Source organism: Nicotiana tabacum, chromosome 11 (genome assembly GCF_000715075.1).
Source record: "Nicotiana tabacum cultivar K326 chromosome 11, ASM71507v2, whole genome shotgun sequence".
Classification (NCBI taxonomy): Eukaryota; Viridiplantae; Streptophyta; class Magnoliopsida; order Solanales; family Solanaceae; genus Nicotiana; species Nicotiana tabacum.
In genome coordinates this window covers 1,383,106-1,455,194 of record NC_134090.1, presented here as the reverse complement: position 1 = coordinate 1,455,194, position 72,089 = coordinate 1,383,106, and the positions used below count along the sequence as shown (strand labels likewise).

Below are 72,089 nucleotides of genomic sequence, written 5' to 3'. Positions count from 1 at the left end.
AATATTCCAACATACACAATAACAGTAAAATGCCATACTTATACCCACATAATATCAACGGTGAAATGCCACCCTTATCTACCCCAAAATAATAAATCATACAACACAACAATTTACACGAAAAATTAACATGACAATATAATAAAATCAATTCATATCACAATTTGCCCAATAGCCGCAACCAAATTCCAAAGATATAACAAAATCAATTAATTTCACAATAAATAGCCCAAGGCTCCACACAATGTATATAACACCCAAAAACAATCAATAGAGATAGAAAAATAATCAACATAGGGCACACCTTCATTAATCCAAATTTAGACAATTATATTAACACCTCTTCTTAAGTTTATTTAATTAATTATTTGCAGAGGAAAAATCCATAATGAAATTAAATCCCACGAATATCAAAATCACGGAATTCACATAAATATACAGGTAACATGCACATCAAATTGTCATATAAAAATAAATTCAATAAATGCGAATTGAAGCATGGAAAACAGATGACTAAATAGATGCCAACAATTATCCAATTTACTACACAATATGCCCAAGACTCTAACTCAATAAAATTTGCACATATAAGCCCGAGTACGTACTCGTCACCTCGCGTACACGGCTTTTCACATTTCACGAATGGCACATAAGACTCGATGCCTAAGGGGTAATTCCCCCACTCGAGGTTAAGCAAGACACTTACCTTTTTGAAGTTAGGCCGATATTCCAAAATAGCTTTCTTGCTTGAGTTGACCTCCGGACAGCTCAAATCTATCCAAATTAATTGTATAACTTCATTAAAATTCATCGAAAGCAATTCTAGATAATAATACGTCGACTTAAAATTTTATTCTAAAAATTCAATAAAAGTTAACGCGGGACCCGCCTCTCGGAACCCGACATAATTTTCATGAAATCCGAACACCTATTCCGATACGAGTTCAACCATACCAATTTTATAGAATTTCAATAACAAATCGACCTCCAAATCTTAAATTTAAACCAAGAGGGTTTTCTAAATTTTTCAACCCAATTCACTAATTTAGTGATAAAAACAATAATAGATTCATGTAATTTAACCAAAATCAAGTTAGGAATTCTTACCCCCAATGTTTTCCTTGAAAAACTCTTGAAATATCGCATCACCCAAGCTTCCTTGGTCCAAAAATGAAAGAATGACACGAATTTGAACTTTATTCTGCTGCCCAGGGGTTTGTTCTTCACGTTCGCGAGACTCCTCTCGCGTTCACGAAGAACAAATTCTTCAAAAGTCATTTTCAAACTCTTCTCAGATAGCCTTTAGTATAACGGTCATAACCTTTTTACAAAACTCCAAATGATGAACGGTTTAACTTTCTGAAAGCTAGACTCCTTAACTTTCATTTGTTCCTCATCTCCTAATTCCTTATAGATTACGAGATATAAGCTTCCAAAGTCAGCCTTGTGCAACAGAGATTTCCAAACTCTTCCCGGACAGCCTATAGTATATCTACCATAACTTTCTATACATAATTCCAAATGACAAATGGTTTACCTTTATAAAAATTAGACAAAAAGGGCTACAACTTTCATTTTTAGATCATCTCAAAATTCCTTATAGATTGCGAGATATGAACCTCTAAAGTCAGACGACGAACAGTAAAATGTCCTTCTTTGCGAAGGCGAGAACCTCTTCGCGAACGCAAAGAACAAAGTCCTAACAACAAAATCCTTCTTCGCGAACGCGAGAGGCTCCTCGCGAACGCGAAGAACAACACCAGAACCAGCAACCAGCAGCATCAAAACACCCAAACTTGATCCGAAACCACCCCGAATCAAACCCGAGGCCCCCAGCACCCCGTCCAATCGTACCAACCACTCCCAATACATAACACGAACCTGCTCGAGGCCTCGAATCATATCAAACAACATCAAAGCCACGAATCATACCCCAATTCAAGCCTAATGAACTTTGAAATTTTAAATTCTATATCTTGTGCCGAAACACATCAAATCAATCTGGAATGACTTCAAATTTTGCACACAAGTCATAATTGAGATAACGAAGCTATTCCAATTTTCAGAATCGGATTTCGGCCCTGATATCAAAAAGTCAACCCCCGGTCAAACTTTCCAAAAATTTATCTTTTACCATTTCAAGCCAAATTCCTCTACAGACCTCCAAATAATTTTCCGGACACGTTCCTAAGTCCATAATCACCATACGGAGCTATTGACATCATCAAAATTCCATTCCGGAGTTGTCTTCACACAGTTCCGACTACGGTAAACATTCTAAAACTTAAGCTTCCGTTTTGAGGACCAAGTGTCCCAAATTACTCCAAATCATCCGGTAACTGAATTCAACCACGCACGCAAGTCAATACACATAATAAGAAGCTGCTCATGGCCTTATGCCGCCAGACGAGGCTTAAATTCTTAAAACGATAAGTCGGGTCGTTACAAAAATAAGAAACTTGACAATAAATATATATGGTAGAAGGCCATTTGGTATTAAAGTATTTAAGTATTCTTCTTGGTACTAATTATTAGTATTATTTTCTGCTGAGTCAAAAACTGAAAAATATTTTATTTTTACTATAAAAATGTACAATCAACCTTTTATTTAGTTTATCAACATATTCATTTTTGTTAGCTAAGATATCTTTTTAATTCTATCATACGATTTGCACAAATTGCGTTTTAATCTAATGATAGAAATATTTCTCTTATTAAATGCACTACTATTACCATTGGAATTGATAATCAAGTGTTCAGGGGAAACTAAATCATCTTTTATTGGATGCTCTTCTTCATTTCCGACACGAAGCAAGAAGACACTGAATATTGGATCTGTTCTTACTTTATATTTCTTGTCAGTTGAATCTTTTTCGTTGAGGCTAGAAGTATAACTTTGGTAAGCTAGCTTTTACAGTCTCTGTTTTTGTCGATTTTGGAACTACTGATAGTACTTGACAAAATCACCTCCCAAACCATTAAATTTTCACCAAACGGTTCATTAATATCCAAAATATCTCTAGAACTCCAGCCAATTACTTCGATCGTTTGACACTTAACTATAAGTGCTTCATTCCATATTATCAATTTTGCTTTCCTTATAAATTTAGCACAATTGCGCTGCTTTGATATATTTGTGATAGTTATTTAAGTTGTTTGAAGAGGTATATCAAATCTAAAGTGGGTGGTCTCACAATAAAATCGTTGTTTGTACACCATTTATTATTATTGCTAACAATTTTATGCATGTTGATATGACATTTGCAAGTAATGCATGACATAGAAATATTATTTCGATTCCGCCGGAGGCATCTACAAAGAATAATCCCGTTATACCAGAGTTGACTCTTTATAAAATAGTCTTAAAAACTTGTTCTTGTTTAGGATTTAGCTTTGATTGTGCTTCCTCAGACACTCGTATAATATTTTGATTCTTAATAAAATATTAACTTTTTTACTTTGTGTTCTAACGCTCTTTTTATGGAATAGATTTATGTACCCGGAGATTTTTTTTAACTTGAATAAGAATTTTACTCATATGATGAATTCAAAATAATTGAATTGGATTCTCTTGCTAAATAATTAATTCAACGATTTAATTATTTGAGTTTAACATAAAAAATAATTTATTATATGTTGATTCAGATCTTAATATTAGTTTCATCTCTTATTTTGAATATTTAATCTTAATTATAATATTATCCACCATAAATTTTATTTTCCAGGAGTAAAAGATTGATATGACATTTCACTTTTAGATCTTTATGTTTGTAGAATCATTAGTGGTATTGACTCTTACCAACTATTTTTTTCTTTTTCTCACAAATTTATATTCTTAAATATTTTCTTAATTGTTGTTTAATAATTGGATATTTTTTAATATTACACAATAAATTGATAAAAAAAATATTATGTGAGTAGGAAAATAGTTCAAATATAATATAAAAATATATTATCGTGGGGGTATTGTTTCTCTCAATTTTAACTCTTTATGTATTCTATTTAATATTACTTTTATTTTTTCTTCGTATTGGACATTATGTAGTGGTAATATATTGCCAATACGGAGGATTCTTATGAAATTAATTTTATTAAACCTTCCTACATATTTTTAATAAGAATTTAATAGACAAAATTTTATTAATTTTAAAATTTTAAATATTAAAAATTAGCATAGAAGATATTATAGTCCAAAAAATAGGTTATTGCAGTTATGTCCTTTCCCTATGAGTTCTTCCGTTTAATATTTTAGGGCAATTTGATATATTAATATTATATTTATGCTTTTATAATAATATATGCTCTCATTTTTCTTAATGGATTTGGACAATATAATACATTCTCAAATTAAATTAGTAATAGGACATTATAATATATTTTTAAATTAAATTGGTAATAGGAATTTTATATGGATTAGACAACCCGAAAATAATTATACTAATAGGATTTTTAAAGCTAGTCATGCAGGATTTCTAACATGTAGTATTATGTCCTAAAACTAATATGATTATAAGGCTAATATCTAGAATTTCGGTTATTTTCTTTTATTATGAGTTATTATGCTTAAAATTATAAGGTTATTTTTATAAACCGACATTGTATTCATACTTTTATAATAATATAGATAGATAAATAAATATAAATATAAATATGAGAAGAAAACAAAGGGAAAAAGATAAGTTACAAAGTTAATAATTGTTCACAACACAAAAGCCAAAACTAAAAAACTACTTATGAGATAAGGATTGAGAACAAATTTAATGCATTTGGTAGTAGGAAACTGTTTGCATTGGTGGTGATGCCAAAAAAAGACTTTATAGTGTTAATTAATATTGTAAATAACAAAGGATGACCAAAGTAAAATGCAATTGCAACTATCACAATTTGTTCATCACTTATGTAAAAACTTTGAATTGGTACCATAGAATAAGGCATTCTTTTTCTATAATATTTTTGTTGGTTTAGTTTTGATTTAGTCTTTTTATTAGATTGCACAATATATGTAAATGATGTGAACTAGTGACATAGGAGAGCAAAATGCCATGGGGTGCCACGTCAGCACTCAATGATACAATGGTTAAAGACGCTGATAACGCAGATTCATGATTTTAGTTGATTGGTTTGACTTTGAATGGAGAAATTCTTGCAGAGAATGTCCTCTTAATTGGGTTTTAGGTGGCCGAATTTGAAATTCAAAAATAGTAAGTTTTACTAGCGGTAATTGAAAAATAGCCACAATTTCAAAAGCAATTAAAATTTAGCCACTTTTCATGTAAAGATAAATTTGAACAAAAACACTATTCAAAATCCGAAAAATATTCCAGCATAATATACTGGAGTTCCAGCATAATACACTGGAAGTTCATACATAGGTGCTCCAATATCTAGTATATTATACTGGAACTTTCCGTGTATTGGAGTTCCAGCATAATATGCTAGAAGTTCATATACGGGTGCACCAATCTCCAATATATTATGCTGCAACTTTTCGTGTTGCAACAAAATAGTGGCTATGAAACTTGCAAAGGCTGACTATTTTTTAATTACCAGTTCAAAAACTAGCTAGCCCGTTTTATTTTCACTCGAATTTGAATTAGTCGAATCAGTAGAATTCAAATACTGAATGGTTTTTTAAAAAAATACATGCAATGAAAATTTCAGACATTCATTTAAGAAAGAAGGATTCATCCTACGCACAAAAGGAAAAGTAAAGAGAGAATTTTCTCTTTATGGACTTGCCAAAATAGTCACCTCTTTCCATTTACTAGAAATACCATTTCAAGAATGGCCTTCTGTTTAAATACATATTTGCATATAAGGAAGGGGGGAAACTAATACTCTAAATTTTATCATGGAACAAAATATCTCGAAAAAGAATATGAATTTTTTTTTGTGTGGAAGGGAAGGAAGAAAGAAGACGAACATGAATACTAAAAAAATTCCAATTATTTAAATTTTTTAAGAAATGTTTTTTAATAGGTGGGTGATTGTTACCGTCAAAAAGATCCTTTTATTTCTGAAAGACAACATGAAGAATATGACAAAAGGCAATGTCCCAACTCCCATATTTATTGAATTGGCAATCACGCTGTTCTTTTCTTTTTTATGGTTTTCGGGGCCTTTAATGTTGACATGTTACATGTTAAAAGCTAAAACTAGTCCAAGAAAATGACATTTCTTTAATTATGGTGTGTTTTGTATATGTTGACCTTGATGCTCATTATTGATACTTTGTTTATAAATTGAGTTTATATATATATATATATATATATATATATATATATATATATATATATATATATATATATATATATATATATATATATATATATACACACACACATAAAATGCCAGTTTTCAATGAGAAAATGACACTGTATAGCCGCTATAAAAATAATAGCCGAAAAAATATATAAAATTTATATATTTTTTGTATATATATATATATATATACTTCCTGTATGTTATATACAAAATTATATAAGTTTTATACACTTTTCGGCTATCAGGTGTAAATAGTTTTTGTCGTAGTTGGCTAAATGTGATAATACCCCAGTTATACATATATACATCGTTAAAATTATTGTTACAATATAAATGTACCTTAATCTATGATGACATGTTAATTATTACTTTGTCAAATTAATAATTTAAAAAATTAGATGAAAATAAGCCGCTAACCACATGTATTAGATAATCAAAGGTAATCAGTAAAAGTTTATTTGTGCCTGTATATTTACAAAATCAATATATAAATGATATGTATTTGTACATATAAACTTCTCTCGTTCAATTATATATAGTAAATTAGTATATTCTTACTTTATTAAATCGCTTAATTAATGGTAAGTCGATATGATCTTATGTAAATACTAAATACCACGTGTGATTAAATTTTACCTATGAATAATAACCTCAATATATCCATATTAGTCAAAAAGTTCATATCAAAACAATCTATCACTATAAAAATAATGTCTTTGATTGGAAGAGTATAAATTCTTGTAATCAATATAATTTTATTTTAGATAAACTAACCATTAATTAAAATAATAGCACAACTGGACTAAGTGTGGAAAGAATATATCTTACCAAAATGGCACTTCCTTTGGCTTTGGCTTCTCTTCCTCGTATATTTGATTAAATTATTAGATTTGTATCGAAGATTGAATAATTTTAGCTTTATATAAAGGTATAAATGCAATCTTTTTTAGGAAAATAATATTATTATAGGCAACTTACATAATTGAATATTGTCCAAACAAGGTTGAAGATTCATCTATATCTAAATGATATTAAATTGTGATTATTTGATTTGGAGAGATTTTAGTGATGCAAATCGTAAAACCAGTAGTAATTTCTGAAGTTAAAAAAGTAAACTTTGGCTGTGCAGACAATATTAACTACTATAGTAATTAAGTAAGATATTAATAGAAAAATATCCAAAATAGTTTGTTTCACAATGATACTACGAAAAGAATATGACCTACTCCCTTACGCTACAAGATAAGTGTATTTCATATGAATTTATTACATATTTTGAATTTCGGGGTAAGTTAAATGATTCTCTACGTGCAATTAATGTGTTCTTATCTTTAACTGAATAATTTTGTAAACGTATAAATGTTCATTTGTCTCTTATCCCTATTTGTAATGTAATTAATTTATGCGTTTGAGTTCTAAAGTTTACTACAACCCATTTGATTTATTCGATTCGAAATTAATTACTGTATTGGTACTTATAAATAAGGGTATTATCACTTTTAGCCCGCATTAAAAACTATTTATATTTGGTAGGCGAAAAAGTATATAAAATTATATAATTTTTATATATAACATACAAAATATATATATGCTGGTTTATACAAAAAAATATATAATTTTTTGACTATTATTTTGAGAGTAGCTATATAGTTTATTTTCCCTATAAATAAACCAGCATATTTGCTGATGTGCCTTTAGAAATCTTTCCTCTTCTCTTCTTTTGTCCGATTCCTTTTTTGTTTCCCTCTTTTATCCAACATTTTTGATAAGTAGGAATTGGACCAAAAAACGTTACAAAAGATGTGATCATTTGCACAAGAGGCTTTTTTTAGAACACTATTTAAATTCTGTTCCTATTGTGAAAGAAAGTCATTCCACTACAGAAGAGGGGCTACTTAATTGGTTGTTCCGAATAACATTTAAACCATTTTACACTAATTATAAAAATTTACAGATTATCAGAAAACAAGAAAAATGAAGTTGATCAAAGATGAGCAAAAAGAAAGAAATCGTGATCCTTAGTGTAGAAGAGTAGAAGAGCGAGCTCATTATTCACCAATTTTCGAACTATGTGTCACTAGAGGCGAATTCAGGATTTAAGCTACATAGGTTCAATTTTTAAAGTTCTTGTATTGAATTTATTATATTTTTGAAACTTATGGGTTTATATCTACTATTTATTTCTATTTTAATGATCTTTCACACAAATTTATACTTCACGTTGAAACTACTAGATTCAGATGAACCTCGATATCCCAAAACAATATCTATCCTTGTGCGCCACTAACCCTCGAAGATTTACTTGTTATAAGAAAAAGTTGATCAATGGCCGTTCATTGATTTTTATGGCAGCAACAAAGACAATGGCCAATTTTGAAGATACATTAATTTGCTATTCCTAATTTCTGTAATATGAATGGACCATGATCAATGGCAACATGCATGTGACTTGAGTACCGTCCCCGTGAGATATATACAAAATCGCATCCAAGATTAAAATTTGAGTTCGAAATTTAAAAATTTTACAATTGATCCGATTGAACTTTTGAAATTATAAGTTCGAAGTTTAACATTTGTTGAAAATTTTAATAACTTTTATATAGAATTATATACGCTATATGAAAATGCTGGATTTAATTGAACCCATAACAAATATGATATATCCGCGTCTGGTTATATGCAAAGTTACTGGATAAGAGTTGAGAGAAAGATAGAGGTTACAAAGAAACTTAAATGGGGAAGTGTGTTTTCCTGCTTCTTCTGTCGTTTTATTCAAACTTTAAAGCAATGGCACCAGATCTAGTTGCAGTACTGTCATTTAGAAAAAAGATTTTTACCTTCCTATATATTATTTATAACTTTATTACTAAAAATATTTATGTTTAGTTAATTACCCGATCTAAACAAGTTTTATTTATAAAATATATATATTCCACCTTAAAAGACTCTCAATTCATTATTAGTGCCTTCAATCAAGGGTACTTACACCCTTCTTTTTTTTCTCCTCTTCTCTTTCTTCTCTCCAGAATATTGGTATGGGATCCCTCTAGTACCAAATCTCCTTTTAGCTCCCCTCATCAAAAACAATCCGAACAAACTGAAATTATAAAGCAAACTTAAACTACAAATCACAGACACATATTTCTTCTTGCAAATCTATCAGATGCGCTACCAAGTTGATTCTCTAATCTTCCGCTCAATTTAAAGATTCTGAATCTCTCTAACAACCATATAAGTGGAAGAGTTTCTGATACCTCATCAAATATTTTCAACACAAATAACTCATCAAATATTTTCTGTGTAAGGTATAATTTAGATATTGGAAATCCTTACCAACAGTAAGGCAAAATGGAAAAAGTCATCTTCTTTATACTTAAATTTTAAAACGAGTAAAGTGAAAATAACAGTAGTTATAATAGACTTAAAAGTATTTTCATCAAACTTTACTAGTGTATATTTTTTACACAGTTAAATACAACTACAATATCATACAACTTAAATACAAATTTTATACAAAATTTTATATAATATGTCTTTTGTATATTTTGTAACTGATTTATACATAGTAAAAATAAATTTCATACAACTAATTATACATTATACAACTTATCTACAACTTTCACACATTATTTTTATCCAGTTATATATAACTACAATATCATACCACTTAAATACAAATTTTATACAATATGTCTTTTGTATATTTTGTATCTGATTTATACATAGTAAAAATAAATTTCATACAATTAATTATATATTATACAACTTATCTACAACTTTCACACATTATTTTTATCCAGTTATATATAACTACAATATCATACCACTTAAATACAAATTTTATACAATATGTCTTTTGTATATTTTGTATCTGATTTATACATGGTAAAAATAAATTTCATACAACTAATTATATATTATACAACTTATCTACAACTTTCATACATTATTTCTACCCAGTTATATATAACTACAATATCATACAATTTAAATACAAGTTTTATACAATATTGTTCAACTTTCATACAATATTTAAATAAAAAAAATATAAACAACAGAATATAATTTTTTTACAATTTTACTACAATTTTACTACAATTTCGTAAGTATAATGTATGTTGTGTCTTCTTCTTCTTCTTCGAGTTTCAATATGAAATTCAGCCAAAATCAAGTCTAATCTTCACCAAAACACCCTCAAAATTGAGATATAAACTCCAAACAATATTCTCAATTGTTTGCAACAATACCTAATCCAAATAAATAATAATTTTTGAAAATCCAAATTCGAATTCAAAGCTTCAAAGCTTTTTAATGGCTGTCAAAGGTGGAATTGGTGCTCTCTTTTCCTTTGCTTTACATTACTGGAATTAGGAATGGAGAGATTGAGAGAGACGTAGAAAGAAGTCTCAATTGTTTGTAACAACACCCAATTCAAACAAATAATATTTTTTGAAAATCCAAATTCAAATTCAAAGCTTCAAATCTTTTTAATGGTTGTCAATGGTGGAATTGCCGCTCTCTTTTTCTTTGTTCTACATTACTGAAATTAGGGATTGAGAGATAGAGAGAGACGTAGAGAGAGAGAGAGAGAGAGAGAGAGAGAGAGAGAGAGAGAGAGAGAGACGGAGAGAGAGCGCGCAAGAGGGAGAGAGAATAAGGATGTGAAATAATTGATTCCTAATATAAAGGGATACTAATTTAATTCCTAAAGTGTATACAATTGGTAAATTTGTATATAGGATGTAATTAAATTAAAACTTGAGTGGGGAGGGTAATAAAATTTCAAATAGTGTATAGGAATGTAAAAATTTCTTTACAAAACTAACTGCCACAAAAATAGTTTTATATAGTAAAGTAAGTAATCTTTTTGAGCATATGTGGACACAAAATGCGGGAAGCTAAAGTTAGATAGTTCTGACATGTGAATAGGAGAGATTCCGAAGCATCAGTGAGCATGTGTGAGAGGTTGTTGGCATGATGGAGTATTTAGCCTCTAGCCCCAAACATAAAAAGTAGTAACATTAGTGGTTAGTTGTGTAATAGTTGTATTTATTTTTCTATGGCTATTTTTGTAATACTGCTTAGCCTTCTTAGTTAGTATGTTAGTTGGTCTCTTGGGTATTGGGCACCCGGATAGATGTGGCCTATTGTATAAATATGTAGTAATGGATCTAGAAAGATCCATCAGATATTTTTGCCCTCATTTCCGTTACATACAGAGAAGGAAAATGTTGTCTTCACATGGCTTGAAACCCTAATGTGAATTTACCTAAATTCCTTCACTCAACATGTTTTCATGGTATCAGAGCGGGTGTTTCTGACTTCTCTAATCGATCCTCAATGTCCGATCTTACCTCGCATTCATGTAATCAACGTATGAAGGTTTTCTGGTCATCGCGTTTTTTTAAGATTCGAGTTTTCCTTCGAATTTTGGTTTGATTCTTCATTTCTAGCCAATTTTCACCGGTGTATAGACTTTCTTCTTAACATTTGGGTTAATTTTCCGACGTGTGTTCTTTAATTGGTTTCAATCTGGGTGGTGAAGAAATTAGGTTTTTTTTTTTTTGCTCAAGTTTGTGGGTGACAAGTTCCGATTTTGAAGGTCGTTCTTCTCCGGTAGCGAAGAAGGCTGGTAATCTCATTCCTTTTTTCTTAAAAGTTTTTGATTACAACATTGTATAATTTCACTAGTTAGGTATTAGACGAACAGTGTAATGGAAACTCCTAAGACTGAGAACTTTTCTCCTGATCCCTCTAGTCCTTTGTTTGTTCACTCCTCTGATATTCCCGAAATTTCTTTAGTTCCTACTCCTTTTTGGGAAGTGGATTTGTGGGTTGGAAGATGAAGATGATTATTGCCTTCGTAGATGATACATGCACCAGACCAACTATTAGTGGACCTCAACAGAAAATATGGGACAGATGCAATAATATGGTGATTTCCTAGTTAACCAGTTCCCTTTCTCCTGAAATAGCAGAGAGTGTGCAATATTATGACACTGCTCAAAGTATTTAGACTCAGCTCCAAACTAGGTATGGGACTGCAAATAGGGAAAAGATTTTTGAACTCAAGCGTGAACTAGCCTATGCATCTCAAGGTGCTTTAGACATAGCTTCATATTTTAATAAACTAAAGAAACTATGGGATGAACTAGGGGTAATCTGCACCAATCATGCACAAAGGTGTGTTTGTGCTGCTAAACCTGGTATTCAACAGGGGGGTGAGGAGAACAAGCTTTTTCAATTCCTAATGGGTTTAAATGAGGTGTATGTGGGTGTTAGGAGCAATTTGCTTATGATGCAGCCCTCTCCAACTCTTGATAGTGCTTATAACATCTTACTTAATGATAAAAAATAAAGACAAGTCCCATCTAATTCCCAGTTCAACCCTGACTCAATGTCCTTTAATGTGAACACTAATGCAAAAATGGTTTCTTATCCTGGTGTTGGTCCTGTCCCAGCCTTCAATCATAGTACTCATCTTCCCAGGCAGTATCCTCAAAGGATAAATTTTGAACAGAAGTCTGGACATTTAATTGATAAATGCTTCAAACTTCATGGGTTTCCTCAAAATTCTAAGGTGTTCAAGGGTAAAAGAGGTATTGCACATAGTGCTCCTGGTTCTGAGCATGGTAACCCTGAGTTCAACAATTCTGATTCTGCTCATAACTTTAATGAGGGTCCAACTTCTATTACCCCAGCTATTGAAACTCAAAATTCAGCCATTCCAGGTTGACCAAGCAACAGTATGCATAATTAATCAGTCTACTGCAACATTCCAACATAGGAGAATCCACCAGCTCTTCATCCAACCTTATGTGCTTTGCAAATTTTGCTGGTACTATGTTGACTGAGAGTCCTGTTTCTAATTCTAAACTTTACATGCTCACCTATATTAATTCTATCTCCTTATAATGACCCGACTTATCATTTTAAGAATTAAAGCCCCGTTCAATGACTTAAGGTCCTGGTCAACTTCATAATATGTATTATGACCCGCGGGTGTGGTCGAGTTTAATTTTCGGAAGATTTAGGATTTAATTGAAAGAGAAATTCTCATTTTGAAGCTTAAATAGAAAGAGTTGACCAAAGAGTTGACTTTTGAGCAAACGACCTCGAAATAGAATTTTGATGATGTCAATAGCTTTGTATGGTGATTTTAGACTTAGGCTCATGTTCGGATTTGGATTTGGAAGTCCGTAGGACAATTCGACGCATTTTGGCGAAAGTTGGAAAATAGACGATTTTCAAAAAGTTTGATCGAAGGTTGAATTTTTGATAATGGGGTCGGAATCCAATTTTGGAAATTGGAATAGGTCCATTATGTCACTTATGACTTGTTTGCAAAATTTGAGGTCAATCGGACTTGATTCGGTAGGTTTCGGCATCGAATGTTGAAGTTGGAAATTTCATAATAGACTAAGTTTCAAGTGAGTTCGCACAAGATCTAACTTCAAACGAGCATACCTTTCTTTCTATGAAGGGTTATATAGTGTATTACCTATCAAACGAAAGGTCTATGTGTCTAGTTTCCAACGCTTCAAACTATTTGTCATTCGAACATTTCTATAAGAAGTTATGACCAAATTACCAAAGGCTGGAAAAATGCAATTCTGCGACCAATTATGCGATCGCAAAATAGTTATGTGATCGCAAAACTGCTTCTGCGACCGCAAACTGGTCGCAGAATGGACCAGAAGAGCCCAGTTCTGGGCACCGATTTTGCGATCAGTTTTTCGGCCCGCATACCCATTCTGCGGTCTATTATGCGGCCGCAGACCTGCTTTCGGAGGGTTAATTTTTCTATTTTCATAACCCGACCCTATTTTGATAAATAGGCTTTGGGGCTTATTTGGGGGTGTTTTTCTGAGGGTTTTAGAGAGAGGTAAGAGCATTTTAGAGAGAGAAAGAGGGAACCTAACATTCTAATCATCCAATCTTCAAGAATCAAGGAAGCTAATCACAAGATCTTCATCAAAGAGGTAAGATTCAACCCCTAGTCTTCAATTTCGAGTTTGGGATAAAAGATTGGTGATTGGGAGTATGATTCTTGGGTGTAAGAGTATTATGTATATATGATTGTACCATTAAGATTTGTAGAAAGATTGTTGAGATCAAATAAGTAAAGATTGGGTTGTGGAATGAAAGAAATCTTGTAGAAGAACCTTGTAACCAAATTTGCACATCTAGTGTTTGATAAAATGCTCAAATGAGCTAAAACCATGAAAATCTTCCTAATTATGGTTCACTTTTGTTATGCTTCTAAATAGATTGAAGTTGCTAGAATTTTCGGAACCCCGTAGTAATGTAAGGAAGGCTCAAGAAAGATTGGAGCCGTCTGGAGGTCAATTCAAGCAAGAAGGCGATTTTGGAATATCGGTCTAACTTCAAAAAGGTAAGTGTCTTGCTTAACCTCGAGTGGGGAAATTTTCCCTTAGGAATTGAGTCTCATGTGCAAATTGTGTAATTGAAAACCATGTACGCGAGGTGACGAGTACGTACTTGGTTTATATGTGCGAATTTCATTGATTAAAAATCCTTAGATGCCCTTATGTATTAAATTGAAAATTATTGGCACTTATTAAATCCTCTATTTGTCATGTCTAGATCCTTGTTTGTTGAAATTGTTTCTATATGATGATTTGGTGTGATTTTCACCTTGAATTTATGTGAAATATATTTTTGTTAAGATTTTGTACACATTATGGTCGAGCCATGGGCTCCTTATTGTGGAAAATGATGTATTATTTTTTTTTTGTGGCAAGTTGTGATATGTGAGCACTTGATGTGCAGTTGTTGAAATCATATTTACTTTGGAACTACGGAATGGTATTTCGGGAGATTCCCCAGCACATTTACTTTGGGACTACGAAACGGTATTCCGGGAGATTCCCCTGCACATTTACTTTGGGACTACGAAACGGTATTCCGGGAGATTCCCCTGCACATTTACTTTGGGACTACGGATTGGTATTCCGGGAGATTACCTTGGGAGATTCCCCTGTCTTCATATTTCATATTTACTTTTGGGACTACGAGGCGGTACTTCGGGAGTGCCCTTTTATTGATATTTTCTATGGATGCACTTGCCTTTGGTTATTTTATTTTTTTCCCGTAATTTGTAAATTTTTGTATTTTTCGTGATGTATTATTTGACTTAATATTAAGTGTTTTGTATTTCTTGATGTATTGTGTTGACCTTGACTTTTTCGTACAATACTTTGAGGATTTATATTTTTCGGTTGTACTTGTTTTTGATGATTGAGTTGTTTTAAATAAAAGAAACTTTTCTAGTATATTTAATTTAATAAATTCTATATCCAAATCACTAGTTTAGCTGATGCTTTATTTTAATGAAAATGTCATTTTTCCTCACTCAAACGATTTCTAAAATAAACTTATCTTTTTGTTGATTTCTTACTTGATTTAAAGATTTTTAACCTTACTTTATTAAAAATAAATTGATCATGCGGATCTTATATACATTGATATTTTGGTACGTGAGTTGTCCGTGCAGTTATGAAAATAATATGGGCATGAGGTGCCGGAGAAAAATATGATGATTTTATTATTGACACGTGAGTTGTCAGTGTGATGTTGATAGAAATATGGGCAGAAGGTGCCGTGGAAAATATGAAAGTGGGCTGAGACCCGTAATTTTTATGATTGTGAAATGAGGTGACACATGGTGACTTTTACTGAAAAATATATTTATTGAAAAGAATTATATTTGAAAGATAATTATTCAAAAGAAGTATATTCAAAAGATATTTAGCTTAAAGAATAATATGTGAAGGATTTATATTTGAAGGACTTGACTTGTTGATTGTACTTGTGTTCCTTATTCGCCTGAGTAATAATTATGATGTTCTTATTGCCTTGTTGTTATATCACTGGTTGAGTTTGTTGTTATCATTGCTAGTTATTTTCCAGTACTATTGTATATTGCTATATTGTACAGGTTATTTGACTAGTGAGTGTCTTGACTGTACCTCGTCTCTACTCCACTGAGGTTAGTCTTGATACTTACTGGGTACCGACCGTGGTGTACTCATACTACACTTCTGCATATTTTTGTGCAGAGCCAGGTATTGGAGGTATCGGACCTGGACAGAGTTATGCAAAGATTCAAGGTAGAGCTGCTTGGTCGTCGCAGTCCCTTGGAGTCTGTTCATTTTATTGTACTGTTAATTTTTAATCAAACACTATTGAGTATTCGATCATTGAGATCATTTCATGTATTATATTAGAGTTCGTGACTCAGTACTACCAGTCTTGGTAGGTTGTTATAATTATTTTCGTTGTTGGTTTCGTTTATAATAAAAAAAATGACTTCGAAATGTAATGAAAATCGGCTTACCTAGTCTTAGAGACTAGGTGCCATCACGACGCTTGTGGTGGGATTTTGGGTCATGACACTCCTGGATAATAGATTCATGGGCAACTGATCATATGACCTCTAACAAAGATTTACTTACTAATATTGCCCCCTTGACAGTACCCTATCTTGTCACACTTCCTAATGGATACAAAGTAAAAGTAACTTCAACAAGATCCTTTACTTTGACTACTTCTATCACACTACACAATGTTTTATTCATCCCTTCCATTCAACACAACTTAATTTCTGTTCATAAATTGATCTTACAGCTGCACTGTATAGTTCTGTTCACTTTTACTTCTTGTCTGTTGCATATGCTATATGCCCCTTCTCTGAAGATGCCTCTGGAACTTGGTAAGGAGGAAGCTGGCCTATACAAGCTTACTTGGAAAAGACCAGCATGCTTAGTTCTATTTTCTTCTAATTCTGTTTCTATTTCATACAATAATATCTCTTCCTGTAATTCTAGCATTGATTCTAGTAATGTTTCTCCATATAATTCTGGCAGTACTGTTGCTACTAATAAAACATTGCCATGTGATGATGTTGCTATGAATGGTTTGGATTACATTTGGCATCAAAGATTAGCACATATTCCTTTTACTGCTATGAAAACTATAAATGTCTTATCAACTTCTTTGCCACCTAGGCAATCCTTTCCTTGTTTTATTTGTCCTATGGCTAGACAAACTAGACTTCCTTTTCCTGACAGTACTATTAGTACCACTAGACCATTTCAATTGATACATGGGGGCCTTATCATACACCCACATCTTCTGTATCTAAGTATTTTCTTACAATTGTTGATGACTTTTCTAGAGCTACTTGGACTCACTTATTGGGATCCAAGAGTAATGCTTTCTCCTTAATCAAAGCCTTCTTAGCCATGGTTCACACCCAATTTAAGGTGTCAGTACAAACCATTAGAAGTGATAATACTTTGGAATTGGGGTATAGTCAAGCTAATTTTTCCTTCTTTGATAAACTTGGGATAATTCACCAAACAACTTGTCCTCACACACCTCAACAAAATGGCGTGGTTAAAAGAAAATATAGAACTCTCCTAGAAACATGTAGGGCTCTATTGTTTCAGTCCAAACTTCCTGTCAATTTTTGTGGGGATTGCTTGCTAACTGCTACTTATTTGATCAACAGAATTCCATCTAGAGTTCTTCAGAATAGGTCTCCATATGAAGTTCTATATGGGAAGTCACCTAACTATTCCCATTTGAGGGTCCTTGGTTGTTTAGCTTATTCAACTGTGCCAATTCCTCACAGGGACAAGCTACATCCCAGGGCTATTCCTTGTGTTTTCTTAGGCTATCCTTTTGCCAATAAGGGTTACAAACTTTATAATCTACATACCAAGAAATATACATACCAAGAAATGCTTTGTATCTAGGGATGTCATTTTCCATGAACATTGTTTTCCTTTTGCTACTTCTCCTCCCTCTTTTGAACCTCCACCTTTTACTGTCACACTTCCTCCTCTCAATGATGTTACTTTCACTTCTTCTCCTCCTCACACTTCTATTGTTTATCCTACTTCTCCTGCTCCTCCATCTCTTTCCAATCATTCTCCTTCTTCTTCTAGTTTTTCTTCTACTATTCATCTTATTTCTCATGTACCTAGTCTTTCTCCTCCGGCTCATAATACTTCTCATGTACCTTTTAATCCTGATATCCCTTCTCCTCCCATTTCTTACTTTTCTCCTCCTATTAGAAAATCTTCCATACAACATAATGCTCCATCTTACCTCCAAGATTATGTATGTAAATTGCCTTCTTTCTCTGCAGCCCATTCCTCTTCCCAACCTTTAGAGTCTGAACCTACTAGTTACTCACATGTTGCCTTAGTCCCAGCTTGGCAGGATGCCATGAGGAAGGAGTTTGAAGGCTTGGATTCCAATCAGACTTGGGATATTGTCCCTCTTCCTGCTGGCAAAAAGCTTATAGGTTACAAATGGGTGTACAAAATCAAGTATAGGGTTGATGGTAGTGTTGAGAGATACAAAGCTAGACTTGTCATAAGGGGTGACACTCAAGTTGAAGGGGTTGACTTTACAGAAACCTTTTCCCCTGTAGTTAAAATGTCTACTGTCAAATGTTTAATAGTTATAGCTGTTAAGAAACATTGGCCTCTTTTTGAACTTAATGTTAACAATGCTTTTCTTCATGGGGATCTTGATGAGGAGGTTTATATGAAATTACCCAGGGGTTGTCCATCTCTTCTCCTTCTACTTCTGTTCCTCTTGTTTGTAAGCTGAAGAAATCCCTTTATGGTCTTAGACAGGCTTCTAGGCAATGGTATGCCAAGCTTTCCCATGCTTTATATTCTAGGGGTTACTCTCATTCCCTTAATGACTACTCTTTGTTTGTCAAAGGCAGTCTTGGACATATGGTTCTTCTGGTAGTGTATGTTGATGACATCATTCTAACTGGGGATGACAGTGTTAAAGTCACTTCTTTGAAGCAGTTCTTGGACTCTCAGTTCAAAATCAAAGATCTGGGGTCTTTACATTACTTCCTAGGTATTGAAGTGTGTTCTGTTTCTGGTGGGGTTATTCTCAATCAAAATAAATTTACTTCAGATCTTCTTCAGCAGTTTGCCTGCACTGCAGTCACTCATGTGGTTTGTCCCTTGGATTTGAACACCAAATTATATGTTGATTCTAGTGATTTACTGCCTGCTCCTGAGTCTTATAGAAGTCTAGTAAGCAAATTGCTATTCCTTACTCACACCAGACCTGATATTTGTTTTGTTGTTCAGCATTTAAGTCAGTTTCTGAAGTTTTCAAGGGTCCCTCACATAACTGCTGCTTTACATGTATTGATATATCTCAAAGGTACTATGGATCTGGGTTTGTTTTATTCAGATTCCAATGATTTCTCTATTACTGCTTTCTCAGATAGTGACTAGGCAGCTTGCCCTAACACCAGGAGGTCTGTCACTGGTTTTTGCATTTTTTGGGGGGGCAGTTTAGTTAGTTGGAAGTCCAAGAAACAACCCATTATTTCTCTTTCTTCAGCTGTAGCTGAGTACAGGGCTTTGAGCAAAGTGGTTGCTGAGTTAACTTGGTTTTCTAGATTGTTGAATGATTTTGTTGTGCATGTTATGCTTTCCTTTTCTATTTTTTGTGACAATCAAACAACCCTCCATATAGCTAAGAATCTAGTCTTCCATGAATGGATGAAGCACATTGAAGTTGACTGTTACTTCATACGGACAAAGCCGAGTGATGGTTTGATACACTTGTCTCATGTCACTACCTCCAACCAGCTGGCTGATCTGCTCACTAAGCCTCTGCCAGGCACTCTTCCTCATCATTTGCTCTCCAAGTTACAGGTGGTATCCCCCTCCAACTTGGGGGGGGGGGGATGTTGGCATGATGGAGTATTTAGCCTCTAGCCCCAAACATAAAAAGTAGTAACATTAGTGGTTAGCTGTGTAATAGTTTTATTTATTTTTCTTTGGCTATTTTTGTAATACTTAGTATGTTAGTTGGTCTCTTGGATATTGGGCACCCGGATAGATGTGGCACATTGTATAAATATGTAGTAATGGATCTAGAAATATCCATCAGATATTTTTGCCCTCATTTTCGTTACATATAGAGAAGGAAAATGTTGTCTTCACATGGCTTGAAACCCTAACGTGAATTTACCTAAATTCCTCCACTCAACATGTTTTCAGAGGTTGGCCGTGGAGGGCCTAAGGAGAGGTAAAGGTAGGCCGAAGAAGTATTGAAGTGAGGTGATTAGGCAAGATATGGCGATGCTCCAACTTACCGAGGACATGACCATTGATAGGAAAGCGTGGAGGTTGACAATTAGGGTAGAAGTTTAGGTGGCCAAGTGGTTTCTTGTTCTTACGAGTAGCATTAGTACATACTCTTATATCTCTTTTTAGTCTTAGGTTTCTATTATTGCCTATTGTTGCTTTCATTTTGGTAATCTTACTATCTTGCTGTTATCGATGCTTCTTTTCCATGGCTCCTCACTGTTGTTTCTAGCTATTTTTTTTTATGCTTATATTTCGCTGAGCTGAGGGTCTATTGAAAATAACCTTTCTATCTCCACGAGGTAGGAGTTAGGTCTACGTACATACTACCCTCTCCAGATCCTAATATGTGAGATTACACTTAGTTTGTTGTTGATGTTGTTGTTGTTGTTGTTGTAAGGCGAGATTTTTAAGATCCAATTTATGTACAAAAATAAAACCAAATGGTGTAATTTTATCTCTATAGAGCGTTGTCAAAAAGGTAAAGAATAAAGAAAAAGACAAATGATGTAAAATTACTACTATTCTAAAACCCTTAGCAGCAGTAACTTCCGTTAGAGACATGGACCGGGTTGGGTTTTGGGAGGGGGGAGTCTCATATGTCTGTAGAGAAATTGCAGAAATTTTATTTAAGTGGGCGTTTGGACATAAGAATTGTAAAATTCCAAAATAGGGGAAAACAATTTTCAAGTGAAAATGGTATTTGAAATTTAGAGTTGTGTTTGGATATGAATATAATTTTGGGTTGTTTTTGAAGTTTTGTGAGTGAAAATTTTGAAAAACAGTTTTTTTGGAGTTTTTCAAATTTTTAAAATGCATTTTCAAATGAAAATTGGAAATTTTATGAACAAACGCTGATTTCGAAAAAAGTGATTTTTTTTTTAGAAAAAAGAAAAAAATTTCTTATGTCCAAACGGTAGTCGCTTAAACAAATAGCGGCAAGAAGTTACGCCCTATACGTCGTAGGAAGAAACTTGCGACCTAGTTTAAAATATTTTTTGTTTTGCTTTTTTCTTTTCTTTTTCAGAAATTGCATAATATTTTATTAACTCAGGTGACTTAAATTGTCCTTAAAACGCTTTTTCTTTATTCCATTTGATGATTAGAGTAAAATCACACTTAAGTTGGAATAAAATAATAAGTCATACTTTAAGATATTTATATTTCCTATAAAATATGCAAGTCGCCTATATATTTACATGAATTTTACTAATCTACTACTATATGATTGTAGTAGGCTATATAACTTGTCTCTCTCTTTTTTTTCTTTTCTAAGTTTTCAAAAGTAACTTTAGCCACACATTAGATATACGAACATTTTTTGTGCACTCTTTTTATCTGTCTAGTTTATAAAAAAAATACTTTTTTATTTAAAATAATTTAATTTAGAACTTCTTATTTTACTATTAATGATATGTTATTATAACACCAAACATATCGTAACATGTTAAAGTCAAAATTATTTTTTGTAACATTGTGAATATTACCATTGATCAACCAAATGATTACACATATTGAACACTTTACATCATTATCACCTCCCCAAAGGTACTGTGAATGTTCAATCTCAGCGCTAGTCTATACATCAGTGATATTCCTCAAGAATTCCTTATATTTATTTGCCTTCTTTGACTTATGAATATTACTTAATCTAACTAATGTTTCCTTCTTTATCTGTTCTACGGCATCTGCACTATTTACACTAACTCCTTTAAAGATCTTCCGATTTCTTGCCTTCCACGTATGATAGAAGACAACTCCCATTGTTGCTGCAACCACTTCTTTCTTTAACTGTTTCCATTTTTTCTTTTTAATGTTATTCATTGTGCTCGCTATGTCTCCTTCTTGCAGTTGTACACCTAGCCATCGTAGCATCACTAGCACGAACATTCTTTATCCAATTGCATTCTACAAATAAATGCTGACTGGTTTCCGTTATTTGTTCATCACATAAACAACACTCCATGTTGTCTACTTGAATCTGCAACTTCACCAACCTTTCCTTTGTTAGAAGTCTCCTTTGAGCTCCAAGCCACATAAAAAACCTGTGTTTTGGCTGTGCTCCACTACTCCATATCAAATCTGCTATATGCGGTCTTTGCATTACCCCTAGTAATGCAATATAACTCTTAGTTATTGAGTAACCATCACCCCTTCTCAAGTTATACACTCCTTGTTCATATCACCTATACACGTCCTCCTTTAAAGAGTTAATCTTCTTCCAATACCAACTACAATCAGTTGGTGTCTTATGAGTCCAAATGTTAGTATCAGTTTTCATATACATTCCATGCATCCACTTCACCAATAGAGCTTATTTATTGCTAAGCAGTTGCCATAGTAATTTCCCTACAGAGACCACATTCCATAGTTTACTTCCTTTAACATTCAGCCTACCAAATTTCTTAGAAAAATATACTCTTTCTCATGCCACTAAGGCCTGATTTCTTCTGTCTTCAGTACTCCCCCAAAGGTAGTCCCTACATATACTGGCAACTTCTTTTACCACTGCATGAGGTAGAATGAATACAGAGCTCCAGAAGTTGTAGATGGGGAACAACACAGAATTAATCACCTGCAATCTACCTGCATATGACAATTGCTTAGAGAATCCAGTTTTTATCCTACTAGTTATTTTGTCTACCAGCTGACAACAATCCAATTTATTCCATTTCTTAGATGACAAGGGAAGTCCAAGATATCTAATTGGGAAGGAGCCTTGAGTGAAACCCGATTTTGCTAACAACTGCTTCTTGGTCAAGTCATCCACCCAAGCAATGAAGATATTGGATTTATCCTGGTTAGAAATTAATCGTGATGCCTCACTAAAGTAATTTAAAGCTTCTACCACCCTAGTCATTGATGCCAGATTACCTTTGCAGAAGATCATAAGATTATTTGCAAAGATCAAGTGAGTTAGCTTTAGCTGTTTGCACATGGGATGAAGCTGAAAATATGGGAGTTCACTCATAGTTGAAAGAACTTTAGACAGATATTCCATAACTAACATAAATAGTAGAGAAGATATAGGATCTCTCTGCCTTAGTCCCCTTCTCCCTTTAAAATATCCATGTCCTTCACCATTTACTTATATGGAAAATTTGGTAGTTGTTACACATACCATGATCCAGTGAATGAATCTCTATGGAAAATCAAAGCCAACCAGAGCTTCTTCAAGAAACCCTCATTCCACCATATCATATGCCTTCTTGAGATCAATTTTTATAAGGCACCTTGCAGATGTCTTCCTATCATAATGCCTCAAAAGATCATGGCAAATAAGCACATTATGTATCATAGATCTTCCTTGAACAAATGCAGCTTGATTGTCAGCTACAATGTGGCTTATGGCCTGCTTCAATCTGTTGCATATCACTTAGATATGCACTTATACAAGACATTACAACAATAAATAGGTCTATACTAGCTAGCATAATCAGGCATATCCACCTTAGGAATCGGTGCAATGTTAGTTGTATTCAATTGTTTCAAGAGCTGACTATTCTCAAAGAACTCCAGAACTGCTTCTGTGATGTCTGCTCCTACAATATCCCAGGCTGATCTGTAGAATCCACTCCCATAGTCATCATGTCCAGGACTCTTATTTTTGTCTATTTGAAACATTGCTTCTTTAACTTCTTTCCTCAGATAAGGTCTGATCAACTTAACCTGTTGTTCTAATGATAACACTGGCCCTCTTTTCAAAAAACTGTTGAAAGCTCTAACTCTTGCATTCATAGTTTGTCCCAATAACTTCTCATAGTACTCAACAAACACCTGAACTATGTCATCTGGATCACTTGCCAATTTCCTTGTTCATCCTTTATCTGTGTTGTAGCTAATTTCATTCTCCTATGTTTGATCAACACGAAAATATCTTGTATTATCATCTCCTAACCTTATCCAATTAGCTTTGCTCTTCTGTTGTAAGTATATTACTACCATATATGAAATCTTCCTAAATTGCTGATACACTTCTCTTTCCTTCTGCTGCATACCCTTATCTAATGGATTTGCTTGCAACTTCTCCTGTATTTTTCTTAATTCCTCCCTGCTATCATCTGCTTCATTTATTAGGTTCTTGAAGTACTTAAAATTTAGTTGCTTCAGACCTTTCTTTAGTAACTTCAATCTCTTAACAACTCTCAATATTTTGCACCATTCAATCTGCACTTCCCACCTAGTTTTGATAGTAGCATCAAACAAAGGATGATGATCCCATACATTACAGTATTGAAATACTTTCTTTCTTCTCACCTTAATTCCTTCTAAAGTTAGTTGCACTGGGCAGTGATCGCTTATTCCTTCAGGTAAGAACTTTGTTTTGCAGGCTGGCATTATGTCCAGCCATTTATCTTTGATGAAAGCCCAATCTATCTTGGAAAATATTCTCTGTTCAGAGTGTTTATCATTCCATGTATATCTATTGCCTTGGTGAGAAGTTCAATCCAACCACAATGGTCCACACAATTTCTGAATTCCATTACTTCTGCCCAAGTGACTGTGTTACCTCCTATTCTATCCTCCTCTATCAATACTGCATTAAAGTCACCTAATATCAGCCAAGGTTTTGAACAACCTTCATGTTGTTGCATGATGCTATCCCATAATTCCCTTATTTCTTCTCTTGTATTGAAGGCATACACCACAGTAAGAAGAAATGTCAGTTGTAGTGGAATATAACTCACTTCACATGTCACACTCTGTGCATTAATACTTATAGGGACTACATCATAGTAATCCTACCTCCATGTCAACCAGATTCTACCATTATAGTGTGCTTCAAGATTGGTAATATATTACCAACCTCCAAATAAGCTACCAACAATTTGTTCTACCTTATCCTTCTTTATTTTTGTTTCCAACAGACCTACTATACCAACCTTAACTTCATTGCAGAGCATTTTCACTTCCTTCTGCTTATTTGGGGGCATTTAAGCCTCTAACATTCCAACAAAGTAAATTAATCATTTCCTATCTGGGACATGGTTCCACCTCCCCCTTTCTCTCCAGTGGCCAGTTTGTTAACATGTTCTAATGTGGTGGATGTAGCATGTTTATCCAAAATTTGATAAGAGTTGGACTTTTCAATTTGTAAGTTCGGTTTAGGTGGCCCTTTTCTAGTTCTTGCAGGAGTGATCCATTCTGAACTAGTTGATGTTTGTTGTTGTGACATTTCCATATGCTCCTTACCCTTTTTCATCTCCCTTACTTTATTATCCTATTGCTTCTTTTGCGCTACCTATGTTGTAGGTATTACCTTTTCTTCTTTCTACATACCTCCCCTGCATGCCCATAAGCATGGCAATAGGTACACAATGTTGGTTTCCAATCATAACTCACTCTTTGTTCAATGAGCTGGCCTTTCTCATTTCTGAATAGTACTGTGTCTGTTAGTTGAGCATCCAGCTCCACTTCTACTAGTATCCTTGCAAACTGTAGGCCTACCTTATTTTCAGTATTTTGACCCTCCATTTAAGGTCTCCCCACCAAGCTTTCTATCTTACTCAACCCCTTAGGACTCCAATACTTGAAGTCAAGGCTTGGAAATTTCACCCAAATAGGCAAAATGAGCAATTCTTCCCTAGTGAATTCCAAATCTGGGCTCTATACTTTGACAATAAAGCGCTTATTGTCAAAGTGATATATCCCTACATTCAGCACCTCCTACTTAGCAATGATAGAATCGAATCTGACAAGTATTACCCTATTTTTAAGCATATAGATTTTGTTAATACCATGCTTAGCACATAGCTTCTTAATATAACCTTGAATCACTACAAAAGGAGGATGTGCACCTAGTACATAGCAAACTATTGCGTTTTGCCAGTACTCGATTTCACTAAAAATATCTTCTAGATCAATTGTACCTACACGAGATTCACCATGCAGCTTAGGTTGAACATATTCCAGCTTGAATCCAGCATTTGAAAGCTTAGCAATGTCGAATTCATCCCAAATTGAATTCCTCTTCCCTATTTGCCCTAATTCTTCCTCTACTTCATCCTCCCATGGTTTTCTTCCATTACCAGGTGATTTGCTATGTCCTTCATTCCTTGGGTTGAGAATAGATTCATTCCACACATTCATAGCTTGTGTTTGTTTTATTTTCTCTCCCTTTGCAATGTTCGCAACTGTTACATTGGTTCAATATCTCCAGCTTCGATCCATTAGTAGCACTCGTTCCTGCTTAAAATTTAGCATGTGTTGTTGCCGACATCGCCACTATCGCCTTCTGAGATGGAACACGAGCTCTCATCCCCATGGATGGTGCACGTTGGAATAACCTGCGCCGAGAGAGAATCATGCTTCTCCGAAGCGTCTTTTGCCATAAATTTTAAAAATTATTTTTTAATTAACTTTGCGCCTAACCAAATACTATCACATAAAATAAAATGAAAGGCATAATAAATTACATTAATCAATTCTTGTATCAATAATTTTTGTTGATGCTATTGCAACTTAATAATATATGGAGGGAATAGATAAAACAACTTTTCTCGTAAAAGCATTATCGAAAATTACAAAATATTGACGATCACCATAATTGTTGTGTGCTTTAAAATTCTACCGACATGCTTCAAAATTGCCTAGCTTGCCTTAAAAATCTGGCGCTGGGCTGTTTTCTCAAAATATTTCATAATAGGATCAAAATATAAACAGTGATTTAAAAAAGGTCCATCCAACATCAATTCTTCTATATTAAATTGGTGTGATTTTGATCGGAGAGAGAGATACTAACGGTCAATGATAAACAAATCCCTAAATTATAGGATGGGTAGGATCGGCACTTGACAGAGGGAGAGAAAAGGGTAGTTTAGTTTTGGCTAAATAAAGTTATTCATATGCTTTTTAAAAAAAAGTGCGGCTAGCTTAAAAAAAAAGTGTAGCTATTTTTTGTTGAGAAATTTTCAGATTCCACTATTGTTTAGTGGCTATTAACTTCCTATAGATACCATATACATAATTACTTCCTATAGCTACTATTCAGTTGTTACGGTAGTGTATTCACTGTATTCGCGCTGCTCTATTCATGAATACAGCATCAAAAAGCGCCTAAAAATCAGGGCAGTCTAGTTGTACGCGCATGTATTCACGCCATGTATTTATGAATACAGCAGCAAAAAGCGCCTAAAATCAGAGCAATCCAGTTTCACGCACATGTATTCACATGTATTCGCGTTGTTGTATTCATGAATACAACAACAAAATGCCTAAAATCAGGGCAGTTTAGCTGTACACGCATGTATTCACATGTATTCGCGCGATGTATTCATTAATACAGTAACATCAATCACCTTAAAAATAGGTCTGTCCAGCTGTCTAATAATAAAAATAATATCAATTAGTGTGATACATTCATGATATAACTCAACAAAATCAATTCTAACATGCCTCATTATCAACACAATTAATTAGAATGATTTTTCAGTTGTATATAACTTTTGTATTTAGTGTGTTTCAATATATATTTTTTATTGTTGCATTCATTAGATTCAATGCTTGTATTTACTGTATTCACTATTTTATATTCAGTGTATTCAAATGTATTTGTATTAACAGTATTTTAGTTATTCCTAATATATGTTATTAATGTTGTATTCAGTATATTTTATTGGTTGTATTCACTGTATTTTTATTTTATTCAATGTATTTTACTGTATTTCACTGTATTTTCTGTATTCATGTATACATTATGCATGAATACAGGTGTATTCAACTATATTAAAAAAATACAAACCTTCGAAATATATAAACACATGCATATATATATATATATATATATATATATATATATATATATATATATATATATATATATATATATATATATATATATATATATTGTGTTTGAGTGAATTTGTACAGAATACAATGTATTTATATTATTGTATGTGACTAAATAGCAAAGAAGAGAAGAAAGTTCATCGGAGATGGCATTTACCGGCCAAGACTCCTTGTATCGCTTCACTATCTCTGCCATTATAATTTACAACGCTTCCAGTTCGACCGCTTCTTCCTTTTTCTCTCTTACTTACCGCGCTAAGAATCCCTCTTTCTCTTCAATCTCTCTGTCACCCAAGGTATCTCCGCTTTCTTTTTTTTAATTATAGGTTTACTTTCATGTTTCTGATTTTGAGATTTTTAGGCTTTCTTTCATGATTTGTTTCTCTTTCGTGTATCTATGATTAGGCCGAGAGGAATAACATAAATAGCGTATTTCATGCCTCAATGGTATTATATAGCATAAATAGTTATTTTTATATAAAATATAAAAGGTATCTATAGAAAATAATATTTTAAAATAATTTTGGTTTATAATAAATAAGGTATATATCTGCTACAGGAGGTAAAATTTTCTTTTAATATTTTACCTTTTAAGTTTATTGTTAATATGGGCTGCTAGTAACGTCAATTCTTCTATATTAAATTGGGCCAAAAAAGAACTCCGATCCATTAGAAGAAGATCCAGATTTTAAAGCCCATTTAATGTGACAATCTACTCCAATTGCAATAGTTGTAAAATCTGGCTTTGTTCCCCCTTTGCTCCCTTCTCTCTCTGCTTCTTCTTCTTCTTCTCTCTTCCCCACTTCTAGCTTTTCTGGATCTTGAAACCCACCTTCCAATCTCTCCAAAACTCATAAACATTTTCATATAATCTTTTGATCCCTGTGTTTCATCAACACATTTCATCCAAATTTACTATTTTATACCCGTTTTGTTCCATTGATCTAACGGTTCTGATTTGATCACATCTTGAGAGATTGTTAAAAGGGAAAGATCCTTTCATCATATAAAGAAGTGGGTATGTCTCAAAATTGTTATTTTTTTTTTTTATCAATGTTACATTTTTTGGTAGTTTCCTGATGCTGGTTTACTTTAAAGTTTTGACATTTATAAGCTTGTTATAAAATCTCTAGTATTTTCCTGATGAAAAGATTGAAACTTTTTTTTTGGTTAGATTTGTGTTGCATAGAAATGAAAATAAGGGGTTGATTTAGGAGCATTCTTGAGAATGGGGTAGTTAATTGCACTTTTAATCGAGGTGCACGCAAGCTGGCCGAACACCACAGTTATTAAAAAAAAGTTGCAGTTTTAGTGTAGCATATGTCTTTTTCTATCTTTAATGGGTAAAATGCCAAACAATAATGACATGGTGCATATATTTGTTTCACTTAAATAATGTTAGTACTAAATACTGTTTTTAGTATGTCAGAAATACTGTTTACTTTTGTTATTTCTTGTGGTGTCATGTAAAATGTTGAGTCTTTGCAATGGCCATTGATGAGACAACAAATTATGTTCAGCTGGATCAGTTAGGTTACGTTACTAACACATTATGGTGGCATGATCAATGGCTGATACATACTCAGCTGACTTTTCCAAAGTCTCCTTGCTAAGAGCCCGTTTGGACATAAGAATTTTTTCAGTTTCTTCCGAAATCAGTGTATAGCTGACCTCATTAACTTTGGTGTGAATGTCTATGCAAGTGCACCTATTATTAAGTTATTTACTTTGTGGGTCCCATGTACGAAGTCATTTCACATGTTAATATTTGATCTTTTTGACCTAGCATCTAATGGTGTAGTTTAGTGGTCAATGAAGTTAGAATAGACCTTAGGAGATCTACGTTCAAATCATAGAAGAGGTACAAAATACTAGGAGATTTCTTCCCATCTGTGTAAGCTTTGGTGGACTCCCTGGTACCTGTGCTGATGCGAGGGTAGCAGGTGCGCGATGGATTAGTCGAGTGTGTTGCAAGCTGGCTTGAATTAAAAAATATGGTATTTGTGACCATCTCATGTAGTTGACTTTGACACAACCATTTAACTTGAACGATTTTAATGTTTCTAATTCAATACTGTGTGTGGAGTTTTCTCTTCTCATAAATTGATTTTGCCTTTTGACTATCAGGTCACCGGAGTGTCCCTCAATTCTATTACCTTTACTGAGTGTAGTAAATAGGGATGTATAACATTGTAGAGTGCCTCACTTTCATTTCCTTCCCTAGTCATACTAATTTGCACGTGCATTTCCTTACTGGGTATGTTGTTGTTGTTGTATTGTGATTGTTTCGTATTCATCAATGCTGGGGTCCTATGAGGATGTATTTTGTGGATGAGGTGTATGCAGTTACCGTGAATTAGATTTTTGGTACTATCTGCTAGCCACATTACGGACTATTACTTCTTGCTCAAGGTTGTATTTTGCATATGACTTGATTTAATCTTTATCTGTCATAGAACTTACACAAGGGCAATCAACATCTAGAGGCCAGGTTTTAATAATAAACAGTTTCCTTAGGAGATATAACTCCTAATTGTCTTTAGGCTTTTTGCCTAATGGGGAATGTTGAGAAATGGACCACAAGTGGTTTGTTTTCTCGTTGCTGCCTTTTTTTTCAATACATTTTGAGGATGTTTTGCAAAAGTAAAAAGATTCAGTTTTTCCATTAGCTGAGGGTTTATATATGACCAAAGATGATCATCTTTTTCCATTGACAGCAAGCTTGCAAGATTGGAACTTTAAACTCTAAATCTTTTCCGGCATGAGGAAAACAAAACAAATTACAATATCAGTACAATACTTATCGCAAAAAAATAACAATGTAAAATACTGCGCTTTAATATTTTTAATTATAGCTCATGGTGGCTGGTGGGAGGTAGCATGTACCCCGTGGAATTAGTCAAGGTGCGCACAAGTTGGCTCGAACACCATGATTATCAAAATAAAGAAAATTACAGCTCTTGGTGACCGGTCAAATTTTGGAAACATACCAATTTTAAAGGCAAATATTCTTGATTTTTCATGGATGATGTTTAGACTATATCAGCAGTGAAAATTGAGTATTTTGTTCCCTTAAACTTTTGGGCATTCCATATGTTTCTGTGGTGTCATCAGATGCTACATGTATTTAAATTAAAAAGAAATCCTTCCTGCATGATAAATTTATCAATTACTTAACAGTTTTATCCCTTTCAATTTAAGTATTATTTTCAGTTTTTGAGAGGACACCCCCTCGCCTTCCCTGCAGCTAGAGAACAGACATAAAAGAAAATATTTATCTTTTTCTGTTGACACTTTTCTCTGCGGCTTGTATCTTTCTCATGTAACTGTATTAATTAATGGTTTTGGGCAGTTAGCAAACTTTTTGAGCATCGCCAGCTCTATGGTAATTGTTTGCAATCCACACATATTACTAAATTCCCAATAATTATCAGCTCCTCTCTCTCTCAAATACTACCCTTTTCCCTCCTCGTTCACCCCCTAATCTACGAAGCAGCTAAAAAAGAATAAAGAAGAAAAAACTAATGCAGACAGAGTGTTATGATTAGTTGACCTTTTGCATTACTAGGGAGTAATATTTTGTGGTGTGACTTGGTCACTTAAATTGAATTAGTTGAATTTTTTAGAGATAGCAGTTTTGGCTTTCTTATATCATGTCACCAACCAGAAGTGAATGTTCTGCAAGCACATTTTTGCCTCAAGTCTTATAGCAGTACTTCCTTTCATTTTTCTTCTAGGTTTGCGCTTAAAACGTCTGCAACAAGAAGCAGGAGAAGTGGGAGGTGGCAAGAATGGAGCATTAGACGAGCAACAGCTGATTGTTTGTGTATAATTTCCTTTCCTTACCTATTATAATTAGACTGTGTCCTATTGAAGAATCTTGTAGAAGAATGCCACATTGTTTTATGGGAAAGCAAAGTTTAGACTGGATTCTTTGCTGAAGTTTTAAGTTTCTGTCTTTTTCTTTTTATGCAGGTATCTAAAAGCTGTCCCTTTTAGGAGGACTGAATAAAATAGGAAAGAGTTACCCAGCAGTGAAGTGGCTGGAAGAAGTTGTAGTACAGGGTTAATAGAAAGTTCTTATTTTAAATTACCTTGTCATTCTTCACCTTCATATTCAACTACTATATTGAGATTCCTTTCTTCTCTTTAACCAGTTCCTAAGCTGAAGCCTTGTCTTACATATTCCTGCATTCCCTTACAAGTGTTCCTGACGGCCTTCTGCCTATTTGTGCTTTAAATTTATTATTTCTGGTGTTTATAAGCAACTATGGTGTTCTAGCTGCCATTTTACCCAAAGAAGATGGCGTTTCGTTCCGAGGAAGCACAAACGGAGGATTACCTTTTCAAGATTGTTTTGATTGGTGATTCGGCTGTTGGGAAGTCAAATTTGCTTGCTAGATTTGCTCGAGATGAATTTTATCCAAACTCAAAGTCGACAATAGGAGTAGAGTTCCAGACCCAAAAGCTGGACATAAATGGGAAGGAGGTCAAAGCGCAGATATGGGACACAGCAGGCCAAGAACGGTTTAGGGCAGTAACTTCTGCATATTACAGAGGCGCAGTTGGAGCTCTTCTGGTTTATGATATTAGTAGACGCCAAACTTTTGATAATATCAGTCGATGGCTTAATGAACTTCAGAGTAAGTTATATGTCAACTTTATTTGCTCCTTTTAGATTATAAATTATTTGACTTGCGCACTCTGCAGTTAAGATTTGATAAAGAGTACAAGTTACTAATGTTGCATTACAGCTCAATAAATGGAATATCTATCGCTAGCTCATGTTGTGTTGTGCTCATGAATGATTAATCTTAAAATGGTTAAGATTATATTTCCAAGTGTTTACTCTAGTCTTCTTGATGTACTTGTCCCTTCAAAAGAGAGGCAGCTTTATTAACCTTAATAGAATATTGATCCTAATTTCCATGTTGATATGTTTTGCATTTCCTATTTTGCGCATCTTCTAGTGCTTAGCTCCTTCCTCGATTGACTAGCAAAGACCTTGACTTGTATGGACAGCTCATTCTGACATGAACGTGGTTACAATACTCGTTGGCAATAAATCCGATCTCAAAGATGCACGGGAGGTTACAACAGCGGAAGGCAAATCCTTAGCGGAGGCACAAGGTCTATTCTTTATAGAAACATCAGCTTTGGATTCCTCGAATGTAGCTGTAGCTTTTCAAACAGTTGTTAAAGAGATCTATAATATTTTGAGCCGGAAGGTTATTCAATCGCAAGAACTCCAAAAAAAGGATTCTGGACGATTGGCAAATGGAAAAACTGTGGTTTTGCAGGCTGATGAAAACCAAGAAGCAAATGAACAAGCGAAGAAAGGCTGGTGTTGTTCATCATAATTTGGGATGATATTCTTGTCAACATCTCATCTACCCTGTTGTAATTCAATTTCTATTGTTGCTTTTGAAAGATTATGGGGGAAAGCAAAGTAGGTCTTATCTTGTGCTGTGGGAAAACAAAGTTCCATTAGATAAATGTAAATTATTCAAAGGGGAGAAGAACCTTTTTTGATCTGTCAGTTCTTTTGTATAATGAATGCACTGGTACAGCTTCTTCTCTTCTATATGTGCTTTCAAATGTATGCCTATTTCTAATTAGATGTGCCAAACTTATGTAATGAGTATTAATAAATAATGTAAGAGTTTAACTTATATACGCCGTTTTGCATGTCAATTAAAGGATATTTACACTAAGCTCCCTTATATGGTTGAAAATTACCTACTATAATAAATAAAGGTGATCCGATAGTGTAAAAATTCCTTATAATTTAATCTTGGTTTAGGCCAAATTTACAACCATTCGACCTCAACTCTAATCATGTTTTAAAGACAATTTTGGAATATATAATTTCTCTTGAATTTTAATGTCTTGTTATATCTAAAGAATTATGGATTATTAACAAATCTCTTGGAAGTAGTAGTGTTATATCCAAGCAAACAACTTTTTCTATTATTGTCAAGCAATTCTCTCAGGATTAAACTTCAAACCTCTCCATAAAAGGGAAAAAGAAAGAAAAAAAATTCTACTCTTTATTCTGATGTTGACACTTAGCAATATAGTATCTTAGTTTCATAGCAAAGGAAGTGACAAATGGAGCAATATATGTCAAGCATTCATTAATTTCCCTGTCAATTGTCAATTGATTTGATTTTGGCAACCCCACCTTATGGTCCAATAATATTCTTTAATTTGACATCATCCATTATGATTTTAGGTCCTTAGAATGAACTATATTAATGCCCTATAATATTCATCCATTTTTTTTCTAAACAAAATGTTAGCATGTTATATTATTTGAGAGTTAAAAATATTGACTTGTTTATTAGAACACGATTTAAAATATGTACAACTGCTTAGAAAGTTTTTGATTGGTGTAATGTTGGCTCGAGATAAATTTAAACGGAGATACATGGTTAGTGAGAATTCATAATTCTTTTCATAACTTCTTATTATATTCTCAATAATAGATGAATTTCTATCCAAAATAAATGTAAAATTTCGTCATTTTGATCCTCATAAACTAAATCTCATTGCTTCTAATTCTTACAGGATGGAATAAGTAGGAAGATAAAAGTATATAATTATAATTACTCGTTTCATCCTAATATGATTGTTATGTTTTGCTTCTCCAAAATCAAATCAAAAATTTTCTTTGCAAAAATTTCGATATATCCTTTCATGCTTTAAATATGAAATTTAAAAAAAAAATAGTACTTTTATGCACTTTTTTATTTGACTACGAATAAAATAATTGAAAAAGGAAAAAAAGAATAAAGAAAAAAAAGAGCTAAGGTATAAATGGAGCCACGGAATAAGGATAAGAATATATATGGCCACTCATTTGGGGAATTTTTAAACTTTAATATTACAAAATTGACCAAAAAAAAAAAGCATAAAAAGGAAAGGAAAAACATGGCAAATACACAATCACAAGTTGTCCATTATGTACTGTCTATTTGCCTTATAATTCGGTGGTGGTCCACTCAGCCATGGACCGCTGACCAAATTTCATATTTCTTCTACCCCACCTTTATCCACATATTTTCATGGGGTGTGATATTTTTTTTTTACCATTCGATATCCGGAATATATTAACTTGATTGATTCAGATTCGTACAATAAAAAATCGACACATATTGATTCGACTAATTCAAATTTACGTCCGTAAAATACCAAAACATATTGAGTAAGATTATTCCAGATTCACATCGTAAAGATCATTATGCAGTAGAGTTGGTTACAAGATGATTTAACAAATGAAGAAGTCACCATTTGAATTTTTAGTGTGATCAAGGGTATTTAATATATATACTAGGAATGTTAGAGTCATCTACTATTCTTGATTTGAACTTGGTATTGTTGGTCTCTATAGGATTTTTCTCTTCTCCTATTAACTATGTAAAAGAAGAAAAAAAGACAGAAAAGGAAGGGGTGTAACAACATTTTCAAGAACAAATCTCATCACCTAACTAAATGTCGCAAATTAAGCAGAATTATTATTAAAATATTATTCCATTTACTTTTCTGTGAAGGCACCGTACCTTGACTATTCTACCGGATACTTACTACCTTCCACCAATATAAAACCGGATAATTCGGACCACCAAGGCGAATTTATTTAAAATTGATTTTGACAGTCAAAAATTGTGGAATTTGACAATACTCTTTGCTAAACTAATTTGGAAACTTTGAAGTCGTTAGTTATATAAGGATTATAATGCAAGAATTGTCATACATTGAATAATAATAATAATAATAATAATGTAAGTATTATTATTATTATATATTGAACCATAAAATAGGAATTGGTATACGGTGAATAAACATACAACACGTGTTACAAATACATGTATTTGTATTCCATATTCTATCCCTATAAAGTAATACATAAAATTTCCATATAACTTATGCAGAGTTTAATGCCAAAACAAAACGTTGCATTAGTCATGCAGAGTTTATACTAGAAAATGAAACGTTATATGTGTAAACAAACCATTATATTCATCATTATATAGAATTCAGGAGCATAGCAAAGCAAAGCAATTTTTACAAGTTTACTACACTAAATAAGCTGAAAATTTTATAGAAATTGAAAATGGCAGATTCCAGAATGGGATAAGATAACAAAGTTCAACAACAGCCAGCAAAGTTTGCTGAAGCATTACAGTATGAAAACAAAAAAATAAAGAAGAAAAGAATCTAATGAGGAAAGAACAATCTGCGTTTTACGTCTTCATTGTTTCATCAGATATGCATTGGTACAATTATCTTTAAGTATATTCCGCTATCCAATTTTACATCTCAACCATATGCAGGGACAAGAAAAAAACCGAAGATAATGAAAAATCTATACTAGAAAATCTACGTTCAAACCTTACATTGACGTCCCTTCGCTTTGTAAACGTTGATTGGGAGAAGTTCTATAGCAGGTATCGAATTAGCTCTAAGTGAACGCGTCTCTAGCCTGAAGTATTTCTTCAGAGAGAATACAAGTAATCCGCATCCACGACATTAACTCAAGCTGTACTTTCCACCTATATTAAGCATTTTATGTCCTTTAACTTCCACACAGTAATCTTCCTAGGCAGCAATTCCTGTATCACAAATCAAAGAGTGTATATATATAAGTAACTGTGATGCAAATGAAACAAATCAGTCTAATGCAGTCATATAAGCATGCAAGAAACGAAATCATCATTGTGTATGCTTTACTTGTTCTAGCTTAGCTCGTGGAGTCGTGGTATGTCATTTACGCGAGCTACCAGATTGCAGCAAAGATTAGGATTACCAATTACAACTTGAGCGCATGAATGGTAAGAAGATAATTTTTTTTGGTTTTTCAGGCGCTTCTTAAATTCTTTCTCACAACCCCCGTTCTTTCCTTTTCAGACATAGGTGTAAAGGTGAAGTGAAGCGGAAGGGGAAAATGATAACTTAAGCAGATAGAAAGCAATAGGAACAATGACATCACAACAATTAACTAAGGTTGACAAACAAACGGAGTTTCATTACCTTTATTTGATCTATTTGCAACACTATAACCACCAACAAGACCGAGTGAGTCTGCATTCCCAAGTCCATAACCAAAGGAAGCAGAGCCATCTAGTTCTGGAGATGCTGATCGCCAGGCCGAGTCCTCATAAAGTGAAGCACCTACAGTACCATACAAGTTCCCAAAAGCCCCAGTGTGAACGTCTTTTGCTGGAGCATATGGTGATGTATTGACAGCATTGCCGCCTGAGTTTCGTCCATACACTGCCCCACCTGTTTCACCACTGTTAGTGATGTTGCCACTGCCAAAAGAACCATTTCCACCACCTTGACCTGAAATTGAAGAGGCACCCCAAATTGTTCCGAGACCTCCAAGAGTACCATATCCTGCAACCCCGCTTCCAGAACCAACAAAATCAGTAGAGTTGGCGGAATTTGTTCCATAATTAAGACTCTCATTGTCCCACAGGTTCCATCCTACTGAATTCAACATTGAACCACTTCCAACCCTTCCGGGGGCAAACCCGACAGGACCACCGTACCTGTTTGAATTCCCATTGTAAAAAGAACTGAATCCACGTCCATAATTAGAACCAAAAGTTCCACTTCCACCATAGTTTGGGTTCAATGCGGAGTCTATGCCAGTTGGCATATTAAACTCAGCAGGATTAAAAGAAGAATATCCATTCCGACCAGCAGTAAGTGGACTGTATCTACCTTCCATTCTCACTCCATAACTTCCAATTGAGCCTGGAACGTAACCTTGAGTATACGCATTAAGCAAATTGTTAACCCGGTTCAAACCATAGTTCTGTCCACCAAATTGGCTTCGGGTTGGACCAGGTGATAGCTCTTTGGGAACTGCACGCTTAACCTCGACCATTTTACCGTTAAGTTCATGGAATGTTTTGTATAGAACTTTATCAACCGCCTCCTCGGAGTCGTAGGTGATGAATCCAAATCCTCTAGGCCTTTGTGTGTTGTGATCATACATCACCACAACATCTGTGATCGTCCCAAATTGATCAAAGTAATTCTTGAAGTCACTCTCGGTGACTGAGGATGCCAAGCCTCCAACAAAAATCTTTTTAGTGCGAGCAGGACCTGGAGAGCCCTGCATGCTTCCATTGTTTCTGGTAATGTGTTGATCATCTCTCGGAACAGCCTTCTTTGCCTCTACCTGGAGATGTAAGGGAAATAGTAAACACACATACATTTTTTTTCCAGTAACAGTAAACAAGTTATCGAAAATCCTAAGCGGAAGACTCATTCTTGAATCAGATATGCAATTATTGAGCAATCAGGGTTTCACTAACTTGCTACAAATACAAGTTTACTGGTGGTTTATGATTAAAAAATTCCAGAAGAAATGAAAAATGGACATAGCCTAAATCCTATAAACTAAGTCTGCTTGCTTTCATTAGGCATGCTTCTTGTTCACATCTTCAAGTACTATTTCAAAGATGAAATGATGATGATATGAGTTGAGCTTACAGAAAGAAATGAGAATTCATATCGCCGACCCCAACTTGTTTGGGACTGAGGCATAGTTCTTGTTGGTGTTGTATTTCATTTCAGTTAACATTTACGAGTTTGAGCAGTTAATTCTGTACAGCTCATTTCAAGCAAGTCAACTGAGCTAATATCTGGTTCAGTTCTGCTACAACTAGGCACTTGCTATTACCTTCAATTATTACATATAGCCTCTATTACATTAAGTGTAGAAATACTAAACTTTTATCGAATCATCGAGTTCTTCATTGATAGTATATACTACTTACACCCTTCAAAAATTTTCTGCATCTTACAGCAGATCATTCTCAACGTAAACTAGGATCTTTTATAAAATTTTAACAGTTTGAACATAACAATAATTGTCAACTATAAATATCAGAAGGAAAATTGGAACTTGTAGACTAAATTCCGGTAGCATAACCATTTTTTTCAGACAAGCCATCTGATAGGCGTGGATGTTGGATCACATGGATTGTTTAGTTAAGCATACTTTGAACCATGAACATAGTACAGAATATAGTCCAGATATTGAGCAACATGTTACTTACAGTTCTACCATCAATTATATGTTTTTCCTTGACAACTCTTTCGGCAACAGAAGGGTCTGCAAAAACAACAAAACCGAAACCGCGAGCACGGCCAGTGATCCGATCTTTCATGATCACGGCTTCAACCACATCACCAAAAACTTGGAAATATTCTTTGAGACGATCTTCATTCGTGTCCCAAGAAATTCCCCCAACAAACAATTTTCCCGGCTCCATTTCCATTCTACACATCAAAATTACCACTCATAATCATAATCATAATCATCAAAAATGAAACTAAACATAATCATGAATAGATCAGAGTTCCAAAGTGTTAAAATTCAGATCGCTCACAACACAAAGTAAAAAGCATAACAAAGGATCTCAACAAACTCATAAAATTGGATAATTCAAACAGTATAAGCATAAACTTCAGCTTATACAATACAAACAAACTTATCAATCAAGAATTCAATATGAAACATCAAAATGCAGATTAAGTAAAAAGAAAAAAATAAGAATTGCAACTAAACAATAGATTCCAATAATCATAATAATCAGCTATTCAACAAGAGAACATCTGATCTTCAACAGATCGAAAATAAACACACGCACAAGCCAGAATTATCCACAAAGCTAAAAGATCAAAACTTTTGAACATAAAACAAGAAAAATCAACAGACCCACAAGCCAGAATTGTCAAAAAAAGGCAAAAAGATTAAACTTTAAATATCAAACATGAATAAACAGATCAAAGATTAAATTTTTACCAATATATTAAGGCCAAGAAGATAAATGGGTAATACTGAAGATCGGTTAGAGAGGCATATATAGAAAGAGGGGGCTAAAAGGCCCTCTCTTTTTCCTCTCTAAACGTTCTAAATTCACCAAAAATTGGCAAAACACAATAAAAATGGAGTTCTTATTATCAGAATGAGAGAGAGAGAGAGAGAGAGAGAGAGAGGAAGGAGAGAAAAAGGTAAGAGAAAAAAAGAGAGTGTGGTGTAAGAAAGATTGATTTACAATCTGAAATGGCTAACACTGTCTATATCTCTCTCTATATATATAGTATATATAATAAAAATTTATTTGTATATATTTTGTGTATAATATTATGAAAGAGAGAGAGAGGGAGAGAGCTCTTTGGCTATTCTCTCTCTCCCGTGTGTGAGAGAAAATGTAGAAGCGGAGAGGAGACAATGGAAGATGATGACTTTTTACTTTCTTTTATATAAATAGTAGTTTTTGAATTTAAATATGTTGCTTTCTTAATTAAAAATAACTTGGCAGCAAACATTACCTCAACATTTTTTTTTTGGTAATTTTACCTCAACATTAGTACCTTCGTTTTCTTGTCATTTGGTTTTTGGTAATTTTACCTCAACAGTAGTACCTTCGAAAAGTTTTTGCTTTTAGGGATTTTTTTTTCTTAACATTTGTGGCTCGAACTAAATGAATAGTTAATTACTACTGCACTACAATTATCAATGTTTTTGAACATGTCTCTTAATTTTTTTGTTTGCAATTTGTTAAGAAGAAATTTTTCATTGTTTCTCATCAGTATGAAATAATGATTAGAAACTTTTGAGTTTTAGTCCACTGGTTGTCAATATTTCAGACCACTGTCTTACATTTTTCTTTTTCTCTTTGTTTGATTTTTTTTCTTCATATTTTTACCCCCATTTCTTATTTCATCAGTTAGGAAGAAATTAAGCATAAAGTTTTTACTCTTTGGCAAATGCAGTTGTTTTTTCCAAACCACTTGATTGGAATGAAAGTGATCATACAATTTATAGTAAAAAATAACTGATCATTTTCCAAAATTCTATATATTAAAAATTGAATAAAATCTTTTCTTACCCTTTCTATCATAATTTTTACCAACCCTTTTGGGGTGTGCGAAATAGAATTTAATTGTTATTCGATTATCAAAATATAGAATTTGGGGTGTCTTTCGCATATAAAGTTCTTACTAAAAGTTTATGTATCATCTTACCATTTTAAAATGAGATTACGAATATATGAGTGTTTGCGAATCAAATTATCTCAAAAAGTATTAGAATAAGATAACGGGTTTCCTTATTCAAACAAAGTAAGGCAAATTTTCTTGTTAAATAGAGTGTAGTTGAGTTAAAATATAATATTTGAAAAATCTCGTCTCACAAATTTGTTGTGCATGATATAACAACCTAATATTTGCAAGAAATTTATAAGACTATCTTCTAAATTTGGTAATAAAAAAGAAAGTTTTGACTCAAGAGTAAATTAGATTCTTTATGCAGGACGATCAAATATCATGCTATGATCATTTACAAAGAGCACATGGCAAAAGAGGGCTAACCATTATAAGAGGTCAAAAGCTTTGATGCACTTAATATTTACACTAAACAAATAAATACAAGACATATATTTTTTCAATATACTTTTGTCATTTAGCCTTGGTTAAATTATTTGTTTTCTTGCTTTATTTGTAATTTGTAATGTTGAGAATACATTGTTTAGTTTAATATAATACAAACTAAAAATCAAAGTGAGAAGTGTAAAAGTTAAGAGCTGATGGTCATTTGGCAAGGCAGTAAGAAGTTCAACGGATCTACAAACTTAATTATATTGGAGATGAACTATTGAAGTAGAATGAAGCCGATTGTAAACGGATAATCGACCATGTATCATGTTCATCTTTAACTAGAAGTTTCGGGTTCGAGACTTGGATATGAAGTTTGTATTGTTAGGAAAAGTTTTATCTCTAATACAAGACTTTTTTGCTAGAATCGGAGTTTATCGAAGTCCGATATAGATAACGAACATTGAACGAAAAACAAAGAAACACCATGCATCTTGTGTTATTGGTCGAGTTTGCCTAGGAGCTCCTGTCTTATAAGACAAATACAAATAATAGGGCAGCCCCCAATAACTCTTTTTGAATGGACATTTGAAATAGCATCAAATCGAACACAAAATAGATCTGGGCTGCTAATAAGGAAAAAAGGTTGGAATAAAATATAATTTGGTGTCTAAGATTAGAAAATGACAACATTTATCTCTTATGGTTGTAGTAGGTCTAAAATAGACTCTTTAATATAATATATTTCTGAATACTTTAGTTTTTTAAGTTTTCCAAGAGCAAGTATTTTTGGTCTTCGAATAGTTAATAAATTCTAGTAATTATAATTAAGGGAATTGTGAAATGTTTTAACGGGAAATCACATTTGAAGGTGTAATTGTTACAACTTCTGCTACTTTTGATCAATTTTTAGTGTCTAGTGTAGCTTTGAGGTGCACTTTATGTTATTTTTGGTATCTAGTGTAGTTTTTTGTCTTGTAGTTCATGAAATTTGATGGGACTTTCCTAGTGCTTCTGGTTAATTTGTTTTTAATAGTTCCCATTGAATCTAACAACTAGAGTTTATTAATCTTTGACGGCTATCAAAAGTGTTCGCTTTTAATAAACTTAAAAAACCAAAACTACACAAAAATATGTTTAATCTCAAACACTGTGATATTCTTTTTAATTAGCAACTTAGTCAATTGTGCTGTGAATTGAATTAGAGCATGAATTTATGCGCAAAGAAAATTAGTAGGGAAAAGTGATGGTTGCCAGAAGAAAATACTTTGCAAGTTAAAGAAAAATCTATTATTTATGTGCTTCCTATAATCAAGATGAATTTAATCTCAAATTAAAACCTAATAATTCAAAATATTAGTATTATACCAAGCTTTCAGCATCCTTCATGTGGTGGAAAGGCATGAAACCCATCTCAAAAACATGGACTAAGTCACATGCTACGTCAAAAACTTTATAAAATTCCTCATTATACGAATCATCACTTAATTTCTCTCATATATTTTGATAATCTGATGTCCGGATTAACTTGCACAAATCTCGACAAATTCACGGGATACTTATTATCTCCACCAACATGGTAACTGTATTCCCTAGAATTAGAAAAAGGCTCTTCCTGAATCAACTACTAATTACTCGTTGGTCCATTCTCATATATATATATATATATATATATATATATATATATATATATATATATATATATATATATAATGTAAAATGAAAAAAGATAGAAAGAAAAATAGAAGAAGTGTAAATAGGGGGGGAGAACGACTATCTTTAAAAGCTTAAATGGCTTTTCAACTGCGTTTCGGATCAAGATAAGAATTTTAGTTTTTAAACAAGAAGACTCGCTTATTTATCTCAACTTTTGGAATTAAAAAATGAGAACAAAGTGGGAAATGTGTGTTGGACAGATTGGATTCCTTGTTTGCCTATTCATTCAAAAAGGAATAAAAATACAGGTAGACTTAGATTTAATCAAAAAACGATAAGAATATTGTATAGTTTATAGTATAGTTTAAAATACATACATATGGATGAGGAAACAAACGGACGATCCTCGTAAGAAACACAACTTTGTTATTTGTTTTTAAGAAACTTAAAATGACAACTAATTTACAGTCACTTACCAACCGTCTTCTCATTCTTAGTGGTGACCTTTTCTTTTTTCCTTTTAAATTCTGAATATTGTTAGGACTTTCTCATCTCACAAGTCAACAACTATTTTAGATGCTTGCTTTTTTTATTTTTCATTTAACATCCGTTCCTCTCGTTGGAATCTGGTTAAATTTGATTCGTACCGGAAATTCTATATTGCGGATAAAATGTTCCTTAATAAAAATAATTTTATACTCAAAACTCGAACTCGAGACATCTGGTAAAAAAAATAAGAAGTGATTATAGGTAAAGTAACCCAACAATATAGGGAAAATGGTTAAAAGGTTCTTTAAATAGGGTTATCTATGTTCTTAAAATGTAAACGTTGACATATTGTCTAAGGAAAACATTCTGGGATTTTTCTTATTCTTAGTAATTTTCTAATTTACAGTGGGACATACCATAAAAGGTCAGTTGCCTATTTCATATTGGACCTTCCGACAATTTACTTGGGACATGTAATTCCTAGATAATGTCATGGTGACCAAGAAATGTACCGTAATTTACGCACTTTGTTTTTTCTTTCTTTCTTTTTGCGTTAGGAAATTAAAATTAGTGTTGTGCCCAATAAAGAATTTTGGATATTGCCTTATATTCTCCTTTCGGTTTTGCGAGGCAGTAAATACTCATCAATTATTAATCAACTATATATCGGGTTTGAGCATTAAATGATATGAAATCGTGGACGCTTTACCCTTCAAAATGAAACTTCTTGGCATGACTATGCATTAATTTAGTCCCAAAGCGGGTACCGATTTAGCAAATGGAAAGCCCAAAAAATGAAAAGCTAGACAGTCGAACTGATTTTTGTTCATTTACTTTTAAAGCTTTTATAAGCGAAAATGATCGTAAAAGATATTTCTATGTCTCATTTATATTAGTTAGAATTCTTTTTGACTCGTTGAAAAAGAAAAGATTTCATTTTGAGTCAAATTAATAAGTTTTGCTTTTAGATTTGAGAAACATTTACTAAAAAAATCTGAAAAATCGTGATAATAATTAGACGATTTGACGTGAAAAAGCTAGACTACATATTACAATTTTCGTTATATTATTTATCACAACAATTATAAAATAAAGAAACTTCACTTATTGGGTATACAAACATATATATTTGTGCTTAATTTATATCTTCGAAAAGATGGAAATATTTTCAGAGATATCTTCATAAAATGTGTCTTTGTGCCCTTAGTTAAATAGTTGGTTACAAATTACAATATCTTTCTTGCTGTAGTATTAAATATTGACTTTACCAAAAGATTAGAACGGAAAAGCCTAAAGCGTTTTCTTTATTAAGGTAGTTTTACAAGCTTACACTATTATAAACAACAAATAAAATAAAAATAACAAAGTCCCAGCTATTTAACAAGTATATAAATTAATCAACTAGTTCAAGATCTAAAAAATGTTATTACCTTTTGTTGTTTAAATGGTAAACTGGAGTTTATTGAATTTTTTTTGGTGGAGTGGCAAGTATATTTTTATTCTTAACCAGAGCGCGAGTTCGAATCCTAGATACAAAGTTAGCTTATCCTTAATGTGAGATTTTTTGCCACGAATTTAAATTTAGTAGGAGCCAATGCGCGAAATCAGACATCATCGGGTGGGAAAAAAAAGATAAATTGGAGTTTGAGTTTGGTATTTGCCAACTGTTGGTCAATGCATATAATGGATAGACTGTTGGATACAAATTACAATGGCTAAATGAATGATTAAATCACATGGTAATGCTAATTATATCACTACAAGCATTTCATAAATCATTTGGCTTTTCACAAGCTGCCTTGGGAATTTGAAGTCAGTTTCATTATTGCTTATGTCATTTATGTGTCAAAATGTAGAATTTGATACTCATGGCCTTTTCTTTTTCTTTAATGAACTAGGCCTATTCATAGTTTACTGCCCTAGATCTATCGATATTTGAAATTAACATTATTGTTTCTATGAGTAACGATCTTTTTAAATATTCTTTTTGAAATTATTAATAATAAGAAATTGTTACTTAGTGATATCCGTAAAAAATATATATAGTATATGAGTTAATCAACAACAATTCAGTGAGTTCCCACAAGTGGGGTATGCGAAGGGTAGAGTGTACGCAGACTTTACCCCTACCCCAGAGAGTAGAGAAATTATTTCCGAAAGACCCTCGGCTCAAGAACATAAAAAGAGACAATATATCAGTACCATCAATAGAACCATAGAAATAATAGCAACATCATAAGAACTAGAAAATAGATGAAAAATAATAACAAAAACTAGTGAATAAGGCTCGGTACTATGAAAAACGAAAGAATATAGTGGACACAACAATAATCGCTAGCAGCCTAGGATAAAACCTTATCAGACCAGTCTCCCACCCGGAACGACGTAGAAAAATGCTCAGCTGCCTCCTAACCTACCACTCTAATGCTCGACCTCCGCATCTTCCTATCAAGGGCCATGTCCTCGGAAATTTGAAGTCACGCCATGTCTTACCTGATCACATCTCCCCAATACTTCTTAGGTCGCCCTCTCCCTCTTCTCGAACCCGCCAAAGCCAACCGCTCACACCGCCTGACCGGGGCATCTGGGCTTCTCATTCGCACATGTCCGAACCATCTAAGCCTCGCTTCCCGCATCTTGTCATCCATAGGGGCTACACTCACCTTCTACCGAATATCTTCATTCCTAATATTATCCATCATAGTGTGCCCGCACATCCACCTCAATATCCTCATGTGCTACTTTCATCTTTTGAATATGTGAGTTCTTAACTTGTCAACACTCTGCCCCATACAATTAATCATGAAATTAAATGCTTTTTTTAATCATCGCATCAATAGTAGGTAGTAAATAACAGTCATTGTTAATTATTATTTTAATACTTTTAGTAAAACTAATAAATGTTGGAAAAAGGGTAATAAGTTACCACATTACTATATGAAATTTTTTAATTTTATCATTCATTATATTTGGGCTCTATCAAAAGCAAGAACGAATACGAAATGAATTGATAAATCTGCCTCTATACAAAATTCATTTAAAGTATAAATAAATAATATTAGGAATTTGTTATAAATCTACCTTAATTTTAATAGTTATAATAATTATTTATATTACCTGCACTAAGTATATGTTTACAAAGTTTTCACTCTTTTTATTCTCAAGTGTGTAAATAAATTTTTAAGTAATATTCATTGTTATTAATAAAATAACCGACACGAGCAATCTTTTTATTTAATTTTTTTATTCTGCTCATTTATTTCTTAACTTCTATGTTTAATTATTATTTTTAATTTTTTCTTCTAAAATAACATTTATCGTTCTACAAGTAAGTCCATAACATAGATTAAAAAAATATTATGTTATTAAGAAGAAGATAAAAAGATAATAATCTAGATGATAAAATATGCATTTAAGAAAGTCAATTGAGGTATGAGGGAAAAAATACCTATTGTTCAAAGTTGGAGGGGGAATTTTATTTTTAAAGTAAAGTTGGGGGTGTAAAATATTCTATAAACTGATAAACTCTCATTCGTCGCATTCTATAAATGCGATTTATAATCTGTAAATCAGCTGCTTCTTCTATTGAACTTCCCTCCAAGCCAAAGAACCTAAAACCCATAAAACCCTTAAAACCCATGCCCCTTTTCTTATCTCATATTCTAACATCAAATTAACTCAATTTCCCATAAAATCATACCTGCAAATAGCCAATATGTGATAAAATCCCAAAAAAAATCTACTCCAAAAGCCTCAAAATTTCATACTCCTACTACATGCTAACATTATCAAGAATGAAATCACTACTTTACCCAATGCTTTCAAGACCCACAACAGCTCCTTTATCTTTCTGCTTTCATTTTCAAGAACCCATTTTTGTATGCAGAAGATATGGGGTTCTTACTTTCAGAAACCAGACTACTTCTGTTCAAACAATAAACCCCATGAATAAAGTTTCTTCCTTTAGCTGTTCTACTGTGCCAAACCATAATCAAATTCGGGTCTTGCATACTGAGGTATCGGGTTCGGATTCGGGTGAGGTTCATGTGATTGTGGGTCCCATGTTTGCTGGAAAAACTACTACTCTTTTGAAGAGGATAAAGTCTGAAAGCAGCAATGGCAGGTTAGGATTCTCAATATGTTCTAATTTGCTTTTCATTTTAGTTTTACAGGTGATGAAATGCTTTGCATATTATAACGTTTATATTTTTGCACCTCTTTTATGACTTTTTTGTTTTTGGGGTAAAACCCTCTTCTTTGGCTTTTTTTACTACTATTAATCTGTTGGAGGAAAGGGGTACTATTTGTTTGACTAACTCTCATAAGAATCTGTTTATGTATTTAGCTGTAGGGGTGTAAATGGTTCGGTTCGGCCGGTTATTTTATAAAATTGGTACCATACCAATTTTTCGGTTATTCTATTATGTATAACCAAAATTAGACTTTTCGAAACCGTCCCAATCATGTCGGTTTCTCTTTGATATCGGTACGGTTCGGTTAATTTTCGGTATTTTTTAAAATATCATGTAAAATTCACCAGCATAAGTAGAATGCAATAACATACATTCTTTTATAGGACTTAGCAAAACTCTCTAGACATTTTTACTGTTTAAAAAAATAAAATAAAAAATGAAAGATGGCTAGAGTATAGATCCATCAACTATTCTACAACAACGTAAAAGAAACCAAGCAAAGGCAAAGAAAATATAAATCACACGAGTGGATAGATATTAACTAAGCTGGGACTCAAGAATAAATTCTATAGAAGATTAAATATTCAAAAAGATAAATCTAAATTATATGAAAGGAAACATATTCAATACATTGTAGTTTGCTACTCATTATCGCTAGAATATTTTGTGTCTTGCTAATAAAGATACTTGAAATAACTTAGTTTAAGTGGATGTAGCATACTAGGTTTTAGGAATTAGTATTTTGAGTTTAATTACTTGTTGGTTTGTAATAGTTTGCATAATTCCAAGGCCCAAAGAAAAATTTAATGCATTATTATTTTTAAACTTACTAGATAAATATATTTTTCACATGTAAAATTTATTCGGTACGGTTCGGTATTTTTTCGGTTTATTTTTATAAAATAAAAAACCTACCCTAATTATCGGTGTGGTTATAGATTTATATAAAAACCTACGGTTTCTTAAAAAGAAACCTAAAAATCGGTACGGTACGGTTCGGTCTGTTTAGTCAGTTTTCGAATATCCATTGACACCCCTACTTAGCTATTTACTTTACACACAAGCTTGGTAGAACTTATACAAGTAGGACTTTTGACTAATATTCTAAGAGCTTGTTGGACCATATATACCTTTAAAATGAAACATGGACTACGATGCATCAAAATATAATGTTTTGTTGGGCAAGAATTTAACACCCGAGTCCCGACTTAGTCATTTATATCATCTTCAATGAGGGTGCTCTTTTCTTAGTATGCTTTATATTTGGTGTTTATATTAGCAAGTTGTTGGAACTTATTGTAAAAAAAAGCTGTTGCTTACTAAATTTTCGTTGCTCCAAGGCGCCAATTGTCCGTTCTGCTATGTGGACTTGGTTTCTTTGCAGTTCGTAGATGTTGAAAGTCGATGAATTTTGCTTGTTAGTCAACCTTTAGTCTCTCTCGTTGAATGATTGTGCCTTTTTTTCTTCTTCTAAATTTATTGTTCTGCTCTCGACTTTTTGCTGTTTCCTTTGCTCTCTTCTCTGGGGTGTTGAAATCTCCATGCTCTTTGGCTCTCTCATGTAGAGGAAGTAAAAGTTGGACCATGTTATTCTGATGATATTTGAATTTGAAATCATGGTTGGCAATATTCCCAGTTTTCAGGCCAATGGTGTAAAGAACTCCCTCTATTTGGATGAGACAATAAAAGGTCTCTGTTTCTCAGGAAGGGTGGCTGAAGCAGTTGGAATATTGTGCCGCTCTGGTGTACAGGTTGAGGCAGAAACTTATTCCCTTGTTTTACAAGAGTGCATTTTCCGGCAAGCGTATAAGAAAGGGAAAAGAGTCCATTGGCAAATGATTATTGTCGGCTTTGTTCCAAATGAATATCTGACTATTAAGTTGTTAATTTTGTATGCAAAAGCAGGAGACTTGGATACCGCACACATTATATTTGATAAGTTGCAATTCAAATGCCTGGTTTCATGGAATGCTATGATTGCAGGATACGTGCAGAAGGGTATGGAGGAAATAGGCATGAGTCTCTACCATAATATGAAACAAAGAGGTGTACTTCCAGATCAGTATACATTTGCATCAGTCTTTAGAGCCTGTGCCTCTTTAGCAGTCCTGGAGCAGGGCAAGCAAGCACATGCGCTGTTGATTAAAAGCCAAATTAGTGGAAATATTGTAGTTAATAGTGCACTTATGGACATGTATTTCAAGTGTAGTTGTCCATCTGATGGCTATCTTGTGTTTAGTAAGTCCTTGGAAAGAAATGTGATAACATGGACTGCTTTGATATCTGGGTATGGACAAAATGGGAGAATAAAAGATGTTCTGGAATCATTTCATAGGATGATAGATGAAGGATTTAGGCCAAACCATATTACATTTCTTGCTGTTCTTTCTGCTTGTAGCCATGGGGGTTTGGTAGATAGAGGTAAGGAGTATTTTTCATTGATGATGAGAGATTATGGGCTTCGACCAAGAGGAAAACACTATGCAGCTATTGTGGATCTTCTAGGCCGTGCTGGAAGATTGCAAGAGGCTCATGAGTTTGTCAAAAACTCGCGTTGTGGGGAGCACCCGGTATTATGGGGCGCCTTACTTGGGGCTTGTAAGATTCATGGAGATATCGAGATGGTAAAACTTGCTGCTAGAAATTTCTTTGACTTGGAACCTGAGAATGCAGGCAAATATGTTGTCTTGTCTAATGCTTATGCTTCTTTTGGTTTGTGGAACAATGTTGCGGAGGTAAGGAGACTGATGAAGGACTCGGGGGTGAAAAAGGAGCCTGGTTATAGCATGATTGAGGTACAAAGACAAACACATTTCTTCTATATGGAGCATAATGCTCATGAACAGACTGATGAGATATATAAATTGGTCAAAAATATGGCAGTTGTCCTAAAAGATGCTGGTGATGTTCCAGATTTACTGAGTTAAAGAAGAAAGGACCAACATCAGTATAGGTTGAGCATTTGGTTGAATCCTCAGTCATTTATCTGTATACAGTTTTAAAAGGGTAATTTTACTGTATCTCCACACTCCAGCTAGTATGCTAGTAGCCTTTTACGCTATAAAAGTGGAAAGACTAACAGTCAAAATAGAAAGGAAAACAGGCTTCAGCGTTTGTGCTATGCACTTCCCACACAAGTTTTCTTTGGAGATGCTATTTGCCTTTGAATGCAAAAATTGGATGGTGTTCTATTTGCGGTTTCAACTGCTACAAGATGGTGCCTTTTGGCAAGCGGGGGCTTGCTATTTGCTTCTATGAAGAACATGTATGTGAATAAACAGATGGATTGCCTTGTTACCATGAAATGTGATGGATCTCAGTTTATGTGATGTGATTCTTGGTAAAACAAGTTTACCAAAGAAAACATATTCTCTTATCTTATATTACTGTAACAACGGAGTTCGCTAGTTTATAATAAAATGCTTGAACAGCCATACCTCATCATAGTTTGAATTTCTAGAAAGTAATTCTATTTCTTCTAACGATACAATATCCTAACCAATGCTGCCCATAGGTGATAATTTTGGGCATTCTAGGAAACATTTCTTGTAAAATTTGTCTTTCTATATCTTTATTTATTTTGTTATATGCTATGTTTGGTGGTCAAGCAGATCATTCTACGTTGTCCCTAAGATACATTTACGCAATGCATGAAATGTTTCAATTGTTGACAGTGTTTGAAAATATTTTAGAATCTTAACCAACTTATGAATTTTACTCTGGAACTGGCATAATTCCATCTACCTGGCACAACAAGAGCTACAGTCATGTAAACAAGCATGAAAAAGTGGGTGTGTGAAATTTATGTTTTCATGTGGTGGAAACATTAATATCTACTTTTTTGATAGATCTTAACAAGTTCTTTTACCTTTTTATGTTAGACTATGCTTCCCTTAAACAAGCATGAAAAAGTGGGTGTGTGAAATTTATGTTTTCATGTGGTGGAAACATTAATATCTACTTTTTGATAGATCTTAACAAGTTCTTTTACCTTTTTATGTTAGACTATGCTTCCCTTATTTACCTTTTCATGATAAATTAAGATAGGGAGCTGCGCAAACTGCAAAAGTAGAACTTGAACATTCAGTTCCTTCCCTGTTGACTTGCAGTTTGTGCGAGGATCTATCTATTGTGCAGCCAGCCTCACAGAAAAGTAGAACCAGCCCATTCTGTTTCCTTTTGTTTAATTGATGAAATCATTCTGAAAGTTTCATTCTTTACGTGAAGATTTACAAAGCCAAAAATTAACTTCAAGATATCAAAACTTTGACATGAAAATTGAGGACATCTAACTTGAGCTGCGAAGCATGCAAACTTCTGAGTTTTGAAATGCTGCTTGAAATTTGATGATCTTGATAGAGATTCAAGGCTTCCTGATGTTCACATGTCATCGTCTGATTTAATTGCCAACTATTTTCCCCTCTCTGCAGAAGTGTAGCAATTATAAAGTCGGACAAGGATACAAGATATGGGTTGGATTCCATTGTGACACATGATGGGGACAGATTGCCATGCTGGCCTTTAGCTAATCTATCATCATTCAAACAGAGATGTGGTTCTGAAGCATACAGTAAGGTAACACTACAACGGTAAAATATTGTGAATATATTAGATGATTAGCATAGGACCTTCTCAATGTGTAATTAGGGGCGCTACAAACATAAATTTTTCTCTAAAAAGTTTGGCACAAGAAGTCTATTTTTGAATGATATAATCATGAAGCACTAGCTTTGAAAGTTGTCGTTGAACTTTTTTTGCTAGTATGTGACAATACTGTATTGTGGCTTTTACATGGTTTATGCTATATCATCGCTCAATTTTCTTTGCTAGTATATGTGACTGTACTTTTTTGTGACTGTTACATGGCTTCAGTTAGAGGTCATTGGCATTGACGAAGCTCAGTTTTTTGAGGATCTATATGATTTCTGCACAGAAGCTGCTGACCATGATGGCAAGATTGTGATAGTTGCTGGGTTGGATGGTGACTATCTAAGGTACTACTTCCATTTTCTGTGGAAAGACGTATTGTGTTTATCCCTTTGACATATGTACTAAATGTGATGCTAAGTTACATAGTTGTCGTGCTATTATGCTCGGTATTTTTGTACCCGTGTACTGATTCTTTATTGGATTCATATTCCGCATTTTGCAGAAGAAGCTTTGGTTCAGTTCTCGACATAATTCCAATTGCTGATACTGTGACCAAACTAACTTCCCGATGTGAACTTTGTGGTAAACGTGCTTCTTTTACCTTGAGGAAGACAGAGGAGACGAGAACCGAGTTGATTGCAGGAGCAGATGTATATATGCCTGTGTGCCGAAAGCACTACGTGAGTGGACAAGTGGTCAAAGAGGCTACTAGAAGTGTTCTGGAGTCTCAGAAGGTTCAATGCAGCTCTGTTCTTTAATCGTCTTGTATTATTAACTGGGATGGTAACACCAGCACTGTCTGTGCAATATAGTAGGGATACTGATGCCACTTTTCTGCTAAGGAGCTTTGCACTTCCAATATCTATGTAGATGTTTATAGGCCATTTGCTTAGAAATGTTAACCGACTATTGTACTTCCAAGTCTCTGATCTGCCCAAGCTGTTGTGGACAGAGTTATCTGGTATCTGTGCTAGTGGGAGGTAACTAGTATCCTATGAAATTATCGAGGTGCGAGCAAGTTGGCTCGGACACAAGTACTATTGTGCCCCTCCCAAATTGATAAACATGAAATGGCTGTCTATGATGAACAGTGTTCATTTTCTGGTGTGAATTAGAAAAGCAGATCTTATGGCACATTTAATTACCTTTGTCTTCAGGCTTCTCCCTTGTGTGTATTTTCATGATTGAAAGAATGGACTAACTTTTGGTTCCAAATTTTACTATAAAGGGCCTTTTCAAGGGGAAGGAATTAAGTTTAAAGAGATGATAACCATTCTATAAAAACTTTGTTTTCCAATGTCAAAAGAAAAAAAAAATCGTTATGTTTAAATTTAATTAATAATACAACATTTTGATTCATAAGGCATAAACTTGTCTCAAACTCAATTTTATAATTCCCACACTGCCAAAAAAATATAAAAGATAAGATTCAGATCAAGGGTCAACAATATCGATAACAAATGCTTTTGTAATACACAAAAGCTCTTACAAAATATTTCTACCAAAATGCCAGACTACAACTCTCAAACAAATCCTAGTTGCTAACACCTAACTACAATTTTAGACACTGATTTGCATAATCTCCAATTCACCCCTTGTGTACAAAGTACTATCAAAAGACAGATTACACAGAAGTAACATAAACAAGAAACACAGAAACAAGATTGTTCTCCTTAACACTGGTTTGATAATGAATTCAAGACTCCCTGATAATCTGGATTTAGACTTTTGATAGTTAAGATCACATGTTTTCCTGGTTTGTTGTGTAAAAGAGACGAGGCGTGCCGCATGAGGACTCTAACGAGAGCTTGATGTCGCCTTTCCTCTCCTTGTTCCTGCAATCAGAAAATAGATACAATGTAATGAATCTTAAATCAGTTATTACAGCCATGTTTTGATGTGCTATTACTGATAATGGAGATAATGGTTTATGTTGTGTGGCTATGGAGCTAAAAGGACAATAAGGATTACTTACTTTTGTTGATTTTAATGCTTTCTGAATTACATAATTTCCAAAGGGATCTTTGGCAAGCTGAACTAGTGATTTCACATCAGCTACAAGAACATCAACTACTGAAATCATTCCAATATTTGACGACTCTATGCATTTCTCAACAACATGGCTACCACCCTTTTTGTAGGCTAGTGTTAAGTACTGCTTCTCAAGTTGACTGAATATCTTACTTGAAATCTCTTCATCCCTTAGTTCAAGAACATGCTGCACAACATAGTTCCTGTTGTACAACAACACACAAATTCTTAAAAACCAGAAACCAATCAACAGTAGTAAAAGAAAGGGAAAAGTGGAAAAGAGTGAAAAATGACCCGATACTATATGAAATATCTTAGTTTTACACTCCGTTATACTTTATGTCCTTGCATACCTTGCTGTTAGCAAATCGTCTCGTATTTTCCCTTGACCTTAAGGTAACTCCTATTTGAAGTATTTTAAACCATAGTCAAAGTAGAGGAGCAAAATTGCACTTTTTCCGAAGTATTTTGACACTTGGAATTTACCTAGTCCATGGTGGAGCTCCGTTAAAGTCAAAGGCAAATATGAGACGATTTGCTTATGACAAGCGTATGAATGACCCCAAATGTAACACAGAGGGAGGAAACTATATGTTATTACTTACCCCCAGGGATCATTGGCAAGGTAACCTGACTGGTTTGCAATTTTTTCAAGTAGTTCCCTTCTGAGAGGGTTAGTGATACAATTGATGCAAATATTTAAAGATGCACATCCACTTTCATTTGTAGACAACTCTTTGAAACATCTAATAATCCCCCGGTACAGAACCTGAAATCAGTGTGCAATATTCATATCTGTTAGGCTATAATTTATTGCTAAAAGAAAAACATATGACAAGCAACCACAAAAATGTCGAAAAAATTTACCTCATTCTGCTTCTCATTGAAGACATGGAAACATTGTTCAACAACGTATCGCCCCGTTCGATGAGTCATCAGTTCAACTAACCTAACAGACACAATTTCTGAGCAATAGTTGGCCAAAGGTTTCTTTTTGAGGTTTTTAATCAGCATTTGAATGGACTTTGAACTGTCAAAGCAAAAGGAAAAAATGTTAGATATATAGGCCAATATTCAGAATGCAAAAGCAGAAGAACATCAAATAAAGTTTAAGCACTTAATAAAACTTTACTCACCCGTATTTCTTAAAAGCTGTTTGTACAAATAACTCCATATTGAAGTGAAATGTTCTGAGAATTAATTCCATCTGTTCGTCGTTGCAGAATTCAACAAGTTTTAGGAAGAAAGCATGTCCAAATTCGTCGATCATCACCTCAAAAAAAGAACCAAGAATCTCATTAAGTATCCTTTGCCTGTAGTAATAGTTATTCAGCTGCAGAAAATTTTGCAATAAGCGCGAGGCTCTGGGATTTTTAGCCATCTTAATGACGTCGAATCCTAGATTTGGCAGATAACCATAACATAATGCTGCAACACTCTGATTCAACAGGACATTTAAACACTTTGTATAATCCTCATTACTCCAATCTTTATAGTCTAAAGGAAGCTCATTATAATCTGCAAATTCTTGAGCTCCAATGTAGCTATTATTCAACATGTTATTTCTCAAAATTTGATCATAGTTGGATTGATTCATGGAATTGTATGTTGAAGAAGATCCATATTCATACTTGGTACTTGTTGTTTGTGGCACATAATTCTCATAAATATCTGCAGAATCCAATAAGCTTTTCTGTGAAGATTTGGTGCTGGAAACTGCAGAAAACAAACCAAGAAAACCAAGAAATCTTGAATATATTGACAAGAAAATACAAATTAAAATAAAAAAAGGGCAGCCCGGTGCACTAAACTCCCGCTATGCGCGAGTCCGGGAAGGTAGTGTGTACGCAGACCTTACCTCTACCTCCGATAGACCCTCGGAAAAGAAAGCAGTAACAACAATTAAAATAAAAATTAAAAGAAAAATAACTAGTCTGCATGCATGGATAAAGTAAAGTTGTGAACTTTATACTTACTTCCATTGTTGGAATTATAATTATCATAAGCCCAAATATTTGCAGAACTTGTTGGTGGCCATTCTAATGATGATTGAATACTATTTTGAGTCATTGAAAATTTTGAATCTTTAGAAAAGTTGTCTTCTTTGTTGTTCTGAAGAGAAGAAACAGAATCGTTGTTACTTGTAGAACTCAACCAAGAAAAAGAGCTATCAGTAGTTTCAAGATCAGATGAAATTGCCCAAATTCTGTCACTTTCTTTTGGAATATTAAAACCATCTTCCACCAATGGAAAATTCTCTGCTTGATTGTTCAAAGAAGAACTTGCACTATTGTGTGGAGAAGCTAAATTTTTTCTCAACTTCAAATCTTGTAAAGAGAGAAGAAAATCTTGATAATCCATTGGAGTTTTATTATTTGAACCTTCCATGAGAAAAAATCAAACGAAAAGCCTATTGTCAATTGCTATGGAACTATTTGTTTATATAAGAGTTAAGTGTATTTTCTTACCTGAGTAGGAATGGGATTGAAATTTTCCGATTATTTAGAGTTTCTTTGAATTAATTTTTCCTTCTTTTATGTAATATTTTCCTAAAACAAAAAACCATACAAAATCGCTCTCATCCTTTTCCTAAGTGGAGTAGGAGAAGTAAAGGGTGTTACATATTTTGTAATTTTCCAATAAGAAGAATTGAAAACCTTGTCCAATTAAAATAGCTAAACTAAGAGGGAATATAAGTGGAATAAAAACTTTGATAATTTCAATTACTGAATTTGTAGATAAGTCGAGGTAAATAAAACCTTTTATAGTGAAACTTACTTAATAACTTGTTGGAAATTGAATGTTAATGAAGCCTTGTTTATTATTAAAGCTACCATTAGTATATTTAAGAAAATCTCCCTATTCTCAAATAAGCCTTTCATATGCATGCAAATCATCCTTTCACAAATAATAATATGTCTCTTTCTATTTATATGACTAGTTTTGTTTTATACAGTTTTAACAAATAACAATTACGTCTTAATTCAAAAAAATTGTGATTAAAATGCTAGTAAATAATTAGGAACGGTCATGACAAAGCAATAACCATTGTTCATTAGGTAATTTTTGATGGGTCCATAAAATTTAGGCAATTCAGATCCTGTCTCCGAATTCATGAAGATGACGGGACATTAGCACACGAAAAATCGGAAATTGTCCTAAAATTTTATTTTATGGCCCTAAAAGACCAAATAACGAGGAATGGCATGGCGAAGTAATAACTATTGTTCATTACTTCGTTTCTGATAGGCCCATAAAATTTTAGGCGATTCAGAGCCCGTCGCTCGAATTCAAGGAGATAGCGTGGACATTAGCACACGAAAAATTAGAAATTGACCTGAATTCCTATTTTATGGCCCTAAAATGGCAAAAAAGAGAAGCGATCATGACGAAGCAATGTTCACTAGGTCGTTTCTGATGGGCCCACAAAATTTTAGGCATTCAGAGCCCGTCGCCCGAATTCATGAAGATGGCATGGGCATTAACACACGAAAAAATTGAAAATCGCCCTGAATTCCTGTTTTATGGCCCTAAAATACCAAAAAACGAGGAAGAGCCATGACAAAGAAATGATTACTAATCATTAGCTCGTTTTTGATAGCTCCACAAAATTTTAGGCGATTTGGAGCCCGTCGCCCGAATTCATAAAGATGGCGTGGATATTAGCATACGAAAAATTAGAAATTATCCTAAATTCTTTTTTATAGCCCTAAAACGCCGAAAAATGAGAGACGGTCATGGCGAAGCAATGACTATTGTTTATTAGGTTGTTTCCAATGGGTTAAAAAGTTTTTAGGCGATTCGGAGCCGATCGCCCGAATTCATGATGATGGCGTGGACATTAGCACACGAAAAATCAAAAATTATCCTAAATTCCTATTTTATGGTCCTAAAACGCCAAAAATGAGGAATGTTCAAGGCGAAGTAATGACTATTGTTTATTAGGTCATTTTTAATGGGCCCACAAAATTTTAGATGATTCAGAGCCCGTCGCCCGAATTCATGAAGATGACGTGGACATTGACACACGAAAAATTGGAAATCGCCTTGAATTCCCGTTTTATGGCCCTGAAACGCCAAAAAATGAGGAACAATCATGGCGAAGTAATGACTATTGCTATCTAGGTCGTTTCTGATGCATCCCCAAAATTTTAGGCGATTCGGAGCCCGTCGCCCGTATTCATGAAGATGGCGTGGATATTAGCACATGAAAAATAAAAAATCGTCCTAAATTCCTATTTAGTGGCCCTAAAATACCAAAAGAGGAGAAACATTCAAGGCTAATAAATAATTATTGTTCATTAGGTTATTTTTGATAGGTCCATAAAGTTTAAGGCGATTCGGATCCCGTCGCTCAAATTTATGAAGATGACATTGACATTAGCACACGAAAAATTAGAAATCACCCTGAATTCTTGTTTTATGTCCCTACAATACTAAATAACGAGGAACGATTATGGAGAAACAACAACTTTTGTTCATTAGGTAATTTCTAATGGGCCCATAAAATTGTAGGCGATTCGAAGGCCCTCGCCCGAATTCATGAAGATGGCGTGGACATTAGCACACATAAAACTAGAAATTGCTCTGAATTCCTGTTTTATAACCCTAAAATATCAAAAAATGAGGAACGTTCATGGTGAAGCAAAGACTATTGTTCTGTAGGTCATATCTTGTGGGCCCACAAAATTTTAGGCGTTTCAGAGCCCATCGCCCAAATTCATGAAGATGGCATGGACATTAGCATACAAAAAATCAAAAATCGTCCTAAATTCTTATTTTATGGTCCTAAAACACCAAAATAAAAGAACAGACATGGTGAAACAATGATTATTATTCATTCGGTTGTTTCAGAAGGGTCCATAAAATTTTAGGTGATTCGGAACCCGTCGCCCGAATTCATGAAGATGGTATAGACATTAACAAACAAAAAATCAAAAATCATCCTAAATTCCTATTTTATGGTCGTAAAATGTCAAAAGATGAACGCCCATGGCTAAGAAATGAATATTATTCATTAGGTCATTTCTGATGGCCTCATAAAATTTTAGGAGATTCGGAGCCCGTCGCCCGAATTCATGAAGATGGCGTGGACATTAGCACACGAAAAATTAGAAATCGCTCTGAATTCTTATTTTATGGTCCTAAAACATCAAAAATAAGGAACGGTCAAGGCTAAGCAATGACTATTATTTAGTAGGTCATTTTTGATGGGCTCAAAAAGTTTTACGTGATTAAGAGCCTATCACCCGAGAAGCGTGGACATTAGCACATAAAGAATTGGAAATAAGCCTGAATTCCTATTTTGTGGCCCTAAAATTTCAAAAAAAAAAGAAGAAGAACGGTCATGGAGAAGCTATGACTATTGTTCAATAGGTCATTTTTGATGCGCCTAAAATATTTTAGGCGATTCAGAGCCCGCCTCCACAATTCACGATGATGACATAGACATTGGCACACAAAAAATTAAAAATCATCCTGAATTTCTGTTTTATGTTCCTATAATACCAAAAAAATGAGAAACGATAATAGAGAAGCAGTGACTATTGTTTGCTAGGTTATTTTTTATGGGCCCATAAAATTTTAGGCGATTCGAAACCCGTCGTCCGAATTCATGAAGATGGCGTGGATATTAGCACACGAAAAATTAGAAATCGCCTTGAATTCTTGTTTTATGGTTCTAAAATGCCAAAAATGAGGAACGGTCATGGCGAAGCAAAGGCTATTATTCTGTAGGTCATTTTTGATGGGCTCAAAATTTTTTAGGTGATTCAAAGCCCGTTGCTCAAATTCTTGAAGATGGTGTGGACATTAGCACACGAAAAATTAAAAATCATCGCGAATTCCTCTTTTTATGGTCCTAAAACGCCAAAAAATGAGGAACGATCATGGTGAAGTATTGACTATTTTTCATTAGGTCATTTTTGATGGATCAACAACATTTTAGACGATTGGAGCCCATCTTTCGAATTCATGAAGATGGCGTGGACATTAGCACACGAAAAATCGAGAATCATCCTAAATTCTTATTTTATAGCTCTAATATGCTAAAACAAAGGAACGGTCATGGATAAATAATGACTATTATTCATTTGGTTTTTTTGATAGGCCCATAAAATTTTAAATGATTTGGAGTCCGTCGCCCGAATTCATGGAGATGGCGTGGACTACACGAAAAATTAGAAATCGTTCTAAATTCCTGTTTTATGGCTCTAAAATATCCAAAAATGAGGAATGATCCTGGCAAAGAAATGACTATTATTCATTAGTCGTTTGTGATGGGGCCATAAAATTTTAGGCAATTCGGAGCCCGTCATCCGAATTTCTGAAGATGGCATGGAAATGCACACGAAAAATTAGAAATCTTCGTGAATTCCTGTTTTATGGCGCTAAAATGCCAAAATGAGGAATAATCATGGTGAATCAATGACTATTGTTCACTAGGTCATTTCTGATGGGCCCGCAAAATTTTAGGCAATTCAGAGCTCGTCCCCCGAATTCATGAAGATGGCGTGGATATTAGCACACAAAAAATCTGAAATCACCTTGAATTCTTTTTTTTTTTTATGGCTCTAAACTGCCAAAAAGCTAGGAGAATTCATGGAGAAGCAATAACTATTGTTCATTAGGTCATTTCTGATAGGCCCATCAATTTTAAGTGATTCAAAGACTGTCGCTCGAATTCATGAAGATGGCATGGGCATTAACATACGAAAAATAAGAAATCATCCCGAATTTCTGTTTTATGGCCCTAAAATGCCAAAAACGAGGAAAACTCATGGAGACACGAAGACCATTATTTATTAGGTCATTTATTATGGACCCTAACAAATTTTAGGCAAATTGAAATCCGTTGCTCGAATTCATGAAGATGACGTGGACATTAGCACATGAAAAACTGGAAATCGTTCTGAATTCCTGTTCGGAGCCCATCGTCCGAATTCATAGAGACGACATGAACATTAGCAGATGAAAAATTGAAAATTATCTTGAATTATTATTTTGGGTCCCTAAAAAGCCGAAAAACTAGAAACAGTCACGGCAAAGGTATGAATATTGTTCATTAGGTCGTTTCTGATGCGCCCACAAAAACTTAGCCCACAAAAAACTAAAAACCTTCCTAAATTTTTGTTTTATGGCCCTAAAGTACCAAAAAATGAGGAACACTCATGGAGATGCGATGACCATTGTTCATAGTCCCACAAAATAATAGGTATTCGGAGCCCGTGCCCGAATTTAAGAAATTGGCGTGATTATTAGCACACGAAAGACTAGAAATCGTCTTGAATTCCTATTTTATGGCCCTTAAACACCATAAAACAACGAACAGTCATGGTAAAACATTAAATATTGTTCATTGGGTCATATTTTATGGATCCACAAAATATTGGACAATTCGGAGCTCGTCGCCCGAATTCATGAAGATGGCGTGGACATTAGCACACGAAAAAATTGGAAAGCGTCATGAATTCCTATTTTATAGCCTGAAAATGTCTAAAATAATGAACGATCATGGAAAAGCAATAAATATTATTCGTTAGGTAATTTTTGATAGATCCACTAAATTTTTGGCGATTCAGAACACGTCTCCCGAATTCACGAAGATGGTGTGGACGTTAGGACACAAAAAATTGGATATCACCGTGAATTCATGTTTTATGGCCCTAAAGTGCCGAACAACGAGGAATTTTGCCATAACTATTTTTCATTAGGTTATTTATGATGGCCCCACATAATTTTAGACGATTCATAGCATGTCGCCCGAATTCATGAAGATGTCATGGACACTAGCACACGAAAAATTACAAATCGCATTGAATTCCTATTTTTTGACCCTAAAATGCAAAAAATGAGGAACGGTCTTAAAGAAGCAATGATTATTATTTAGTTGGTCGTTTCTAATGGGATCATAAAATTTTAGGCGATTCGGAGCGCGTCGCCCAAATTCATTTAGATGTCATGAACATTAGCCCACGAAAAATTAGAATCGTCCTAAATTCTTGTTTTATGGCCCTAAAATGCCAAAAAATAAGGAACACTGATGGCGATGTGATGAACATTATTCATTAAATCATTTCTGATTGGCCCATCAAATGTTAGGCGATTCGGAACCCGTCGCCTGAATTCATGAAAATGACGTGGACATTAGCACACGAAAAATTAAAAATCATCTTGAATTCCTGTTTTATGGCCCAAAAATGCAAAAAAAGGAATAGTCATGGCAAATCAATGATTATTGTTTATTAGGTCATAAAAAATTGAAAATGATCATGAGTTCCTATTTTATGTCCGTAAAACGCCAAAAAAAGAGGAACGGTCATGACAAAACAATGACTATTGTTCATTAGGTCGTTTCTGATGAGCCCAAAATAATTTAGGCAATTCAGAGCATGTCGCCCAAATTCATGAAGATGACGTGAACATTATCACACAAAAAATTAGAAATCGTCCCCAATTCTAGTTTTATGGCCCTAAAAGACCAAATAATAAGAAATGATCATGGCAAATCGATGATTATTTTTTATTAGGTCATTTTTGATAGGTCCACAAAATTTAAGGTGATTCGGAACCCGTCGGCTGAATTTATGAAGATGGTAAAATATTAGCATATAAAAAATTAAAAATCGCCTTGAATTCCTAGTTTATCGCACTGAAATGGAAAAAAAATGAGAAACACTCATGGAAAAGCAATGCCTATTTTTTTATTAGGTCATTTTTTATATGCCCAATAAATTTTAGGTGATTCGGAATCCGTCGCCCGAATTCATGAAGATAGCATGGACATTAGCACACGAAAAATTAGAAATTATTCGGAATTCCTGTTTTATGGCCCTAAAATACCAAAAAATGAGGAATGGTCATGGAGATCCATGACTATTGTTCATTAGGTCATTTTTGATAGGCACATAAAATCTTAGGTCGTTCATTAGATCCATGACTATTGTTCATGAGGAACACTCATGGAAAAGCAATGCCTATTTTTTATTAGGTCATTTTTTATATGCCCAATAAATCTTAAGTGATTCGGAGTCCCTCGCCCAAATTCATGAAAATGACATGGACATTAGCACACAAAAAATTAGAAATTATCTCGAATTGTTTTATGGCCCTATAATGCCAAAACAAATAAGGAATGGTCATGGAGATCCATGATTATTGTTCATTATGTCATTTTTGATGGGCCCATAAAATCTTAGGTGAATCGAAGCCTGTCGGCTGAATTCATGAAGATGGCATAGACATTAGCAAACAAAATTTAAGAATCGTCCTGAATTCCTGTTTTATGGCCCTAATATGCCAAAAAATAAGGAACGGTCATGGCGAAGTAATGACTATTGTCCGTTAGGTCTTTCCTCATGGGTCCACAAAATTTTAGGCAATTCGGAGCCCGTTGCATAAATTCATGAAGATGACGCAGACATTAGCAGCCAAAAAATTGGAAATCAGCATGAATTCATATTTTATGGCCCTAAAACACCAAAAAAGAGAAATGGTCATTGCAAAGCAGTAATTATTGTTCATTAGGTCGTTTTTAACGGCTTCACAAAATTTTAGGCAATTCGAAACCCATCACCCGAATTCATGAAGTTGACGTAAATATTAACACATGAAAAACTGGAAATCTTCCTGAATTCCTATTTTATGGCCTAATACGCCAACCAGGAACGGTCATGGTAAAATAATAACTACTGTTTATTTATTCTCTCTAATGGACCTATAAAGTTTTAGGCGATCCAGAGCCCGTCGCCTGAATTTAGGAAAATGGCATGGACATTAGCACACGAAAAATTAAAAATTATACTAAATTCCAGTTTTATGGCCCTAAAATGCCAAAAATGACGTAGGGATGGCAATTGGTGGCAATTGGTAGGATGGGCTTGGGCAACCTTTGACCCACTAAGATTTTGACCCGCCCTGCCCTGCCCCGTTTAGCCTTGTTCCAAAATTTTGCCCTGCCCTGCCCTGCCCCGTTTAGATTCACTTTCACTTTTTTCTTCTTTTCTTTTTTTCATTTTCCAGTAAATACTTTGTCTTACCATATATTTATATAAACACCATATTTTACATCCACTTTCCCAGTATTGCAATTACATGTGTATCCTATATCGATGTTTGTCTTTATAAATATTGACAATTAATAAGGGACTTCAACATTCTTTTTAAAATTTTATCACGAATTATAAATTGCGAACAATTAAAGTTGGTATTAGTAAATGTCACGGTTGAAAATCATACAAAGCTTCTCTCACTCTCAAGATAACGCATAGTATTATGTATACTTTGGAGTGTCTATTTCTTTAATTGTAGCTTCCATGTCACATTCATCAATACGTAGAAAATTCTACTATCCTTTAAACTATCCTTTTAAGGTATTATCCTAAATTTGCGTCTGTGACATCCTCTAGTTACTTTAATATCAATTTATGAAAGAAAAGAAGACATGGACAATAAAGTAAGCAAGGAACGAACTGGGCCTCAGGCTACCTAATGGCCCACTATTGGGACTAAGGGCTGACCTACAACCTGCCCTGCCCCATTAAGATTCTTCAAAAATGTAGTTTTGCCCTGCCCCGCCCTGCCCCATTTACATATTTTGCTGCCCTGCCCCGTTTATGGTTTACCCCGCCCCAATTGCCATCCCTAATGAGGAATGGTCATGGCTAAGCAATGACTATTGTTCATTAAATCATTTTTGATGGGTCTACAAAATTATAGATTTTCTTGGAGCCCGTCGCCCAAACTCAAGAAGATGGCGTGGACATTAGCACGCGAAAAATTAAAAATCATCCTAAATTCCTGTTTTATGGCTCTAAAATGCCAAAAATAAGGAACGTTCATGGAAAAGCATTCATTATTGTTCATTAGATCATTTCTAATGGGCCCACAAAAACTTTAGGCGATTCAGAGCCCGTCGTCCGAATTCATGAAGATGACGTGGACATTAGCACATGAAAAATAAGAAATCATCATCGATTCCTGTTTTAAGGCCCTAAAATGCCAAAAAATGAGGAACAATCATAGCGAAGTGATGACTATTTCACATTAGATCGTTTCTAATGGGCACACAAAATTATAGGCGATTAAGAGCCCGTCACTCAAATTCATCAAGACGGAGTGGACGTTAGCACAAACAATCAAAAGTCGTACTTAATTCATGCTTTATAGCCCTAAAACGCCAAAAAATGAGGAATGGTTTTCGCGCCCCGTTTTCTCGCAAAAGCCGATTTCGACATATGACAACTCTTTTAAATGGGTATTGAAATAGAAGAGTCACCACCTAATAATTTTGAAGGTGCGTTATGGCACCTATTTGCAAATAACTCTATTTGACTAGTCAACGCCACCAAATATCGGGTATGAGCTTAAATTACCTCAAAGAGAAGGTGTTAGGCACTCTTCGAGGTTAAAGATCGAGTCAAAGGAGAATTTCTCTTTACAAAACTAAAAATCTTTCTTAAGAACCTAGGCGACTTGCTTTAAAGCGGCGCCTTCCTTTTTTGAATATGAAAAGAGACCAGCCAGCTTTTAGATGAAAGAAAGGAGGCCTTTCCTTGTAGGAATAGCTTTCTAAACTATTTTAAATAATATGAGACCACCAAGGCCTCCCAAAAGATTTTGACAGAGGAAGATTCCAACAAACAAACCTTTGTATAAGCCGGTTATCATCTACGTAACCGCAAACTTGCTTTCTTCAAGGAGAGTGAAGCGAAGTCCCTCCTCGAAAGGAAAGAGGGACGAGCGGAACGGCTTCGGTCGAGACTGAGGTGAGTTTTAAGAGAAAGACGGGGGTGGATTTTTTTTCTCTAACTGGCTGTGAGCATGGGAATTGCGTTGCCGAGCAGAGGGCGGAGAGGAATTTGGTGTTGCAGGTTTGATGACTGTGAGAGGGGTTGAAAATTTGTTGGGTTTTTTTAGCAGGTATATTGGTATGAATGAACATATTATAGATTATAGAATGTAGAAGAGCCATACGGCACGAGCAGTTGAGTATAGTACTATCATGTCGGTCCACAACTGTGGGTCCTGACCGAATTTTAGACTATGTGGATTATATAATTAAGCTAGGTGATCAAATAAATAGAAGAGAAATTCAGAAGTTGTAGAGTCTTATTAAAACATATGAGAATCGGCACAAGTCTTAATAACTACAAAGGTACAAACTATATTGATCTATGTTGAATGACTAAGTGTACATAACACACACGTAAAAAATGAGGAGGGGGGTCCTAAGTTTTTTACCTAAAGGATCACCCCGTGCAACATAAATAATACTTTGCAACTCTCTTAAGGTAGAGGTTGCTCGTATTATTCAGCGGGCACAAACTATCATCTCCTGCTACTTGATTACTATGTTGAAGTTGTTTACTTAAAGGCGTTCTAATTCAATTCTATGTCGTGCCCTATGCGTGCACTACTCGTCCCATGCCTATGGTCCATGAGGCTTTGGACCTACTATCAGGTGGTTCTAGACTTTACTTAGGTTGCTCAAAAATGATAAAACTAGTCGACATTCAAAACAGATAGAACTGCATACAATAGCAATAAAAGGCTAAAGTTAACCTCCACACATAAGTACGAAAGCACGCAAACAGATTTCTAGTTAGGCAGTAGACATAATTAAGACGTATTAGAATACTTAAGTCCTGTAGGCATGATTTCTATAAAATTCCAGTATTAGACAGGCAGTGCTGTAATTTCTGGACTAGCGTATAGACAAATTAGAGCATTACAAGTCCTATAAACATGATTTCTAATCATTTGTGTAATAAAGTAATGCAAAATAATCCCAGAACTCTGAATTGCCAGCATTGATTTTATAGGTATGCATCTTAGGCAGGTGACAATACTCTATAGACATGATCTCTAATAGTCGTATAATTAGGAAGTGAGGTCGTTCGAAAACACATGATAAGTAGCGTCAATAAACACCCTATAGGTAGGATTTCTAACAATTGACAATTAGACTTGATTTTATAATACTTTATCTCTATAGGCATGCTATCTAAGTGAGGCAATACAAAAGCAGTATGAAGCAGTTGATTAATTATTAAACCTTATAGCCAGGGTATCTAGGTTAACAAAGGTATTGCATTATTGTATCATATGGGCATATTATCTAGGAGCGTTGAATAACAGACATGGAAACGAGTGTAGCATATTTTGACAAGATAAGTGTGTGCGTGATTCCTATTAGTGTGCAAAACAAGCTAAGAAAACAAATAAGGCATACTGGAAATAATAGCAAATATAACACATAGACCCTATAGGCATGTTTTCTATCCATTCATACAAGTATTAGAATACCCCAACCCCACTATTCATTAATCCCCCAATTGTTTGTTTACAAATTATTACATGACTAGTTTAGAATAATAAAACAAATACAAATTATTACAGGCCCAAATACAACAATTACAAGTCCAACACATGTACAGAGTAACCTAGCAGTGCCCTTCTGGGCCTTCACCAACCATACTCTTGCATATCAAACAGGCCCAATACCCATGCTCGCAAGCTTGTTTGACTAATACTCAGATCCAATAACACACACGACCCAATAAACCAGGCTCCAAACATGAAAACAATTGTCTTACTTACCCATTAACAAATAACAAGAACATGGGGTCATAAATCATATCATTCAAATGGCTTAGAGCCCAAGCAAAGACACATGAATATCTATTATTACAATCATTAGTAGAAAGATCTTCTAAGTATCACCTTAGGGGTGACATCTAGCGGGTGAGATGACGCACATGTACAAAGACCTTACAATGAGCACATAAGTGAGGCTTTCAAACTAACAAATAAGTTCAAAGCATAGACTTCTTACGATGCACTAGATTAGTTATGGGCAACATGAATCTACAAAGCAAGAAACTCAGCATAAGAGTTAAGGACATGGATTAGTTTTAAGAAGATTAACAAATGATAATGACATGCTCGATAGACTCCCCTTTGGGGTATATACCGCAACAGTCTTAAAAAGAAGAACATAAGGATTCAAGGCAGGGCATAACTAAGAGTTGCAGACCAATTCAGGGCAAGTAGAAATACTACTAAGGAAACCTATTACAGAAGCTTGGGGTCAACAATATCACAAACTCAATACCACAACTAGTCAGTGAACAAGTACTTAATACAAATTGATATCAAAGATTCCCTAGGCATTAAACCTGAGCAATCCTAGCATTAGCAGACATGAGTCTACAGAACATGATGATAGTAAAGCAAACAACTATAATTAGGATTGGGGTTCACAAATGGTAGAGTAGCATGCTTGTTTGAAGAGTTAAGAGTTCATACAGACATGACCAAGTAGCAATTTATGCCTGAATGGCTTAGCATAGAGAAATACAGTCAAGCAAATTCTGGGCATGAATAGGTATCCTAAGAGTTTTAATACAATTATTCAGAGCAGTGCATGAACATGGGCAAAAAACATACATAGGAAACTCATGTGTGCATAAACATTGTAGACTAAGTAGGTTCAAGATGGTCAAAATATACAAAGTGGCCAGACATCCAAGTACAGGATTTAGGCGAGTTTAGATGCTAGAGAATACATGACTATAAGCTAACTTCAAGGCAGATAGGATTGCAAACAAAGGTAACAACATATTGTAATCATATAGGTTCAGAAAATTCGAACAAGCATGGTATTCGAGTCATGACCACAACTAAGCATAGAATTGCAAGAGTCACGGTACCCACCAGTTGCAAATTAAACTAACAAGGAAATTAAGCTCCTACAGCAAATCAACTAGCAATAAATAGCAGGACTCCTAGAATCTCAGTGCGTCAGAGTTCCCAAGGGTCTCGAATGAACCTCGGGCAGTGCTCACACTTAGAAGGAGCAACAAATGAATTTCGGCGGCCTTGGATTTCAGCCGGCCAAGGTCTCAAATTTCAGAATAGTAGAATGAAGGAGAGTGAGAGAATAACAGTGATTCCGGTCCATTTAGGGGAATTAGGGGATGAGTTTATATAATATTTAAATTGAATGAACAAACAAGGAAAACAATCGATTAAACATAAATAAGGAAAGAAAATAGCGCACACAATTAGTAACAAAGCCGACAAAGGAAGAAATTGAATTTCAAACCCTAGTTAGGGTTCAACGATTGAAAATCGACCCGTGGATGTGGGGAATCAATCACTTTTCTGTGTATATGGACGAGATATTGTCCAAATCTTGGAGATCAAAGCTGAACAAGTCCGATCTGGAATGGTGATACTTACCAAAATTAGGGCGAGTACTAAGTAACATCAAAAGCGTGTGAGTAGTAGCAGGGTAGTGTAAATAAGGTAAGCAAATCGTAGGACTCCATAGTATAATCGGATTTGGAGAGATTTTTGGGGGGTAAGACAACTAGGGTTCGTAGAAGATGAGAGCGTGTGAGGGCGGCTGGGAAAAGAAAATGGTCTCTTGAGTTTGGAGTGGGAATATAAGGAGAGTGAGGGTTTTATTTCGGGCCGTTGATCATTTTAGATCAACGTCCGAGATTAAAAGGGAAGGTGGGGCGAGTTGAATAAATGGGTCCCGACCGGATTGGAATAAAGAGTTTATTTGGTTTGGGGCCAGGCAGATTGGGCTAAGGTTTGGGGGTGTTTGGGCCATTAATTTGGTTCAAAAATTGGCTTGGGATTGGGATGGATTTTAAATACAAGGAATTAAGAAAAAAAGATTATAAAAAATGACTAATAAATAGTAAAATATTATTCACGAAGTAAAATGCTTGAAAATAACAGCTCAACATTATAAAAATATAAGAAATGCTATTTTAGTATAAAATAATATAATAAATACAATTATGTACAAAATATAGGTTATTATTGCAAAATTATGTAAAATCGCTTTAAAATAAAATATAATTATATAAAAATATGTAAAATATTATGAAACATATATGTGGATGTAAATAATATTTTTTGATGATTAAGTTATCACAAAATAATTTAAAGGGGTTATTAATAAATATTTGAACAATTTAAATGCAAGAAAATCAATTTTAAAGCCTTAAAAATTATGAAAATTTACAGAGGGTACTTATATAACCCTTGTAAATTAAGTAATGATGCAAAATAATATTTTGAAAGTATATATATTATTTGAAAGGGCAAAATTGGGTATCAACAGCTTCCCCTCTTTACCCGGAAATGATGAAAGAGTTGTCGGGTAAAGAAAATAATGACCAATTTTATCCGAAGTGAGTGAGAAATGATGTGTTTTGAATAAATGGGGGCCGAACCCTGATTTTTTAGTTGCCTACATATCCTTGGTTTTACGGGAATCAGGCAGTGTGTAGTTCTGGATCCAACGACGAATGAAATCGATGGAAAGAAAGGGTGGGCCATTGATAAATAATCGATGGAAAACCACAATGCTAGCAGATGGCAGGCCTCATTATTATAAGAGTGGTCGTATATTTCAAAAAGGTTCTTTTTGGTAGGATAGTGTCGTAAGTAACAAATAATTTTAGGTGGATCTATAAATGCGAAATGAACGTTACAGATGTACGAGGCAGATATTTGAACGGTTATAGAACAAAAGGTTATCAATTGCTGATCATCAGTTACGTTTGAGGTGATTGAAGGATGTGAATGTTGTGAACGGAAATCGGAGCGAGATTTGCTCCTGTTTGTAGAACGGCTTCCTCCCGAGTTACCTGCAAATAGTTAAAAGACGATGCATGCGAATATATATGGGTGATTTCAAAAATTTAACCATGATGCAAATTCCCTTTGGACCATGAGAGTTGTCTTTGGACGATGAGGATGAGGTCCTTAGACTATGATGTCTTGGGCCATAAAGTGTATGATAAGGGATTCGTAGGCCATGGAATGGTGTCCTCGGGCCATGAGAATGGTGCCTCTGGACTATGACGCCTTTGAATAATGATATGCAATTTTGAGAGATCCTTCGGCCATGGCATGGTTTCATGAGGCTATGAGGGTGGTGCCTTTGGACTATGATGCCTGCGGACAATGAGGCGATGTTTCAGCCCATGAGATGCAAGTATGTGGTAATATGGATTGCTTGATAAAGGAAGCAGGTGATGCTTAGTCGTATGCGAGAACGAGACGAGACCATGTTTAGTCTTGTATGAGATGAGGGCAGTGCTTAGCCCGATGCAAAGAGCGGAGACAATGCTTAGTCTCATGCAAGGAAATGCAATTCCTAGCCTTATGTAACAATGTATGTCGTGCTTAGCCTCGTGCAAGGAATGGAGACGGTGCTTAGTCTTATGCGGGAAAAGGCAGTGCTTAGACTTATGCAATGATGGAGGCAATGCTTAGCTTCGTGCAAGGAATGTAGACAATGCTTAGCCTCGTGCAAGGAATGGAGACAATGCTTAGTCTTTGGCAAGGATAGGCAATACTTAGCCTATGCAATAATAGAGGCAATGCATAGACTCATGCAAGAAATGGAGATAGTGTTTGGTCTCATGCAAGG

At 34.2% G+C, this 72,089-nt stretch overlaps 3 protein-coding genes across 4 annotated transcripts; 2 read left to right on the top strand and 1 right to left on the bottom strand.

Moving 5' to 3' along the window:
• Nucleotides 1-28,938: 28,938 nt before the first annotated feature.
• Nucleotides 28,939-33,798, top strand: LOC107817635 (ras-related protein RABA5a-like). Of its 2 annotated transcripts, none has more exons than XM_016643498.2 (4): nucleotides 28,939-29,232; nucleotides 31,952-32,040; nucleotides 32,190-32,857; nucleotides 33,237-33,798. In XM_016643498.2, the coding sequence occupies exons 3-4, from the start codon at nucleotides 32,518-32,520 to the stop codon at nucleotides 33,572-33,574; spliced, it is 678 nt and encodes a 225-aa protein (XP_016498984.2). In that variant the 5' UTR covers nucleotides 28,939-29,232; nucleotides 31,952-32,040; nucleotides 32,190-32,517; the 3' UTR covers nucleotides 33,575-33,798. The 2 variants fall into 2 exon arrangements, with proteins under 2 accessions (XP_016498984.2, XP_075080716.1); XM_075224615.1 differs by having other exon boundaries at nucleotides 28,944-29,228.
• Nucleotides 33,799-36,296: 2,498 nt separating this feature from the next.
• On the bottom strand, nucleotides 36,297-40,469 carry LOC142166163 (heterogeneous nuclear ribonucleoprotein 1-like). The gene is made up of 4 exons (XM_075224614.1): nucleotides 40,039-40,469; nucleotides 39,290-39,512; nucleotides 37,248-38,406; nucleotides 36,297-36,829 (listed from the first exon to the last, which is right to left on the bottom strand). The coding sequence occupies exons 2-4, from the start codon at nucleotides 39,509-39,511 to the stop codon at nucleotides 36,816-36,818; spliced, it is 1,395 nt and encodes a 464-aa protein (XP_075080715.1). The 5' UTR covers nucleotide 39,512; nucleotides 40,039-40,469; the 3' UTR covers nucleotides 36,297-36,815.
• A 6,920-nt stretch (nucleotides 40,470-47,389) lies between these two features.
• LOC107807865 (uncharacterized) lies at nucleotides 47,390-53,741 on the top strand. The gene is made up of 6 exons (XM_075224613.1): nucleotides 47,390-47,880; nucleotides 49,655-49,659; nucleotides 49,754-50,378; nucleotides 52,417-52,525; nucleotides 52,823-52,944; nucleotides 53,103-53,741. Exons 1-6 carry the CDS (start codon nucleotides 47,534-47,536, stop codon nucleotides 53,356-53,358), a joined length of 1,464 nt encoding a protein of 487 aa, XP_075080714.1. The 5' UTR covers nucleotides 47,390-47,533; the 3' UTR covers nucleotides 53,359-53,741.
• The last annotated feature ends 18,348 nt before the right edge of the window (nucleotides 53,742-72,089 follow it).

Bases quoted from the DNA above. Each gene is read 5' to 3' on its own strand.
- LOC142166163 (XM_075224614.1), bottom strand. From the start codon at position 39,511: ATGGAAATGGAGCCGGGAAAATTGTTTGTTGGGGGAATTTCTTGGGAC. The intron at 38,407-39,289 runs GTAAGTAACATG...TTACATCTCCAG, and splicing joins ATATAATTGATGGTAGAACT to GTAGAGGCAAAGAAGGCTGT.
- LOC107817635 (XM_016643498.2), top strand. From the start codon at position 32,518: ATGGCGTTTCGTTCCGAGGAAGCACAAACGGAGGATTACCTTTTCAAG. The intron at 32,858-33,236 runs GTAAGTTATATG...TTGTATGGACAG, and splicing joins ATGGCTTAATGAACTTCAGA to CTCATTCTGACATGAACGTG.
- LOC107807865 (XM_075224613.1), top strand. From the start codon at position 47,534: ATGCTAACATTATCAAGAATGAAATCACTACTTTACCCAATGCTTTCA. The intron at 50,379-52,416 runs GTATTTTTCATT...CAAGGATACAAG, and splicing joins TTGGTAGATAGAGGTAAGGA to ATATGGGTTGGATTCCATTG. The intron at 52,526-52,822 runs GTAACACTACAA...ACATGGCTTCAG, and splicing joins GTTCTGAAGCATACAGTAAG to TTAGAGGTCATTGGCATTGA.